The 72,089-nt window shown below is 42.2% G+C and overlaps 1 protein-coding gene across 1 annotated transcript; it reads right to left on the bottom strand.

Moving 5' to 3' along the window:
- Positions 1 to 42,378: 42,378 nt before the first annotated feature.
- Positions 42,379 to 68,311, bottom strand: LOC142108369 (ETS translocation variant 3-like protein). Its single transcript, XM_075191994.1, has 5 exons — positions 68,287 to 68,311; positions 44,775 to 44,823; positions 44,192 to 44,429; positions 43,565 to 43,748; positions 42,379 to 42,621 (listed from the first exon to the last, which is right to left on the bottom strand). Exons 2-5 carry the CDS (start codon positions 44,812 to 44,814, stop codon positions 42,379 to 42,381), a joined length of 705 nt encoding a protein of 234 aa, XP_075048095.1. The 5' UTR covers positions 44,815 to 44,823; positions 68,287 to 68,311.
- Positions 68,312 to 72,089: the final 3,778 nt, after the last annotated feature.

Genomic DNA, 72,089 nt, shown 5'->3' with positions numbered 1-72,089 from the left:
GTACCCAGCCTAAGAAAGGTATTATGTATTTAAATTGGGCTCCTTGGTAAAATTATTCCGAACATGCCATTGGCTACATGGTGAAGACCAGGAGCGGAACAGAGCATGGTCTGGCCTCAGAGAAAAACTAGGGTAGGGCCCCGGCAAAGATGCTCCAGCCTCCCAGAGATCAGAGTATGGGTCTCTTCAGCACCCATAGCACCTGCACCCTCTGTGGTACCACCCCTGGTAAAGAAAACCATTACATTTTGCCAGCAGCACCTACATACAGTATGCCAGCAGTGTACACTTCATACCAGTAATGCCAAACCATGCCGTAGTATAGGCTAGCAGTGTATGTTGCCACATATTGTGCCCCAGCACATAGCAGCAATGCCCGCATCACAGTTCACTTACACTATACCAGCATGGGCCACGTTATACCAGCAGCAGTGCCCATATTTATGCCAGCATATCATCATCATCATCATCTATTTATTTATATAGTTCCACTAATTCCGCAGCGCTGTACAGAGAACTTACATCAGTCCTTGCCCATACTTGCCAACATTTAATATATTTGTTCCGGGAGCTGCCAGTAGGAGGTTGGCGTATAGGGGGCGGGGCCCCGAAAACCGCGTCATTTTAGCCACGCCTAATGACGGAAATCGCGTAATTTTACAGTGGGGGCGGGGCCAAACGCTGCGATTCACCGGGAACCGTATTCTGCCCACTTCACTAGGAAGAAATCATACTTGTGCAAACTCTCCCGGGAGTCCGGGAGACTCACGCGAAAAGCGGGAGTCTCCCGGACGTTCCGGGAGAGTTGGCAAGTATGTCCTTGCCCCATTGGAGCTTACAATCTAACTCCCCTAATGTATACACACAGACCGATAGAGACTAAGGGCAATTAGTTAGCAGCCAATTAACCTACCAGTATGTTTTTGGAGTGTGGGAGATAACCGGAGCACCAGGAGGAAACCCACACAAACACAAGCAAAAGGCCATTGCTGTGGGGATAGACAGATAATAAGTATTGTCAGGATCAATAGCTGAGATAGAATGGGAGAATTTGACAAATGTGCTATAGCTCTTCTCATTAGAGAGATTACCTGGTTATCTGCCACAAAAGCATAGGCCCAGTAGCGGAACTACTATTGGTGCAGCCGTTGCGGTGCACCAGTGCCCATGGAGATAATGAGGCCCACTGCATGGCAGAAGCAGAGGGTCAGGGGCTCCAGTTTCCTCCTCCCCGCCTCCCTGCACCGGGGCCCACGGCTCGCTAGTTCCACCTCTGCATAGGGCAGAGGTACAATTTATCAGGAACCAGAAATTCATCATGGAAAATCACCATAACATACCTGTCAACATGCAAATGGACCGTCGGGATAGGAGCAGGTCGACTGCGACAGACCGGATTGTCAAATAATATGCTCGAGGCTCTCACATGGGCAGGGGCATAACTAGACATTTGTGGGTCCCATGGCAAAACTTTTTATGTGTCGCTCAAGCATGAAAAAAAAATCACATATACACATGGGTATTGACCGTGGTGAGGGGGCAATTGCCCACAAGTTGGCCTCACAGGGGGGGCTAACAGGGTGGGTGGCACATGGGGGAATGGGGGCCCCCTTAGCCCAGGGGCCTCCATTCCCTTAATCCGGCCCTGCCTGCACCTCTCAATCAGTGAAACTTGCCAGATAAATCAGTCCTGCCATAGCACACCAGGAAGTATGGTTCTGTACCGGGGAAATCCGGGCAACCGGGCCAGCAGCTTGTTCCTGTGTAATGACCGGGGACTGTAATAAGCCCGTCCAAAGTGTTAGATCTTCCACTGCTTTCTATATAGAGCGCGAGGCGGAGCATTAGTCGTTGCCAGAGGTGCGGCTGCTGTGGGGCCCTGCATTGAGGACGGAGGTGCTAGTCCATCAATTGCAAAGGCCCCGGCACTGCTGAGCAGGTGCTGGAGCTGGTACGTGCCCATCGAAGCCCCTGTTTGGAAATTCAGTTCCACAACTTAAACCTTCGCAGCACATGGCCTGGCCACCGCGCATGCAAAAATTGGGCGATGGGCAAAATTATTGTTTGTGCGTTTTTTGTACTATTGTTTTCGTTGGTAAAATACAAATGAAAAAAAAATATATTTATCAATAGGCTGCCAAAAGATAGCACTATTTGCATACCTTCCAAAATTTGCGAATCGGTACAGGGTGCGTGACCACGTGACGATGGGGGCATAGTCACACCCCAGGAGTGTTTCTAGCGCTTTTGAAGATCTAGGCTGCCCGTACTCTTCTCCCCTACCCTCTCCAATCACCTCCGTTGCTGTGCCCACCTGTGCATGTGGCACCTATTCACCACCATGAGACGTGACTCCCACATTTCCCACCTGGGGGGGCAAAGCCCGATCGGGATGGCGGGACAGTGCCCCCAAACCGGGAATGTCCCACCTAAATTGGGACGGTTGAGACGTATGCATTTGTCAGGAAAAACAAATAAAATCTAAACTTCATTTGGATAGACTATAAAATAAAGAATTTGTTCCACTTGAAAGCAACTCAAAGAGAAAATATGATAAATGATCCGATCACATTTTCCTAAAGTGTTAAATACATGCTGTGCAGATACATCAAAATGAAAATTGCTTGTATACTGTCAGACTGCAGGGTAACTACAATAGTAGTATTGGGGATCCAATATTTCTTATGGCAACCTAAGTGGTTTTGGTTTTAGGCTGTTACTAGTTTGCTTTTCGTTTGTTGATACGAAGAAAATAGGAAATGCCCCAATGTCGCTCTAATCATGCATTAAATGTTTTACATTAAGAAATATTTTGCAGGGGGTTTATATTCACCATTCGAGGAAGCAGCTCCTTAATGCACTCATGATTTTTCCTAGTGTTACATAGCAGACACTGGTTTACACGCAGGAAGTTAGATGTAGCTGGAAAACAGTACAGTAGCTGCTAATGAAGTAATGAGTTGTGTCTAGCGGATGTGAGGCTGTCTTGTTTTCTCCCTGCTGGTCAGTTTTTCTGCTCCCATTAAGCACGCAGAGTGGAATTAACCCCCTTCGGCCAGGCATCTGCTCTCTAACATTGCTCCATCCCTCCCACGCAAGGGATTCTGGGATTCCGTTCAGATTGGCAGCCACCCATATCCGCAAGGGACAGAAACATGTAAAACCACAAGACCATTTTATTTGGCTCATTTAATCTGCCACTGTTTTATTTATTTTAAAGTAAAAGGAAACTGAAGTTATCATATTACCCGTGATGAAAATGAGTCAGATTGGGAGTGGAGGGAACGGACTTTCTTTATAGTGTTGCCTGCACCCCGTATAGCCAGCCATTTTGTCGGAGGAACTAATGTTCATTAGAATGCAGTCTATCAATTCCATACCTCCCTACAGCTCATTTTTCACAAGTAAGGCCCAATTTTTGGGAGTTCAACAGGGGTGTATCTCAAATGAAATGCTGTGTACCTTGCAGAGTAGGGCATGGCTTGTGCTGATCGAAATCTGGTCTAGCTTGTCCTGATTTTTCAACGAAGATTGTTGTGAGTGAGGATGACATCACTCGCAAGCCAGCCCTGGATCCAGTGCTACCCTCTTGTTGCATGTGACCCATCCATGATGCCACCTTCATCTTGTGCCAACTGTTACTAAGGGCTGGTCAGAGGCAGGGGAGAAGCACAGAGGGCCACACCTAAGGATATTATGGGCACAGCACACCCACATCCCAATCACTGAGCCAGCGTAACCCCCTAGTCAATGAATGGGCATTTCCACCTACTCGCGGAGCTGCTTTTAGCTTCAGTCATATTGGCTGATAGCGGCATATTTCAGAGCAGGACAGGAAAAAATATTTTATAAACTAGTTTTGTTAGTGACAGTGTTCAGTTTCCTGTCCTGCACTGAACTCCATTTGGCTGCCAACATAACAAAGGCTTGCAGCGGGTCAGAGACCTGGCAGGAGCATAAAGGTGAAAACCCACAAACCACCAGGGAACTGACCCTATATTACACACTGGTGACCACGGACTGGGATATAACTTGTACGTGGCAAAATGGAATGGATTTTGTGTTGTACACTTGCCCACCGTGGAATTGTTTCTGTATTGTACACTGTTTACAGAAACCGGGACACGTACTGTACACTGACCACCAGACACTAGGCTCTATGTTATACACTTGCCCGCCAGGAAATTGGTTCTGTATTGTACACTAGTCACAGAAACTGGGACATGTACACTGGTCACCAGAGACTGGGCTTTGTATTGTACTATGGGCAGCAGGAAATAATTTCTGTATTGTACACTGGCCACCATGACGTAAACTTTGAAGTGTTAACTAGCCACCAGTGATTGGGTTCTGAATGGTGTACCAGCATCCAGGGACTAAGCTACATATTTTGCACTAGGGAATAAGCTCTGTATTATACACTGACCACCAGGAATTAAACTCTGTATAAAACACAAGCCACCAGGGAAAGGGCTCTGAAATATATACAAGCCAAAAGGTAGTTGGTTCTGTATTGTATAATAGCCACTAGCCTCTTTCTTGGATACTAGCCACCAGAGAATGTTGACTGTATTGTACACTGTACAGTCATGGCCAAAAGTTTTGAGAATGACACAAGTATTGGTTTTCACAAAGTTTGCTGCTTCAGTGTTTTTAGACCATTTTGTCAGATGTTGCTATGGTATACTGAAGTAACATTACAAGCATTTCATAAGTGTCAAAGGCTTTTATTGACAATTTAATTAAGTTTATGCAAAGAGTCAATATTTGCAGTGTTGACCCTTCTTTTTGAAGACCTCTGCAATTCGCCCTGGCATGCTGTCAATCAACTTCTGGGCCACATACTGACTGATGGCCGCCTATTCTTGTCTAATCAATGCTTGGAGTTTGTGGGTTTTTGTTTGTCCACCCGCCTCTTGAGGATTGACCACAAGTTCTCAATGGGATTAAGGTCTGGGGAGTTTCCTGGCCATGGACCCAAAATTTTGATGTTTTGATCCCCGAGCCACTTAGTTATCAATTTTGCCTTAAGGCAAGGTGCTCCATCATGCTGAAAAAGGCATTGTTCGTCACCAAACTGTTCTTGGATGGTTGGGAGAAGTTGCTCTTGGAGGATATTTTGGTACCATTCTTTATTCATGGCTGTGTTCTTAGGCAAAATTGTAAGTGAGCTCACTCCCTTGACTGAGAAGCAACCCCACACATGAATGGTCTCAGGATGCTCTACTGTTGGCATGACACAGGACTGATGGTAGCGCTCACCTTTCCTTCTCCGGACAAGCGTTTTTGCAGATACCCCAAACAATCTGAAAGGGGATTCTTCAGAGAAAATGACTTTACCCCAGTCCTCAGCAGTCCAATCCCTGTACCTTTTGCAGAATATCAGTCTGGCCCTGATGGTTTTCCTGGAGAGAAGTGGCTTCTTTGCCGGTCTTTTTGACACCAGGCCATCCTCCAAAAGTCTTCGTCTCACTGTGTGCAGATGCACTCACACCTGCCTGCTGCCATTCGTGAGCAAGCTCTGCACTGGTGATGCCCAATCCCGCAGCTGAATCAACTTTAGTAGATGGTTCTGGTGCCTGCTGGATATTCTTGGGCGCCCTGAAGCCTTCTTCATAACTATTAAACCTCTCTCCTTGAAGTTCTTGATGATCCGATAAATGATTGATTTAGGTGCAATCTTACTAGCAGCAATATCCTTCCCTTTGAAGCCCTTTTTGTGCGAAGCAATGATGACTGCTTGTGTTTCCTTGCTGGTAACTATGGTTAACAGAGGAAAAACAATGATTTCAAGCACCACCCTCCTTTTAAAGCTTCCAGTCTGTTATTCTAACTCATTCAGCATGACAGAGTGATTTCCAGCCTTGTCCTCGTCAACACTCTCACCTGTGTTAACGAGAGAATCACTGACCTGATGTCAGTTGGTCCTTTTGTGGCAGGGCTGAAATGCAGTTCAAATGTTGTTTTTGGGATAAAGTTCATTGTCATGGCAAAGAGGGACTTTGAAATTAATTGCAATTCAGCTGATCACTCTTCATCACATTCTATAGTATATGCAAATTGCCATCATAAAAACTGAGGCAGCAGACTTTGTGAAAAATAATATTTGTGTCATTCTCAAAACTTTTGGCCATGACTGTAGTCATAATATGAAGCTATTAATGCCACTTCTGATAGGAAAAGGTTAACCAAAGTAAGGATCTCTCAGGTGGTGGATGTTTTGCCTTTTTAAGGGGGGGGGGGGAGTGCTTACCCTCCACCTAATTGTCATAATATTAAATTTCCATCACATTTTCCAGTGTTTCTGTTATCTGATCTTTATATCAGTAAACCTAACCATTCCTGTTCAGCCTGGAGACTCTCACGGTTTATTGTTCACCTAGCCAGTTGCAGAGTGTAGCCAACACCACCCAATTCCAGCTCTTTGAAGTCTATACATATGATTGAGCAATTCAGCTTTCTGCACAGCTAAGAGGTATGTTATTTTTAAACCACTCTTTGTTGTCATCTGCATTTGTCTATTGAATTATTGAGCTCCAGAGCTCTAGAAAGATTCCAACTGCATCCCATCAGTTAATACATATGGACATATGGCCCAAAATAAAGTTGCTAGCGATGTGGATACCTCTACTTCTGAAATCGCTGCAACAATAAATGAATAAATTACAATATTTAGAAGAAATACAGAAGGAGGTTGCTTTACTTTAAATAACATCAGTCCAGAGGCAGACCTTGATCTTTTATTCACGGGAGGGAGGGGGACTGATGTGAGTGAGTTCTCTGTACAGCGCTGCGGAATTAGTGACGCTATATAAATAAATGATGATGATGATGAAATGTTTTGCTGACCAACAGGGAGTCAATATTCCACGTTTTATCAGGAATAAAGTCTAGCTTGCTATTTAACATTAGTCCACTCAGGAAATTTCAGCTATATTGGCAGCCTGCTATATAGGTCCTTATTGGATCACCACAATGAGCAACTACTTGGCAGCTCAATTTCTTCCCCCTTCATTTTCACATTTCACTTTACAAACCTGTTACCTGTAATACATTCTAAGATTATTATTATTATTATTATTATTATTATCATAGATTTGTAAGGCGCCACAGTGCTCCGCAACGCCGTACAGAAAGTAAAACAGGACATACATAAAACAGTACATACATAAAAAAAGGGACATACAAGGTAGACAAAATAAATGCAGACATGAAAACAAAGGGTATGAAGGAACCTGCTCATTAGAGAGTTTACATTCTAAGTGGAAGAGGGCACAGCTGAAACAAGAGGAGCGATTATGGTTCAGAGTGGAGATTGGGACAGCTGTGAGGGTCTACTAAGATCAGTCTACTCCAACACCACGTCCTGTTGATGTAGATGACCATGAAGAGCTTGTAGTTGATAAGACACTGAATTCATGAACACACCATTCCTTCCTTCAATATCTGGTTTACTGGACCATTTTGAGAAAGGCCATGAGCGAAACGCGTCAATGGACTATTAAGGAAAAGGATTTCCCTTGTCGACATTTAAATCTAAGGCTGTGTTTTCAGCAGTGGGATCCTAGGACTCTTAAACATCTATGCACTGCATACAAGCAGTGATTGTAGGATGTGGGTTTCCTCCGGGTGCTCCGGTTTCCTCCCACACTTCAAAAACATACTGGTAGGTTAATTGGCTACTAACAAATTGACCCTAGTCTGTGTGCGTTTGTCTGTGTGTGTGTGTTATGGAATTTAGACTGTAAGCCCCAATGGAGCAGGGACTGATGTGAGCGAGTTCTCTGTACAGCGCTGCGGAATTAGTGGCGCTATATAAATAAATGGTGATGATGATGATGGATTGGACCTCTTCCGATTGAAAGAGAAAAATAAAATAAATCGTATTCCTATGAACATGTCCTTCCATGATTGTGAGAACAATTTATTTCAGAGCATACTTTCTGGCAGTTCAAACATATGGAGTGGATATACTAAAGCGCTACGGAATATGTTGGCGCTATATAAATAAATGATGATGATGATATACTAAAAGCCTGATCTCTATGTGGAAAATGTGAGTGTTGTGGGGATGAATCACTTGTCTATCCCTTAAGCACAACACTTCGCTGTTTATATATATGTGCTGCTGTTTCTGAGGTCCACATAAACTTAATTATTCACGTGTAAGTTTCCTTATGTGTTGGTTGAATTTTCTGTCAATCTCGGAGTGCAGTAAGAGCGATGGTTTAGCGAATCAGCATTAGTGGTGTTGTTTTTACACAGCGATGGAACATTTGTACTAAAATTTGGAAACTTTTCTCTTTCTGGAGGAACTGATTTATGTGAATTGCATCACTTATGGAAGAAAAAAACAAAAGAAGGTTGTTTAAGGGACAAAGTCTTAACTTTTAATTTTTTTAATTAGATTTATGAGGTTTTTGAAATTTTTTTTGCACAAAGATGTTTAAGTGCACAATAATGGCAAATATGAAGGCTATTGGAGCCCCTAAACTTCTATCAATCTGAGAATTTGTGACGTGTAAAAGACGGTTTGATGGTATTTCAGATATAAGTTGGCAGCACGAATTAGGAGCGCCAGGAAAGTGTGATTTTTGTACATAGTTCTAGGAGTATTTCGAAATTTGCTGACCAATGGCTAGTCAATATTCCACGTTTTATATTCAGGAATAAAGGATTAAAGGTATAGTTAGGCGCTCATTGATTTTGAGTATGAATGAGTGTATCTGAATTAATTACAGAATGGCCAGACTCACATAAGTGGAGATCAGCCAATGTACGGAATAGAAAAAATTCCAAATGTAGGGATATGGTGTGCGAATTGCTGGGATCACTTGGTGGGTTGATTTAATGAATGTTGTACGGTTGTTGCTTTTTGATTAGTTGAGGATCTGGGGCTGATTCATTAAGGATCTTAACTTGAGAAACTTCTTATTTCAGTCTCCTGGACAAAACCATGTTACAATGCAAGGGGTGCAAATTAGTATTCTGTTTTGCACATAAGTTAAATACTGACTGTTTTTTCATGTAGCACACAAATACTTGATAGCTTATTTGTACACTGAAATTTAAAGTTGATATTTGTGTGCTACATGAAAAAACAGTCAGTATTTAACTTATGTGCAAAACAGAATACTAATTTGCACCCCTTGCATTGTATTAAATCAACTACCAACTAATTGCCACACAGTTCGAATCACAACTGATTAAAAGGATTAAATTAAATTGAATCTTATATATCTGTCCTAAAAGATTCCTATTGTAACTTGATAAATGCTAGCTTTTACACGCAAACATAGTAAAGACATCATAAAAACATCATATCAACATCATAAACCATCATCTTAGGATCATAAAACCATAATAAAAAATACCCATCATAAAATTGGATAAATATATTGCATAAAACCCATCTCTCTCGTCTACACTTCTAACTGCCGCAACCAGTCTTCAGAGAAATCGATACAAGTATAACTGATGAAACTAATGAATCGAACTGTAAATAGTCCCAGTCGTAATTAGTTCCAGTCCTACAAGTTTTGCAGGAACGGCAATCTTGCTGATCTAAGGCAAGTATCCAGCCAGTGTGCAATATAAAAGAGACTGTTCAATCCACAATGTTTTTTTGGAGACTGTTGGAAAGGTGAAATGAGTTTAAAATTAACCATTATATCAGCGTTGTCCACAGTTTTAACAAAAGGAAAACATGAGGTATTAGTTCATATTTTGATCAAAACATTTAAGCCTGCACCCCAACGTCAAGGGCACCTCATTATATGCAGCTCCTACACTGACCTATATGCTTTAAACACCGTTAAAATCAGATGCACTCACCTCCCAGGTATAGGGGTTTACATCTAGCAAGGGCTGGCTTGTGAGCCACACCCAAATGGGCCTTAAATAGGCTTGATGAACAGCTGCTATGACAATAAGGCAATATTTTGAAAGAAAACCAGAGAAAAAACAAGCCCGCGCTCGGTATATCCCACATTATATATGGTGCCAGCAATAAGTCATAGTAGGCTTGGCCCAGTGAGAGGAATAAAGCCTGGCTTGCTGTTTAATATTAGTCCACTCAGGTTTTTTTTACCAGCTATATCGGCAGCCGGCTACGTAGGTCTTTATTATTTATTGAATATTCCAGAGGGTGGCTTATGAGTGGATGCAGGAAACCTACCTGCTCATAGACTTTAGAAAACTTTTCACCCAAAAAACACATTTAAATTTTCTGTTGATCGGTGATAGAAATCTCCAAATACATACACTTACAAATACGGTTACAGAATTTTTTACAGACTGCACCCACTTTGTGGAATTCCCTCCCTCACACAGTAAGACTTTCCTCTAGTCTTCAAAAATTCAAGCGTTCACTGAAAACTCACCTCTTCAGACAAGCTTATAATATTCCTCAACCACCATCTTAATCTCTCTAGATTACCCTATTACCATCCTCTACACAGCTAACGCAAGACAACAACCTTCTGACCAACATTGCCACACACACAGCCCACTCAGTACTTTTATCTTTGCAGTCTGGCTGGTCCATTGTGCAATATGATGTAGCACATGCCCTTGTGTTTTTAACTCCAATTGTCCTATAGATTGTAAGCTTGCGAGCAGGGTTCTCGTACCTCTCTGTCTGTATGTATTACCCAGTATTGTCTTATTAATGTTTGTTCCCAATTGTAAAGCGCTACGGAATCTGCTGGCGCTATATAAATAAATGTTGATGATGATGATGATATACTGATTGCATGAAATAAGAAAATGTGAAAAATGCCAAATAGTGTGAATACTTTGTATAGCCACTTTACACAAGACACACAACTAAAATACCAGTGGGGACAGGTTCTGTTTAAGGAGCTGTCAGCTGATAGCCAACTGCTGCTGAATAATCGATGTCCACCCCTATGGCCTCATAAAGTTCCCCAGTGCCTAAACTAGAAACCTGACTTGTGCGGACCAAGGTACAGTCTGGCATCTGCTTTCATATTATCGGCAGTTGCGGTGCTATTGGTACATCCTGGCAACGCTAGGAGAACGGTGCCTTGGGAGAGGGCATGACAGGATCTGAAACTATGAACGCCACTTCTTACAGTAGAGGTTTAACCAAACCATAGAAATACCGATAAAGTCTTGGCGCAAATCTCACTAATAAAGTACACACAATGTCAAAACAAAAAAGTATAAATGACTATAAGTTTATACGTAAAAAAGATAATGTTTAAAACCAATCAGTGCACTGATATAAATACATGTAAAAATTGCACATAGAAAATGAAAAAAAATTAAGAAAAAAAGACGCATAAATAACGGAAAATAATTGTCTAATTCAATTAGGTTGACACGTAAAGAAACAGCAACCGTTGTGTATCATGCACCCTCACATATAGTTCCAGTGGGAGAACATGCCTACAATCATTGTTTATGTAAAAATGACAGTCCAGAAAAAGGTCCTAGTTGCAGAATGAATTTTACCAGCAGAATGTTCGAAATATTTAATCCTGATGGTCTGGGGAATTGTGAACAAAGTCGAGTGCAATTTTTACATGTATTTATATATCAGTGCACTGATTGTTTTTAAAACATTATCTTTTTTACGTATAAACTTAAAGTCATTTATACTTTTTTGTTTTGACATTGTGTGTACTTTATTAGTGAGCTTTGCGCCAAGATTTTATCGGTATTTCTATTGAATCAAGGGAGAGACACCCTTTGTCTGTATCTTGAGCTGCATTGCATATCTGTGTTATTCACTTTTAGCAGCGCAGATTGGTGTTATTTGTCTTGTTAACCAAACCATGGCTCCCTAAGGAGGTGGATCACAAACCTTTATAAGGGCAGCACCTATATATGGATGGCATGGTGGCTCAGTGGTTAGCACTTCTGCCTCACAGCACTGGGGTTATGAGTTTGATTCCCGACCATGGCCTTATCTGTGTGGAGTTTGTATGTTCTCCCCGTGTTTGCGTGGGTTTCCTCCGGGTGCTCCGGTTTCCTCCCATATTCCAAAAACATACTGGTAGGTTAATTGGCTGCTATTAAATTGACTTTAGTCTCTCTCAGTCAGTGTCTGTGTGTTAGGGAAATTAGACTGTAAGCTCCAATGGGGCAGGGACTGATGTGAGTGAATTCTCTGGACAGCGCTGCAGAATTAGTGGTGCTATATAAATAACTGATGATGATGGAGGGTGTTTCCCCTCTACCTACTGTAGTTGGCAGAATATTATAAGTCTTCACTTGATAATTCAGTGTTCCTGTTACCTGATCTTTACATCAGTAAACCTGACAATTCCTAGACCTTCACGGTCTATTGCTCACAGCAGTATCGCCGGCATAGTGTTACCAGCACTACCCGTTTCCAGCTTTGTGACTTTTGTGCATGTGATTGAGCTATCTGCACCGCTAAGAAGTAGACGTTCTAAACCACTCCTCGATTACACCTGCGTTTGTTATACACACAACTTCACAATGGAAGCAGTAGCAGAAGTGGCGGCATATTTTGTCAACTCATTTAGCGTTTGACACATTTTGCGACCCGAATGTACGCATCCTGTCACAACAATGGCGGACTTTGGGTCTGTCGAGATGTGCGCCCATTTGTGTCGCGTATCTCATTTTTTCCCCAACTGTGCGTGCTCAGAATGTGAATGTGCGCAGCTTTGGGTATTCAGACCCGCGGCTTTTTGGCACTTACGTCTCTTACGCCTGAAGAGGCGTGACTGGGTAGGGAAGGGGTCTTGTAAAATAGGCAATGTACAGTAAGGACATGTTGGAAGGGGATCAGACTGGAACTGACAAAGCGGTTTTATTTTTAGGTGTAGATAGCGGATGATGATGATGATAATGTTAAACATCCGAACTAGCAAACCGCTTGTAATTAGAGGTTTGGGAATGTTTTTGCAGAAGCTTATTGAGAATTTAATAGTCGCTGTAGATTAGGATTTGCCGAGCGTGTTGTAGATAAAGATAAAAACATGTGGGTTTTTTTTTACGCAGGTAGGAAGTTGTTCCTGCTGTATTAGTTAGGTTATTCAAGCTTAAATGATGCTTCAAAGAAATTGCGTTCGGATTATATAAAAAAATTCAGACCTGTGCGCATCTTTAATTCTTAATACATCATAAATACGCGTAGACCTGGATGTGATTTTTTTCAGTCGCACTTTACACTTACACTTGCATTCCGTTTTTGAATCAGGCCTCATGTGTGTATCTTTATTCCAGGCCTCCGCCAAAAATAAGCCTTTTAAGAAGCATAAAATGCTTAGGTTGCATGTCCAGAGGGCGTGCTATACCATGCATGCCAAATCTCCCGTAATGTCCAGGAGACTACCGAACACCAGGTAGGTCTCCCAGAATCCAGAGAGAGCTGGCAATTCTTCCGCATCTGCAGATTAGAGCCAGAATGATGCCATTCTCAGGGAATCGCGTCATTTTGGCCCCGCCCCCAGTGACGTAGTGCCTGTTTTGGGTCTTTTTACAGCTGTAAAACATACTAGCCAACTCTTCCGGAATGTCCGAGTATGGCAATCTCCCGCATCTGCCCACTTCCTAGTGGCCCACTTCTCCTGCTGTAAAATGACGCGTTTGCGTCATTACGTCACGGGGGCGGGTCCAAAATGACGCTCCACAAAAATGGACTTACATCAAACTCTAAATGAGTCTCTTTATCTGTAACCTCTGCTGGTGATCACTTATGCTACTTGCATAATAAAGCAAAATAAAATGATGATATTGGGTGAAATGACCTGTTGTAATAATACTGTCTAGTATAGGCCTGGCCAATTTGTTGTTCTTCAGGTGCTGTGAAACTACAAGCCCCAGCATGCCTTGCCAGTAGATAGCCAGCCAATGGCTTGCAGGGCATACTGGGAACTGTAGTTTCAGCACACCCGGAGAGAAGTATATTATTTCATTATTTTTAACTCTTTGACTTTTATGCAGAAAAATATATTGTGCTACAAAATATCCTATTATACATATCATAAATGGTTTTATTTTTAATACAGGAAATTAATACAACATTTATATCAAATTAGATATATTGGAAAGCTGTTCCCATTTGTAGCGAGTTTCCTCTCTTAAGCAACTCCCCATTCTGTCTTTTAGTTTGAATTCGTCATGTACAAATCATGGTTTCCCTGTAAAATCTCCAAATAAGTCCTTTAAAGAAAATCAGAATTCTTTACTTGACAGGTTTTTTTTTCTGTCACCTTATATAGAATCTTTCCCTGAATGGGGTTCGCTTCCTAAATCTTTGATCCCATTGTGTCACGATCCTTCCCAGCAGCAGCAGGAAGCTACTGGGAATTCATGCTGATAGCTGCACGGAGTTACTATGGTGGATCTGTGTGAGGAAGGCAGATGTTTAACCCTTTGGGTGAATGAACAATGCCGAGTACCACAATGGTTAAACTTAGCTAGACACTTTCCTAATTTCAGATCCCAGGATAACTCTCTAGAGGATAAATGTATCGAGCTGCGATTTATTTATTTTTTGCAATTTAAAATCAGCGCAAATCGCGAGAGGTAACCGGCGATTTTTCACTTCAATTCAACATATATACTAACCAGCGATTTTGACTTTGCGAAGTCCAATCTCTGGCAATTTGTGTCGATTTTAAAACCCCTATCTCTCTCATGTTATAGTCAAAGTCACCGGAGATTGAACACAATATTTGCCCGAGTTTGAATTCAAAGTCGCCAGATACAACGCGCTGCTTTCTGTAGGCGAGATTGGCAAACACATCACTGTCACACTGCGGGGCAATGTTATTATAACAGGAGGCACAATGGAGGTTTCAATAAACCAGGCCTGTCCAACCTGCGGCCCTCCAGATGTTGTGAAACTACAAGTCCCAGCATGCCCTTCTAGCTATCAACAGGTTGTCTACTGGCAAAGCATGCTGGGGCTTGTAGTTTCTTAACATCTGGAGGGCCGCAGGTTGGACAGGCCTGCAATAAACCATTTTTATGTTGTAGAGGGGCAAAAATGATTCATTTTCTTACAGGGGGACAATTTATTTTAAGAATAAATTAGTGGCCCGAATGTATTTATAGATTAAATTTAAGTATTTTTTTGTTTGTTTGTTTTTAATTACAGTGGCTTACTATTTAATCAGTATATTTTTATGATATGGCAACTCTTAAAATTTCCAGATGGGGACACCATTAAAAGTACAGACTTGTGGCACTACAAGTTTCAGCATGTACATGAGCACTTGTAAATAAAATAAAAAAAAACACTTACATTTATTCTATAATTACTTTTGAGCCACTAATTTATTCCTAAAATAAATTGTCCCCCCCCGTAAGAAAATACTAATCATTTTTGCCCCTCTACAACAAAAAAAGATGCTTTATTTAAATTCCCATTGTGCCTCCAGTTATATTAACATTGCCCTGTAACAATAAAGTGTTTGCCAATCTCACTTCTAGAAAGCAACGTGTTGTATCTGTATTTTGAATTCAAACTCGGGCGAGTTTGCAAAATTGTAGCTTCATACATTTGGCGATTTGCGTAGCTGGAGTGACAAAAATCGGGACCACAATTTGCAGCAATTTTGAACAATTAATAAATCGGCGATTATAAATTCGCCCGAGAAATTCACTGGAAATTCAAAGATCGCAGCTTGATACATTTACCCCCAGAAGTGTTGCTTAACATGGAACTATACTCAACCAAGTTAGATGTATAAACTTTGTTTCTATAAAGGTCTGTCAACACATTCATCCTGCATAAATGTCACAGAAGTCTGACATCACTACTATGTGCTGGTGGGGACCCTGCTCCTTCCACTATATAACTCTCAGTCTGTGGCTTCCTGCTGCCTCCATTCCCTCCTCACATCATGTCACTGTCCCTGTCACATGCAGCCCTGTCCTCACTAACACATCACTCATCTCCTGATATACTCTGTGCTGCTGGGGGACCCTGCTCCTTCCACTATATAACTCTCAGTCTGTGACTTCCTGCTGCCTCCATTCCCTCCTCACATCATGACACTGCCCCTGTCACATGCAGCCCTGTCCTCACTAACACATCACTCATCTCCTGATATACTCTGTGCTGCTGGGGACCCTGCTCCTTCCACTATATAACTCTCAGTCTGTGACTTCCTGCTGCCTCCATTCCCTCCTCACATCATGACACTGCCCCTGTCACATGCAGCCCTGTCCTCACTAACACATCACTTGTTTCCTGATAGCATCATCATCATCACCATTTATTTATATAGCACCACTAATTCCGCAGCGCTGTACAGAGAACTCACTCACATCAGTCCATGCCCCATTGGAGCTTACAGTCTAAATTCCCTAACACACACACAGGCAGAGAGAGAGAGAGAGAGAGACAGAGTAGGGTCAATTTTGATAGCAGTAAATTAACCTACTAGTATGTTTTTGCAGTGTGGGAGGAAACCGGAGCACCCTGAGGAAACCCACGGAAACACGGGAATTGAACTCATGACCCCAGTGCTGTGAGGCAGAAGTGCTAACCACTGAGCCTCTGTGCTACCTGTGCTGCTGGGGGACCCTGCTCCTTACACTATATAACTCTCAGTCTGTGGCTTCCTGCTGCCTCCATTCCCCTCCTCACATCATATCACTGCCCCTGTCACATGCAGCCCTGTCCTCACTAACACATCACTCATCTCCTGATATACTCTGTGCTGCTGGGGACCCTGCTCCTTCCACTATATAACTCTCAGTCTGTGGCTTCCTGCTGCCTCCATTCCCCTCCTCACATCATGTCACTGCCCCTGTCACATGCAGCCCTCTCCTCAGTAACACATCACTCATCTCCTGATATACTCTGTGCTGCTGGGGGACCCTGCTCCTCCCACTATATAACTCTCAGTCTGTGGCTTCCTGCTGCCTCCATTCCCCTCCTCACATCATGTCACTGCCCCTGTCACATGCAGCCCTCTCCTCAGTAACACATCACTCATCTCCTGATATACTCTGTGCTGCTGGAGGACCCTGGCTCCTCCCACTATATAACTCTCAGTCTGTGGCTTCCTGCTGCCTCCATTCCCCTCCTCACATCATGTCACTGCCCCTGTCACATGCAGCCCTCTCCTCAGTAACACATCACTCATCTCCTGATATACTCTGTGCTGCTGGAGGACCCTGCTCCTTCCACTATATAACTCTCAGTCTGTGGCTTCCTGCTGCCTACATTCCCCTCCTCACATCATGTCACTGCCCCTGTCACATGCAGCCCTGTCCTCACTAACACACCACCCATCTCCTGATATACTCTGTGCTGCTGGGGACCCTGCTCCTTCCACTATATAACTCTCAGTCTGTGGCTTCCTGCTGCCTCCATTCCCCTCCTCACATCATGTCACTGCCCCTGTCACATGCAGCCCTGTCCTCACTAACACATCACTCATCTCCTGATATACTCTGTGCTGCTGGGGACCCTGCTACTTCCACTATATAAATAAGTAAAAAGTTCTGCAATCCACAGGACATAATTATGTTGATGACAATGTTGAACACATAGTAGTCACGACATTGTTTTGGGAGATCTCAAAGTCAATCCTTAGAGACCAGGTTAGATACTTTATACAAAAACAAGGAGCTCAACGACAAGCTTTCTGACCTTAGCACCACGGCAGCATATCAATTATATAATAAACAAGACAATACAACCAACAAAATTATTTACAAGTAAAACAAATATATATTTATCTCTAATCCTTGCCAGTCTACACCGATAATAATAGACATGATTAACAGATTTAACTCATTTGCTGGGTTTTCCTCCAACTCTGCCAAATCCTAAGCCTTAGCAATGTACGGACTTGCAAAGCGAGGATAGCATGATTCCTTCCAGTTCCGATAGTCCCAAACACATCTCACCTATTTGGGGATACATCTCCCACCACATCATAATTAACTATCTGACCTATGTCTTGTCTAGTCTCTGGTAACCAGCTCTCACTCCTGCCTACAAGACTTCTCCCGTGCTGCTCCCCACCTATGGAATTCCCCACCACACTCAATCAGACTTTCCCACAGCCTTCACATCTTTAGATGCTCTTTGAAAACCCATCTCTTTTTTAGAGGTGACGTTGTCCTCTATAACACTATTCATACTAATGCACCCTCACAACTGTCCTAATCTCCACTCTGAGCCACACTCGCTCCTCTTGTTTCAGCTGTGCCCTCTTCCACATAGAATGTAAGCTCTCTAATGAGCAGGGTGCTCCATACCCTTTGTTTTCATGTCTGCGTTTATTTTGTCTACCTTGTATGTCCCTGTTTTATGTATGTACTGTTTTTTATACTATACGGCGCTGCGGAGCACTGTGGCGCCTTACAAATCTACCATAATAATAATAATAATTATATTAATAATAATATTAATAATATATGCCTACAATGTTAAACCAGTCATACATAAAATCCAAAGCAATTTGAAGGATTGGCAAGATCTTAGTATCCACTTCCTTGGGAGATGTAAATTGATCTAAATGTCGACCTTTCCCCAAATCCTATATATTATAATGACTCCACCCTTGCTTAAAAAAATCACATCTACAAAGACTCAATAAAAGCATACGTTAATTTATTTGGCATAAGAAAAAGGCTAGGATAAGTAGGTTTCAATTGCAACAATCACCCCAGAAGGCTAGAATAACCTGCCCAATCTCCAATTCTATCATCTAGCCTTCCAGCTTCGCTTTGCAGTAGGTTGGATTAGGGGCAAAAGTATGTTCACCGATATATTTTTAGACTCTCAATATTACACCCCTCTCTCCCTCAGCTATACTCGTCATGCTACCTTGAATAAATTGAAAGAGCTCAGGACTGACAGCATCCTCGTGAATGCTACTTGTAGAGCTTGGGAGACGACTAGAAAAACGTATAAACTTCTCCACACCCACTCGTTAACTTGTTATTTCCCCCATTTCCTGGTTAATCAGGAATTTCAAGATGGAAGGGTCACTCAGCCATTTACCAGATGGGCATATGAGGGACTTGTTCATTTAAAAGATCTCCTAGACTCAGCTAAACATCCCCTGACATACTCGGATGCCTCAGATAAGATTGACTTTATTTCCCACCACAGATTTGCATATATACAAGACACTCACTACCTTAGGACAATCCTTCAACTCCTAAGCCAACATGACCTCACCAACCCTTAGACTCTCTTATATCTCTCTAGTTCTATCTCTGTCATCTATGCAGCCATTAAACTTGAAATTATCCCGGAAGACGAGATTTGGGGAATTCACAAATGGACAACGCACTTTCCTACATGGACAACACTAGATTTCTCTCCTTTCAGCTCAACGTCAAAACCATCTCAGCCAGTAATTATCAGGAGTTGACATGCATGATCCTGCACCGGGCTTATCTATCTCCCAAACAAAGACACATGATTGGCCTCCGACAGCTTTTATCCAAAATGTAAGGGATCGGGGTACCTTTTCTATGACTGTGGGAATGTCAGAATATACCAACATTCTGGGACACACTATCCACTTTTGGCGTATTCGGTATACCATTTAAAAACACCCCGCAATGGGCCATATTGGAACACCCGGTGAACCTAAGCAGAATCCCAAGACTTGATGATAAACTTGTGTTGATATTAGCGCTTGTAGGCCACAAGGACGTCCTTCAACAGTGGATTCCCACCACCATACCATCCCTAGATATGGCCACCTACAGACTCCTCTTTCTCTTCCGAATGGATTGGCTAGAGACACAATGCTTCCAATACACCTCCTGGTACGCCTATCAGTTCTTGGCGGACCACGCTCTCACGATTACCTAATATCTTATCCCTATTGCTGCCCATTATGTTACATTGACCTCTTTCACTCTCTCACAGATGTCCTCTATACACCCAACGACCAAATCCATGGATGGATCGCTGATCTCTAGATTCAGGTGTTATTATTATGGTTTTATATTCTTCCTTGTTAAACTTGATTACACACCTACATGTATACTGTTTTAAAATAATTTTTTAAAAATGGATATTTGTTAATTTTTTTGAGGCGCAGGCTGATCACACGCTAATGCCGGACTTTACCATGCTCAGTCTGACTCAGGGGCAAACACAGGATTTGTAGAGGGGAGGTTTCCACACCACGCCGCCAGTGGGTGTGACCAGCATGCATGGGGGCGTGGCTATAGTTTTAGACAGTGCTTGGCTGCTCTCCAACTCTTCCTATCCCCATAATATACATGGGTAATGCTGCGTGGACTACTGTTAGGTGCACGCAGCTCTCCCTTTTCAAGCAGAGCCGTGTGAAGCGGGGACAGAGTCCAGCCACCTCAATTATACAGTGCCCCAGGCTTGGAGGGGGGTTTTCAGGCACTAGGAAACCCACCTCCCTCGGTTTGCCTATGTGACTCTCAACAATTATAAAACACCTCTCATGGCGTTTGTTTACCATCCGTTCATTATCTCCGTATGTAACATTTTCGTTCTTGTACTTTTCAATGCTGCAATAAAAAACATTTTGGATGAAAAAATATACGTATGGTGTAAAGAGTTATGAAAACTGGTGAACAGGAAAAATTTGTTGTTACCTATAGCAACCAGAATATTCTTTAATCTTCGATACCGCTTGAGACGAATACCGGTTATCAACTCGTTGGTTGTTTTGCATTTAATTAAGCTGAGACAGTAGTAACAGAAACCATTTCTTTGGCAATCATGTTGTAAATTTGTTTGGTTTATACGTTTATTTCAGAATTAATTGCATTTCCGTATTTGTATCATCTGTTTGTTATTAGCTGTTCCTGTAAATCATCAAGTTTGAGTCATGTGTTTCCAGGCTTGAAAATGGCGACAGGTTAATTGGCTGCTATCAAATTGACCCGTGTGTGTGTGTGTGTGTGTGTGTGTGTGTGTCTGTGTCTGTGTCTGTGTCTGTGTCTGTGTGTGTGTCTGTGTGTGTGTGTGTGTGTGTGTGTCTGTGTGTGTGTGTGTGTGTGTGTGTCTGTGTGTGTGTGTGTGTGTGTGTGTGTATATTAGGGAATTTAGACTGTAAGCTCCAATGGGGCAGGGACTGATGTGAGCGAGTTCTCTGTACAGCGCTGCGGAATTAGTGGCGCTATATAAATAATAATGATGATGATGACAGCCCAAACTGGTCCACTTTACCTGTATGCAAGTTTTAATCTTTTTTTCAATTAAATGATATTATAAATAGAGTTTTGGACGTCATAATTCCCAACAAAATAAGCCTGACCCCTGGTCTGCCAAAACCTTGTGCAGATGATCCCCAAAACGACCACTTTTGGTTGAGCCACGCCCCCTTTCGAGGTCCCAGTTCGGTATTATCCAGCCAATATCGGAGCGAATATTCATCTCTCCGGCAGCAACGGCATACCATAATGGTATCACCAATTTGAAGATTAGGGGCACCTAAGGCAATTTGGGGGCAAATAAGGTCCTATGAACGGCATGCAAACATATATTAAGTCTTTGATTTCTTTTTCTATACAATGCACATTAAACATTTACATTTTTGTAGTCCTGAGAAGAGTTTATCCTGTTTACCGCACCACACATGTCAAGTAAACAAGTCAATGAAAGATTTGTTTTGTGGCAGATCTGCCCAGACTCCTGGGGGTAAATATTATCAAGCTGCGGGTTTGAAAAAGTGGAGATGTTGCCTATAGCAACCAATTAGATTCTAGCTGTCATTTTGTAGAATGCACTAAATAACTGATAACTAGAATCTGATTGGTTGCTATAGGCAACATCTCCACTTTTTCAAACCTGCAGATGTTAAATTTACCCCTTTGACTTCTGGGTGCAATAAAGCTGTGACCACATATCACAAAGCTGAATGTGCTGATCCTCTGCGCTCAAATTTGGCAAAATGTTAAAGAACACTAGGAAACTTGATGCAACGTAAATTACTTTTATATACACTTATAACATAATAATAATAATAGTTTTGAAATACTAATTGAATTCATGTTTAGCTGAATGTCGAAAATGGACAGATGGGGAAGACTTTAGCATATGTTGGCCAGCTTAACATGAATTGCAATAAATTGAACTATGTACTACTGTTTTTAATACAGAGTACATTTTAAAGTAGCCATATATGATAACATGTCCTTTTTTTTTAAAATAGCAAGTTAAGTACCTTTTAAGAATGCACCTTTGCTATCCTTATAAAAATCCTTATCTCCTTTTCAAAATCTCTCTGGAGAGAAAACACGTATGGCTGACACAGTCTCACAGCCATCATCTGTGTCATGGGATACAAGATTGGAGAAAAGAAAGGGAAGAACTTATAGTGAAAACAGAGTTTAGAGGGACGTTCCAAAGCCTCTCTACTCACTACATCATATGCCATGTGACTGTGGTTGCCATGGTAGTGACATTATACTGTGAAAAATCTGCAAACAGGATTGCTGCTTTAATATATTGCTAAAGCATACCTCCCAACAATTAATAATTAGGATATGGCCTTGTCCCTCTGAGAGGGGACATAACTCCCAAATTCCATGAGTTGAGACAAAAAACGCTAATCGCAGTATGGTGGGAGAATGCCCTCAAATTGGGAAATGGGACAGTTGGGACATATGCTAAAGGTAAGTACAGAGAATCAAGACATTGTTTGCTTAAATCCTCCAGAAATAGAAGGGATTGAAAAATGCTACAACTCCATTGTCCAATGAGAGCATCATACTGACATCTAGTGGTCTTTCCTATAATTGCACAAATCGCTTTTGCGGATTGAATTGTGTCGGTCTGTATAAGACAAATTAGAGTTCAAATGATACCATTTATAGCAAAATGATCTAAACAATAAGCATTTGGGAATCGGGTATGGCCTGGGTGGAGAGGGGACTGAAGTGTCCAAATTTTGTATTTGGAGTGAGAGCTATGCCAATGTAATAAGTAGCGGTATGACATACCACCATATACACCCACTTCTACCACTGATAATTGGGGATTATTTGAAACCAATACAAGTGTTCAGTCAGTTCAAATCTGTTTCCCCAACTGTGCCCAGCCTGAGGCAATATATATATATATATATATATATATATATATATATATACGGTTTATATATAAAAACCCAGAACACTCCCCGATGGATGCCATTGGCTAGCAGGGGCCTTACAGAAAAACTTAACCCTTGCTAGGTAAGTGTGTGTGTATCTGAGCACGAACTATATATATACACCCAGTGGTGGAAGTGGGTGTATACGGTGGTATGTCACACCGCATATATATATATATATATATATATATATATATATATATTTATTTATACCCAGTGGTGGAAGTGGGTGTATACGGTGGTATGTCACACCGCATATATATATATATATATATATATATATATATATATATATATATTTATACCCAGTGGTGGAAGTGGGTGTATACGGTGGTATGTCACACCGCATATATATATATATATATATATATATATATATATTTATTTATACCCAGTGGTGGAAGTGGGTGTATACGGTGGTATGTCACACCGCATATATATATATATATATATATATATATATATATATATATATATATATTTATACCCAGTGGTGGAAGTGGGTGTATACGGTGGTATGTCACACCGCATATATATATATATATATATATATATATATGCGTCGGGTGTATATGGTGTATATGGTGGTATGTCATACTGCCACTTCTCCTACTGCCGTCACTGTAACACTATCACATTCCATTCACTTACATTCCCATTACATATTTCATACCACTACTTCTAAATGTCCACTTTGACCACTGCATAAACATGGGGCCCGATTCATAAAAGGGACGTGGACGGCGATTTTGTGAGTAACAACCACAAAATGTCCAGAACCGGACCATTTTCCACAGAACTCAGCAATGTTCAATTAATCTTCAAACGTAAAGCTTACGATTTCAGGGAGCGGCATTTGACCGTAGTCAATGTACAGTAAGAGCGTGCCAATCTCGAACGCACACAACAGCGTTCAAGCTGAGGGCATCTCTCAGCTACGTGTTTTATAGCCACTATAGCTTGCTCCAGCTACAGGACTAGTCCTGAGCACTAGTGATGACAGTCCCGTATGCATGCTATAACATGTGTTTGCAATCAGGAACAACTGTAAAAATTTATTTTATGTACTGTAGGTATTAATAGCATCTTAATAAAAGTATCACATGTGGAAAAAATGTTTTGTGATTAATGCCTATATTATTAGCAGATCATCATCATCATCATCATCACCATTTATTTATATAGCGCCACTGATTCCGCAGCGCTGTACAGAGAACTCATTCACATCAGTCCCTGCCCCATTGGAGCTTACAGTCTAAATTCCCTAACACACACACACACACACACACAGAGACTAGGGTCAATTTTGATAGCAGCCAATTAACCTACCAGTATGTTTTTGGAGTGTGGGAGGAAACCGGAGCACCCGGAGGAAACCCACGCAAACACAAAGAGAACATACAAACTCCACACAGATAAGACCATGGTCGGGAATCAGGGGCGGGCTAGCCCGGGCCGCTCGGTCAAACCGCTACTAGGGCCGGGGGGGTAGGCCGGCCGGCCGCCCTCCGGATGCAAGATTCAACGCTTTCCCCCGCGGCCGCATCTGATGACATCAGATGCGGCCGCGTCAGCTCACAGGCGGCCGCATCACATGACAGGGGCTGCGGCCGCCTGTGTGCCCCCCGAGCTTCCCTCTCCCAGCCCGCGCCTGTCGGGAATTGAACTCATGACCCCAGCACTGTGAGGCAGAAGTGCTAACCACTGAGCCACCGTGCTGCCCATAATGACATTAATTCAATAATTTTTTTTCTGTGCATTTTATTGAGAGTTTATATTCCACATAAGTATTGGACGTATCCTGCGTATTGTGTAGTAGAGCACAGCAAACCTGCCCCCGTAATCATCAGCGCACGTATCTTCAGATCCGCTCCTTGTTGCGTGCGCAGACCCGAATTACGTGTGTTCTGAAACAAACGCGGGTTGCGCTCAGTGTGTTTGCTTTGATGAATCAGGTCCATAGACTTGCATTAACGACACCTCTGTTAGCCTCTAGAATGAGCTATTCTAATGTTTTGTGTGCATATGGAAAGACTGGAAAGTGATTGTGCCTAGCTCGTTACCCAATGAATCCTCTCATCATCCAAAATAAAAAGTTTCTCTATCACAAAAGAAACTATCTTACTGAAAAATGGATGAATAAATAATGAAATGTGTAAATTAATCGCTACAGGTCGTTAAGAACATGATAATCTGTTGTAATCTATCACATTCTAATAATAAAATTCTCACTGTACTCTACTACTATTTATGTTTTAGTCCACTGGTGAATACACATTATTTAGTACATTTTGTACAATCGCACTTCCTTTTTTTTGTTATTTATGTTATATTATAATATAATATTAGATTATAATACTACCATTATCGTATTTCTTTGACATAAATCCCTATCTTATCCACATACTACGCATCTTCTGGATCTGCACGCTCCGTCATCAACCAGCTACTGACCCTGTCTCCTGTACAACTCTAATACAACAGCAATCTACGGACCTGGGTTGCTTCCATCATCTACTGACCCTGGCTCCTGTACAACTCTAATACTACAGCAATCTACGGACCTGGGTTGCTTCCATCATCTACTGACCATGACTCCTGTACAACTCTAATACAACAACAATCTACATGCAGAGCTCCACTGCTAGGGTCATATAGGTATAACTAGGTGAAGGAAGCCGTGTTAGCAGTGCATACACACATACTGCCCACATTAGCCAAGCGCAATAGTGTAGCTTCTACTCTGCCTCCATAATGTTAGAACTCCTTTTATAAAAATGACATATCACTTCCCTAGGGCCTTCAGCCCTCAGAGAATAAAGCATAACCTCATGGGCCTAGTGTCTTTTCAATGGTGACGTCCAGAGGCGGAACTAGTGAGTTATGGGCCCAGGTGCAAAAATTTGCTTCCCCCCCCACCTCCACCGCCCTCCCACACGCACACACAAGAACAAAAATGTTATAGAATCTTTTTGTCTTGTTTACTTTCAATTTAAAAAAAATCTAAATATATAACATGCGCCCCTTCTGTATCACACTGTGCCCCTGGAACTATTCTGTATCACACTGTGCCCCTTCCATATCACACTGTGCCACCTGGCCTCCCTCTGTATCACACTGTGCCCCTTCTGTAACACACTGTGCCACTGGCCTCCTTCTCTATCACACTGTGCCCCTTCCATATCACAATGTGCACCTTCCATCACACTGTGCCCCTTCCATATCACACTGTGCCCCTGGCCTCCTTCTCTATTACACTATGCCCCCTCTGTATCATACTGTGCCTCTGGCCCCCTTCTGTACCACACTGTGCCCCTTCTGCACAGCTGTAACATAAAAATTTAGTACCTGGGGCAAGAAGGAAAACTGGCGCCGCACTAGCCCTTAATTTTAACCAAATGAACCGAAAGCTTTCATAAACTGCTCCCCTCGCTTCAACGTTGCATCCTGGGTGGTCGCCCCTCTGGCACAGCCCTAGTTATGGCCCTGCCCTTCTGTATCACACTGTGACCCTTCTGTATCACACTGTGCCCCCTTCTGTATCACACTGTGCCCTCCATTACAGTTGCCTTTTTATTACACTGTGCCTCTGTTCCTTTACTTACCTTTTACTTGGCCTTCTTTCTTCTGCTTTCTTCTCTCTCTCTTATGTCTTCTTTCTTCTTCATGCTTGTGGCTCCTCTCTGCGCCGCTCCTCACTGAAAATACCGGACGTGAGGATATCACGCTTGACAATGAGAAGGGAACAAGGAGGAGTGAGCAGGGAGGAGGGCGCGGACTCCCGGACGCTGCCGGATTGGTAAGTACAATTTTTTTTAAATGGCCGCTGGGCCGCCAGCGAGGATGGACGTGCTGTTGTTCAGTTATGTGCAAATGCGAATATTTTTGTCCATCCCTTGTGCCTTTGTCTGTGTGCAAACCCTCTGTGTGACCATTTGCAGGATCACGAGCCCAGATGGAAATACATATAGTGGAAAATCATCATGCCACCCCATTTATAATTTTACCACTTTCTCCTAAAATACTACTCGTTGGAGCCTCATTTGCGCCTTATAGGCTAAGTGGTAATATAAGCACCTTTGTGCATTATCAAATCCTCTGAACGTGGCAGATTCTGTAGTTAGCAAATAAGCCGAAGTAGTTTTAGTGTATGTTTATTTATTTTCACTCTTGGTTAACTGATCATTTTTGTAATACTGTAAAATTTGTTACCCCTCTTTCTATCCAATAACTTCAATTCTCAAATCTGAATGAGCTCTGTGAGCTGGTCTTTAGCTTGTACAGATCCCTGGACTCTTACCTCCCTGCAGATTATTGGCAATAAAAAAGTCTATATCCTTTACAGTAATGTAATTTCCTCTTGTATGAAATTGCATCTCGTATGTAAGACATCTCCCCGCTACCTCCAGCTGCTCCTGCGGAGAGCTTTCATCTCCCTACCCTGCTATTAACTTAGCTATTGATCTGTGTGGCTTGTTGCTCCAGCTACACAACATCCTATATTACTGTGTACAGCGAGGATGTTGTCAATTATATCTCACTGAGTGACACTGCTGTCTTCTCGGAGGAATAAAAGACACGTTTGCTTTCCAAGAGAAATAAGAGACACGTTTGCTTTCCAAGAGATGTCACGTATAGTAAAAGTGGATCCAAATGCCTCATATGATCTGGACTGACCAGTTGTGTCATACCTCACCAACTGTCCCGATTCCAGCAGGACTGTCCCGATTTTATGACCCACAATCCCGTCCTGGGCCATGTTTGTCCCGTGGGTGGCAATGTTGGGGGAAGGGAGGTATCTAATGGGCATTGTAACATGTTCACACTCCTTCTCCTGCTGCCGGGGACCAACATGTTGGGATAGGAACGTTTATAATGATATATTTTAAAAAAGAACAGTGAAACAACTTAAGCTGATTGAGACTAGGAGAAAAGGTGACCGGGCAGCAATCGCGATCTGATAGTGTGTGAGATCATTACCCTGCTACAACAGGACCAAATGTGGGACCGGCCAGATTGGGCATTTCAATTCCACTAATGTATAAAAATAAAAATAAAGTAGTTAAATATAAAATAAACAAAATAAAAAATATTTAAAACCTTTACACACATTACAACAAATGCTTTATTCAAAGAATAAAGCAATTTAAATCTGTTATCATACTCCTAAGGTGTTCATTTCAGAAGGTAACCTTACATGTATTGGGCGACATGGAAATAACAAACTGCTCCACGGCCAGTGAAAACTCCCGTTATTGCAGCTATTGGTAAATCAGCCCCATAATTACATTTACACATGTACATTATAATGACCACACCAGGGCATTGTGGGGGATTCTCTTAACCAGATATCAACATTTCAGAAGTAAGTCAGGAGAAAACTCGATTTCATATAATATCAGGCACTGGTCGAAGTGGAAATTTAGAATTGGTGGAATAGAAGATGTAAGTGACTGGAATGTGATAAGGTTACTATGAAGGCAGTAAGTGAAGTAGCGGTATGACATACCACCATATACACCCACTTCTACCACTGATATCTGGGGATTATTTGAAACCAATACAAGTGTTCAGTCAGTTCAAATCTGTTTCCCCAACTGTGCCCAACCTGAGGCAATATATATATATTTATATATATATATATATATATATATATACATACATACGGTTTATATATAAAAACCCAGAACACTCCCCGATGGATGCCATTGGCTAGCAGGGGCCTTACAGAAAAACTTAACCCTTGCTAGGTAAGTGTGTGTGTATCTGAGCACGAACTTCATGAGTTTAAGTGCGTTCAGCTTTAGAGCCTCTCTTGTCAAAGTACTGATTTAGGCTATATTTATTCCTAATGCCCGGGAAACTGCTAACACTAACCCAGCCCTGTCTCTACTGCATTTCGTAACTTCCAAGATGGCTGAATTTTGCGGGGGATCTATCCCAGAGCTCTGCTTCTTCCTGTTTTCATAGATGGTGGGAAGGAGATCAGTTTATACTTTAAATTACCCCTCAGAAGTATAAACAGAAATCCCACTGTCGGCGCACAGCAAGCTAAGACAAATGTGATGTTTGTCAGTTGAAATGTCCTAATTAGTTAAATTTTCTTGAGTCGCCAGAATTCTACCAACTAGGCTCAGTGAACCGCGAGGCAGCCGCGGTCTTTTGAAGTGGATAAACCTGTCCCTGATAATTAGCCTCATGTGGCCGACTGACATTCAGAGACACCGCGCCAGAGTAAAAATCCCGTTACACGGCCTCCTACTAATCTCTATTCTGTTTCCATGTGTTCCACTTCCAACCAATAATGTTACCATACAAAATTCTATCGATAATAAATTAATGTGGTGGCAAATTAAAAACACAACCAATCAGCTATGAAAGGATATATCGTATATCCTTTCATAGTACAGACTAAGAAAACGTCTGGATAAGTGTGCACATTTAGCTATGTCTTGTACTTTCTTCTATAATGAATGCTGGCATTATTTAAATTAGCTGTTGGTGCGGGCTGTCCTGCGTACTGAAGTTCCTGTGACAGCAATATCAATCTGGTAAAAGCTAGTAGACTTTCTATAGTTAAAAGGCGCGTACACACAGATGTTGACAAACAATACCAGCTAAACCATAGTTTGTGATTTTATTTTCTCTCAGGCATGCAAACAGGTCGATCCCTTTGAAAATAGTTATTGGGGTTACAATTAACAGTTGAAATCTCAATCTTTCCACTAGGTGGCAGTGTAGTGTTGTTTTTAAAGGTTAATGTCACTTAAAAAACGATTTTACCTCGGTGAAATCAATATTACAGTTATTACAATAAAAGACATAGCAATGTTGTTGGGCACTGTCTGCTTAAAATGCAGAACACAGTGTTGCTGCCATTTCACAGATCTCAAAGACTGACTCTCTTTAGCAATCTCTGCAACCATAAAAACTACCATTGCAGGCCACGGTTTGTTTCCATGATTACAGATGTTGCTAAGGTGGGTACGTTTTCAAATATCTGTCAAATGAGAACAGTGTGTTTCTGCATTTTATGTCGGCGATTTCAGGCAGAAGTCTTCAAGTATGTGGAGTTATTTTCTTTTCTTAACAGGAATCTGAGACATTTTTATAGGATGTCCTCCTATAACTCAGTCATCTCTTTGCAAAATCTGTGTGTTTGTGTGGGGAGGGGTGGGGGATTATATGGCTGCACAGCCTTTCAGCTGGAGCATAATTGTGTTTCAGCACTCAAGCTCATTCCCAAGGACAGAGTCACCTGATCTTTGGGTCAGACATCCATACATGCACATAATGGCCGAGTTGTCCTGTGATTGAGCATGCTGAGAAGAAGGTTTTTCCGAAGTCTCTGACTACATTGTATGTCATGTGACTGTGGTTGCCAAGGTGTTATGCTGGCGCTTGCTGACTGTCTGGTGCAGCTGTCTTGCTTCCATCCACTGGTCTCAGTGTCCAGCGATGCTCATGTGGTCTCCCATGTTATAACAGCGGGCGCGCAGAGCTTCCGGATTTCTATAACCCTGTGATCACATGATCACCCTTGCAGGGAGGTGGGAGATTCAAATCTGGAACACTCTTTAAACTGTGTAGTGTCAGAGCCACAGATATCCTACCTCTAACTGCAGTCTCCCTATATTACCATCCTGACTCCTGTTTTTGATCTCGGCTGGGCTTTTGACTAATCTTTGGATCCTGATTTGACATCTTGCCGTCCGCTGGTGTTATTAGTCCCTGGTTTTCAGCCCCTTCTCAGACATGACTAACATGAGAACTCTCATCTTGTGGTCTGTGCAGAAAATCTATCCCAGATTCTTTTCTAGAAAGGGAGGAAATCATTGTATTGTGCCCAGGGAGCACTTCCAGCACGGCTTAGTGCAAACATGCATCAGCAGCGTCTCCTGGTATTTTACTATTAAAGTGTTTTATTATTGGATGGAATACTTGTTTATAAGGACATATAAATGATGTATTGTGTATTGACATTGTGTTACACATGTTTTGTTTCAATTAGGCGTAATAATAAACGATTAAACAGAGACTAATCTCATCAAAGTGGAATAGCCAGAAAGTCATTAAAATTACATGAAATTATGTTCAATACATGAGATCATCTTTAAAGATAATTCAAACTAATCCAAGAGTTGCTCGTCTGCTATGAAGTTTCCCTGACGACGCCCTTTGAAGTGGTTCGTATAAGACATGTGGCACACAAGGGGTCTATGGGGCAGATTCAGTTAGGAGTCATGTCCCTCCATTGGGTGTTCCTGGTTATATCAGATAGATATATATATATATATATATATATATATATATATATATATATATATATATAAATAAATAACACTGTGCTTCTGTCATTACTCTGTGCCCCTGCATTATCCTGTGCCCCCTCCATCACCCTGTGCCTCTGTCATTACTCTGTGCCCCTGCATCATCCTGTGCCCAATCCATCACACTGTGCATCTGTCATCACAATGAGCCCCTGCATCATCCTGTGCCCCCTCCATCACCCTGTGCCTCTGTCATTACTGTGTGCCCTTGCACCATTCTGTGCCCCCTCTACCATCCTGTGCCTCCTCCATCACCATGTGCCTCTGTCATCACACTGTGCCCCCTCCATCACTCTGTGCCTCTGTCATCACACTGTGCCCCCTCCATCACCCTGTGTCACAGTCATCATTCTGTGCCCCTTCTATCATCTTGTTCCTCCTCCATCATCCTGTTTCCCCTCCATCATCCTGTGCCCCCTCCATCACCCTGTGCCCCCTCCATCACCCTGTGCCTCTGCCATTACTCTGTGCCCCTGAATCATCCTGTGCCCCCTACATCACCCTGTGCATCTGTCATTACTCTGTGCCCCTGCATCATCCTGTGCCCCCTCCATCACCCTGTGCCCTCTCTATCACCCTGTGCCTCTGTCATCACTCTGCGTCCCCTCCGTTCTTTACTTACCTTCTATGACTTTCTTCTCTTTTGTTTTCTGGCTCCTATCTGTGCGGCTCCTCACTGACAGTGAGAAGGGAGGAGGGCGCCGCCCCAGTGGTGAGAGCAGTCGTCAGCATTTTTTTTTACTGGGCAGGTGGACTGGACACTGTAATTCATTGTTGTACAGCGCTAACTAATATGCTGGCGCTATATAAATAACAACTATAAATAACATTCCCACGCCTGAAATTCTATCTGGTAGGTTTCCTAACTCTGACCATAAATTCTCATATTCTCATAACAGTGGTCTAATGAGATCTGAATATTATCAGACGACTATTTTGGAGGTTTTTGTTTTGCATTTTGTTTTATGTCGGCTTTAATCAAACTTAACATTGAGAAAACACCATTTTTAACAGTGGAGGTCGGATACACCAGCTGCTATATCGGGATTAGGTAGGAGAGATGGATATGTTTTATCCTGTTGTCCTTTTAAAGTTATCTGTCTAATTCTCCAAACTGCATCCACAATTGGTTTGGTGCTATGTTAGTTTTTCGACGTATTGTACACTACATTTCTAACACTTTCTCTTAATGTGTATGTGTCTGTATAATGTGTATGTGTCTGTATGTTGTGCATGTGTCTGTATGTTGTGCATGTGTCTGTATGTTGTGCATGTGTCTGTATGTTGTGCATGTGTCTGTATGTTGTGCATGTGTCTGTATGTTGTGCATGTGTCTGTATAATGTGTATGTGTCTGTATAATGTGTATGTGTCTGTATATTGTGTATGTGTCTGTATAATGTGTATGTGTCTGTATGTTGTGTATGTTGTGTATGTGTCTGTATAATGTGCATGTGTCTGTATAATGTGTATGTGTCTGTATATTGTGTATGTGTCTGTATAATGTGTATGTGTCTGTATAATGTGTATATGTCTGTATAATGTGTATATGTCTGTATAATGTGTATGTGTCTGTATAATGTGTATGTGTCTGTATAATGTGTCTGTATATTGTGTATGTGTCTGTATAATGTGTATATGTCTGTATAATGTACATGTGTCTGTATAATGTGTATGTGTCTGTATAATGTGTATGTGTCTGTATAATGTGTATGTGTCTGTATATTGTGTATGTGTGTCACGAATACTCACCTCTCCTCGTTCCCCCGCCGCTCCGTCGGACCCGGAAGCCGCACTTCCGGGTTCGGCGGTCACGTGATCGCTACCTAGGGCGGTCACGTGATCACTACCCCAGGGCGGGGAATTCAAATGGGACACACTATAAAAACCTAGCTCTGACACTTGGAGAGTGTCGGAGCAACTTACCAGTTCCTGGCTCCTGATTCCTGTGTCCTTCCTTGTTCCTGCTTCATCTGTATGGACTCCCTGTGTACCGACCCGGCTTGTTCACTCTTCTGGATTCCGTTGTCCTCTGTGTACCGACCCGGCTAGCTGACCTCGCTTCTGTTCTGGTGACCCGTGTACCGACCCGGTTTGATTGACTCCGAGACCGCCTCCTGATTCTGTCTGCATTGCCTGCCTGTGTACCGACCCGGCCTGTCCGACTACTCTCATCTTGCTCCTGCTCCACTGTACTACACCTTGGGGCAAACCTGAGGACCGCGACCTGCGACTCCTGGCAGCAAAGCCCATCCCGCCTTGCGGCGGTTCTTGGTGAATATCGGGGAGATTGTTAGACTCCGCACCTCAGGTGAGCCAGCGTTAATCAAGGTTAGTAGTGAATCCAGTAAATCCGTTACAATGTGTCTGTATAATGTGTATGTGTCTGTATAATGTGTATGTGTCTGTATATTGTGTATGTGTCTGTATAATGTACATGTGTCTGTATAATGTGTATGTGTCTGTATAATGTGTATGTGTCTGTATAATGTACATGTGTCTGTATAATGTGTATGTGTCTGTATAATGTACATGTGTCTGTATAATGTACATGTGTCTGTATAATGTACATGTGTCTGTATATTGTGTATGTGTCTGTATATTGTGTATGTGTCTGTATAATGTGTATGTGTCTGTATAATGTACATGTGTTTGTATATTGTGTATGTGTCTGTATAATGTGTATGTGTCTGTATATTGTGTATGTGTCTGTATATTGTGTATGTGTCTGTATATTGTGTATGTGTCTGTATAATGTGTATGTGTCTGTATAATGTACATGTGTCTGTATAATGTGCATGTGTCTGTATAATGTGCATGTGTCTGTATATTGTGTATATGTCTGTATATTGTGTATGTGTCTGTATAATGTGTATGTGTCTGTATATTGTGTATGTGTCTGTATAATGTGCATGTGTCTGTATAATGTGCATGTGTCTGTATAATGTGCATGTGTCTGTATATTGTGTATATGTCTGTATATTGTGTATGTGTCTGTATAATGTGCATGTGTCTGTATAATGTGCATGTGTCTGTATATTGTGTATGTGTCTGTATATTGTGTATGTGTCTGTATAATGTGTATGTGTCTGTATATTGTGTATGTGTCTGTATAATGTGTATGTGTGTGTATAATGTGCATGTGTCTGTATAATGTGTGTGTATAATGTGTATGTGTCTGTATAATGTGTATGTGTCTGTATAATACATGACACATATACAGAAACATATTCTACGTATATATTCATATGCCATATCATTCATAATGTTATCATTACTTCTCATCTTACATTCATTACAAGATTGTGTATTCATATTTATAATCCTATTCACTTTGTTTTCATATTAACCAACTAACGAATCTCTACTGTTCATTCACACTTTGATTTTGTTTTGTATCATATCATATCATAGCACTTCTGCCTCACAGCGCTGCGGTCATGAGTTGGATTCCTGACCCTTATCTGTGTGGAGTTTGTATGTTCTCCCTGTGTTTGCGTGGGTTTCCTCCAGGTGCTCCGGTTTCCTCCCACACTCAAAAAACATACTAGTAGGTTAATTGGCTGCATCAAATTGACCCTAATATGTGTGTGTGTGTGTGTGTGTTAGGGAATTTAGACTGTAATCTCCAATGGGACAGGCACTGATGTGAGTGACAAAGCAATAGATGATTATATTATCTATATTTACTCATACTGATCATCGCATTCACAATAACCTCTCTGTAACTCCAGATGTAGTCTAGACCCCTCTCACCTCTAGACAGCCAGAGAGAGGCACCAACAGACCCTAGAGCGCAGTTCGGAATTTCCACATGTACGTTTTATTGTCATTTCATTTACTTATAAACATACAATTTACATGTATATACAGGCACTGCCGCAACGTAATCCTATGGTACAGTCAGCTTTAATACTACGCAATTAAATGTTGAGATAAAAGAGTTGATTCCTTTTGTCATAGATCAGTAAGATTGCCATCATATACTCATCGTGTATATATAGAATTCAGCACCAGGTGGCGCTGTTTGCTGGAAGGATTTAGGCAGGTTTCAGCAGCCAGTTTCTGCAGGTGAGAGGTCGGCTGTCACTGCGGGAGCACCGCTTACTTCTTACATTGTGGCTTCCAGGAAGGCTCAGAAAAACCTTTGAAGATCCGCTGAAGTCCTGAAACTTGTTCTCCTCCTCTAACGACCTAAACTGATTCTCTGGGTCAGGTTTCACAGTGGAGGTAGCCTGGCAGGATTCTTTCGGTGGTTCAGTCGCCATCAGAGTTGATAGTATGGGCAGGTTTTGATTGGGTGGCGTTGTCCTTTGCCCCAGAAAAGGATGGCAGAAGTTCCCTCCCGTTAGCCGGCCGTGTAGGCTTTGTATTCTCTCTTCCAAAGACATAAATGTTTGACCTTGGTGAAACAAACGACTGGCACATAACTGCCACTCCGTCGAGCCTGGCAGAGCACCTTGAGGAGACGGGTAGAGAGAGCGCCCGGCGTGAGGAGCCGAATGGGTGCTGTGAGCATCCGTGGTCGAGGCTGGTACCTGGAATTGTCCATTGCGGTGCCCAAAGTGGCAGCAAGTTCCCGAATAACAGGAAGTAGGCACCAAGTTACACCCTGCAAGAAGAAGGGCAAATTTAAATGAAAATACAGACAATTTACTGATAGCCATCGAGTTAAACTAGATTGGGAGACGCAGGGAAACATAAACAACACCACAAAACAGCACAACATAGAAATATTAATTCTAAAGTACGCAAAATTATATACAGTGGTTGGGCAAAAAAAATTGGGATTTTTTTAGTTTCTTGTAATATTTTGCTAAATTATTGGCAAATATGTAATACTTTAATACTAATAAAATTTAATACTTTATATAAACTTTTATTTATTGGCCCTCGTTAGGCGTTATTTCCTCATTGCTAGTGTCAGCTTCGGTTTCTTGACTGGTCGACAAGCTCTAAACCTAAACTCAGTTTGGCACCTCCGAACAGTTTTTAAAGAAACGTTAGCTCCTGCTTCCTTCCACATCATCATTACACGCTTTCCCGGTAATTTTCCATTCTCAGTTGCAATTTTCTTGAGCAGTCTGCTCTGTCTGGGCGCAGTTTTCCAACTAATTTCGCATCGGGAAGGTGATTTAGCCAGGTTGTGCTGCCACCCGGTGGAACAACACGGTAACAAACTGCCTATATTAAACTATTACGTTGCATGTTTACATCATAGACCAGCGGTTCCCAAAGTGTGCGCCGGGGCTCCCAGGGGGTGCCGTGGTGCTATCACAGGGGTGCCGCGGCCAGGAAGAGAATAAAAGAACAAACAAAAAAAAAAAACTTACCAATCTGGCGGCGCCCGGGACCCAGCATCCTCCCTCCTCGCTTCTCACTGAATGTTAGGCGTGACGGCATCACGCCCGACATTCATTGACAAGCAGCAGGAGAGAAGAGGATGCTGGGTCCCGGGCGCCGCTGGTTCGCTAAGTTGTTGTTTTTTTTGGGGGGGGGGGTTCTCTTCCTGTCCCACGGGATGCAGAGTGGGTAGAGTGAGGATGCAGAGGGGGCAGAATGAGTGGATGCAGAGGGGGCAGAGTGAGTAGATGCAGAGTTAGATGATGCATAGGGGCACAGAGTGTGTGGATGCAAGGGCATAGAGTGTGTGGGTGAAGGGGGCACAGAGTGTGTGGGTGAAGGAGGCACAGAGTGTGTGGATGCAGGGGGCACAGAGTGTGTGGATGCAAGGGCACATAGTGTGTGGGTGAAGGGGGCACAGAGTGTGTGGATGCAGGGGCACAGTGTGTGTGGATGCAGAGGGCACAGAGTGTGTGGAGATGAAGGAGGGCGCAGTGTGTGTGGAGATGAAGGAGGGCGCAGTGTGTGGAGATGAAGGAGGGCGCAGAGTGTGTGGAGATGAAGGAGGGCACACAGTGTGTGGAGATGAAGGAGGGCACACAGTGTGTGGAGATGAAGGAGGGCGCAGAGTGTGTGGAGATGAAGGAGGGCACACAGTGTGTGGAGATGAAGGAGGGCACAGAGTGTGTGGAGATGAAGGAGGGCGCAGAGTGTGTGGAGATGAAGGAGGGCGCAGAGTGTGTGGATGAAGGGGGCACAGAGTGTGTGGAGATGAAGGAGGGCGCAGAGTGTGTGGATGAAGGGGGCACAGAGTGTGTGGAGATGAAGGAGGGCGCAGAGTGTGTGGAGATGAAGGAGGGCGCAGAGTGTGTGGAGATGAAGGAGGGCGCAGAGTGTGTGGATGAAGGGGGCACACAGTGTGTGGAGATGAAGGAGGGCACACAGTGTGTGGAGATGAAGGAGGGCGCAGAGTGTGTGGATGAAGGGGGCACACAGTGTGTGGAGATGAAGGAGGGCACACAGTGTGTGGAGATGAAGGAGGGCGCAGAGTGTGTGGAGATGAAGGAGGGCACACAGTGTGTGGAGATGAAGGAGGGCACAGAGTGTGTGGAGATGAAGGAGGGCGCAGAGTGTGTGGAGATGAAAGAGGGCACAGAGTGTGTGGAGATGAAGGAGGGCACAGAGTGTGTGAAGATGAAGGAGGGCGCAGAGTGTGTGGATGAAGGGGGCACAGAGTGTGTGGAGATGAAGGAGGGCGCAGAGTGTGTGGAGATGAAGGAGGGCGCAGAGTGTGTGGAGATGAAAGAGGGCACAGAGTGTGCGGAGATGAAGGAGGGCACAGAGTGTGTGGAGATGAAGGAGGGCACAGAGTGTGTGGATGAAGGGTGTCACAGTGTGTGTGAAGATGAAGGAGGGCACAGAGTGTGTGGAGATGAAGGAGGGCACAGAGTGTGTGGAGATGAAGGGGGCACAGAGTGTGTGGATGAAGGGGGCACAGAGTGTGTGAAGATGAAGGAGGGCACAGAGTGTGTGGAGATGAAGGAGGGCACAGAGTGTGTGGAGATGAAGGAGGGCACAGAGTGTGTGGAGATGAAGGAGGGCACAGAGTGTGTGGAGATGAAGGGGGCACAGAGTGTGTGGATGTAGGGGGCACAGAGTGTGTGAAGATGAAGGAGGGCACAGAGTGTGTGGAGATGAAGGAGGGCACAGAGTGTGTGAAGATGAAGGAGGGCACAGAGTGTGTGAAGATGAAGGAGGGCGCAGTGTGTGGAGATGAAGGGGGCACAGAGTGTGTGGATGAAGGGGGCACAGAGTGTGTGGAGATGAAGGAGGGCACAGAGTGTGTGGAGATGAAGGAGGGCACAGAGTGTGTGGAGATGAAGGAGGGCACAGAGTGTGTGGAGATGAAGGAGGGCGCAGAGTGTGTGGAGATGAAGGAGGGCACAGAGTGTGTGAAGATGAAGGAGGGCACAGAGTGTGTGAAGATGAAGGAGGGCACAGAGTGTGTGAAGATGAAGGAGGGCACAGAGTGTGTGAAGATGAAGGAGGGCACAGAGTGTGCGGAGATGAAGGGGGCACAGAGTGTGTGGAGATGAAGGAGGGCACAGAGTGTGTGAAGATGAAGGAGGGCACAGAGTGTGTGAAGATGAAGGAGGGCACAGAGTGTGTGGAGATGAAGGAGGGCACAGAGTGTGTGGATGAAGGGGGCACAGAGTGTGTGAAGATGAAGGAGGGCACAGAGTGTGTGTGGAGATGAAAGAGGGCACAGAGTGTGTGGAGATGAAGGAGGGCACAGAGTGTGTGGAGATGAAGGAGGGCACAGAGTGTGTGGAAATGAAGGAGGGCGCAGAGTGTGTGGATGAAGGGGGCACAGAGTGTGTGAAGATGAAGGAGGGCACAGAGTGTGTGAAGATGAAGGAGGGCGCAGTGTGTGGAGATGAAGGGGGCACAGAGTGTGTGGATGAAGGGGGCACAGAGTGTGTGGAGATGAAGGAGGGCACAGAGTGTGTGGAGATGAAGGAGGGCACAGAGTGTGTGGAGATGAAGGAGGGCACAGAGTGTGTGGAGATGAAGGAGGGCGCAGAGTGTGTGGAGATGAAGGAGGGCACAGAGTGTGTGAAGATGAAGGAGGGCACAGAGTGTGTGAAGATGAAGGAGGGCACAGAGTGTGTGAAGATGAAGGAGGGCACAGAGTGTGTGAAGATGAAGGAGGGCACAGAGTGTGCGGAGATGAAGGGGGCACAGAGTGTGTGGAGATGAAGGAGGGCACAGAGTGTGTGAAGATGAAGGAGGGCACAGAGTGTGTGAAGATGAAGGAGGGCACAGAGTGTGCGGAGATGAAGGAGGGCACAGAGTGTGTGAAGATGAAGGAGGGCACAGAGTGTGTGGATGAAGGGGGCACAGAGTGTGTGGAGATGAAGGAGGGCACAGAGTGTGTGAAGATGAAGGAGGGCACAGAGTGTGTGGAGATGAAGGAGGGCACAGAGTGTGTGGATGAAGGGGGCACAGAGTGTGTGGAGATGAAGGAGGGCACAGAGTGTGTGGAGATGAAGGAGGGCACAGAGTGTGTGGATGAAGGGGGCACAGAGTGTGTGAAGATGAAGGAGGGCACAGAGTGTGTGTGGAGATGAAAGAGGGCACAGAGTGTGTGGAGATGAAGGAGGGCACAGAGTGTGTGGAGATGAAGGAGGGCACAGAGTGTGTGGAAATGAAGGAGGGCGCAGAGTGTGTGGATGAAGGGGGCACAGAGTGTGTGAAGATGAAGGAGGGCACAGAGTGTGTGGAGATGAAGGAGGGCACAGAGTGTGTGGAGATGAAGGAGGGCACAGAGTGTGTGAAGATGAAGGAGGGGCACAGAGTGTGTGGAGATGAAGGAGGGCACAGAGTGTGTGGAGATGAAGGAGGGCACAGAGTGTGTGGAGATGAAGGAGGGCACAGAGTGTGTGGAGATGAAGGAGGGCACAGAGTGTGTGAAGATGAAAGAGGGCACAGAGTGTGTGGAGATGAAGGAGGGGCACAGAGTGTGTGGAGATGAAGGAGGGCGCAGAGTGTGTGGATGAAGGGGGCACAGAGTGTGTGAAGATGAAGGAGGGCACAGAGTGTGTGGAGATGAAGGAGGGCACAGAGTGTGTGGATGAAGGGGGCACAGAGTGTGTGAAGATGAAGGAGGGCACAGAGTGTGCGGAGATGAAGGAGGGCACAGAGTGTGTGGAGATGAAGGAGGGCACAGAGTGTGTGGAGATGAAGGAGGGCGCAGAGTGTGTGAAGATGAAGGAGGGCACAGAGTGTGTGAAGATGAAGGAGGGCGCAGAGTGTGTGTGGATGCAGAGGGCACAGAGTGTGCGGAGATGAAGGAGGGCACAGAGTGTGTGGAGATGAAGGAGGGCGCAGAGTGTGCGGAGATGAAGGAGGGCACAGAGTGTGTGAAGATGAAGGAGGGCACAGAGTGTGCGGAGATGAAGGAGGGCACAGAGTGTGTGAAGATGAAGGAGGGCACAGAGTGTGCGGAGATGAAGGAGGGCACAGAGTGTGTGGAGATGAAGGAGGGCGCAGAGTGTGTGGAGATGAAGGAGGGCGCAGAGTGTGTGGAGATGAAGGAGGGCACAGAGTGTGTGAAGATGAAGGAGGGCGCAGAGTGTGTGGAGATGAAGGAGGGCACAGAGTGTGTGAAGATGAAGGAGGGCACAGAGTGTGCGGAGATGAAGGAGGGCACAGAGTGTGTGGAGATGAAGGAGGGCACAGAGTGTGTGGAGATGAAGGAGGGCGCAGAGTGTGTGGAGATGAAGGAGGGCACAGAGTGTGTGAAGATGAAGGAGGGCGCAGAGTGTGTGGATGAAGGGTGTCACAGTGTGTTAGCTGTAAATTATTCTTTGACAGAAATATAATTGAAAAAAATATATAAAAATATTCTTTTCCCTTGGGTTTATGTGTATTATTTTTGCATATAACTAAATAAGTATTCCTTTCCTGACCTAAATACTTACTACGTTTTTTGACCCAACTACTTATAAAACAGGACTGCTCGGTAATTATTTTGGAGGGGTGACTTGAAAAAATTATGAAGACTCTAAGGGTGCCGCGAACTGCAAAAGTTTGGGAACTACTGTCATAGACTATAAATTCGAACGCATTTACGATATATTCACTGTTTTTAAGGTACACACCTTGAAAAAATAAAAGTTTAAAAAATTCTAATTAATTGTCCAACCACTGTAAAGTAGAAGTAAATATAAAGCATGTTTAATTATAAAGATATTCAGTTGTACTATACTATACTATACTAGTTATACTGTAATCTGTATGACATAGCACAGTACAGTTGTAGTGGAAAGGGACTAACTAATGGCGGCTCGTAAACGACAAGAAGAGAACGGTGGAGGGACTTTATTTTTGCTAAGTCACAATATGAGAGACAATTCCTGAGCAGGTGAGAGTTAGTAATATTTGCCCCAGAGGTGTAGCAGATTTGAATGACCTTTGCTCCTGTCACATGTCTTCATACACAGGCTCTAATGGGGAGGGGGACGGAATGAACTTGCAGCATTTTATTGCCATGGGAAAGATCACCATTGCTGTACCAAACCTGCCAACTGTCCCTACTTTGTTGGGATGTCCTGATTCGCGAACCGCAAAAGAGACGTGGCTTAATGGGAAAGTGGGTGTGTTTTAGACCAAATATGGTCATTTGTGGGCAGGGCTAGGGCAGGACGGGGTGGGGCTGATTTTGTCCAGCTTTTGGTATTCTGAATGTTGGGAGCTAGACCCTCTCCTGAAGCCATGTAGAACTTGTGTCAAACTGCGTATGGTCTGTCAGAAATGGGCATGGTATGGGCAGATCGGGGGTGTTGTCTAGTGGGATTGCTGTATGGGTTAGATGGAACAATTATGAAATATAGGGTAGCCATCTGCTATGTAACTGGCATATGGACCCACTAAGCTTTATCCTGCAATTTCAGCATCAGTTGCACCCTTCTGTCCGTACCAGTCCTCGGCTATGAAAACAAAAGTTGCCTTGGTCTTAAATTAAGTATTAGAACTGACCTGAATGTAATTACAGGCGTCAGAATTAGGTTTAGAATAAAACCACCGTTTACAGAGAATGTCCTAACAAGCGCCAATTTACTTTGGTTTCCCGAACTACGTTTAATAAGAGATTTGGCACTGAGGTGGCAGTCGTCCCATTCTGATTGTATTTAGAGTTATTTTTCGGCACAAGGCATCAGCAGTAGCCGTATACAATAAATAGTGTCTGAGAAATGACTCACTCGCAGCTCCCGGCTCCTTCTTGTCCGAGCCGCTGTCATCGCCCATTGGATTCTGGACGACTCTGCAGCCGGTAACTTGTTCGGCCAACAGCTTGTGTGCGAGGATGGAATTTTGCAGAACCTGGAAAGAAAAAGAATTATAAATAATGTCACTAGGACACAGTACATATAGCATCAGCAAGTCTAAATGATACCAAATAAACCTCATTGGGTGGAGCTAACGTGACCATAATATTAACTGCAAATAAAAAACATATTGACGGACATCTTGATATAGCAATATTATTACAATACTGCTAAAATCAGTTTAGTAAATGAAAGCAATCGGTTCTATAAAACACAGTTTTGTATTAATTAGCCATTATCCAGGCTTGTTAGGTTCCTTGCCACTGGTCCTATGAGCTGACACTTAGGGCTAGCTAGATATACTAAAGGGCTGTTTGATAATATTGCCAATTTTCGGACAGTTTTCCGGCTGTCTGAAAACCGCCATATTTACTAAAAGCCAAATCGCCATTAAAAACAGAGAATGAACATTTTTTAAAACCACCAGTTTACACATCGCCATCCTGATTTTAACAATGATGAACATACAGACAGACGGATTTACTAAGCTGGGGTTGGCAAAGCCGCCATCCAAACAGCCAAAACAAAAGCAGTGATTGGGAGAGGCGAAATGCGCGGTGCTTGAACTATCTGCCCGTTCAGAACATAAAACAAAGCACCATTGACATAGAAATTATGGGGGGAAATTATTTATTGATTAAGGGGCAAAATTAGTTTAGAATTAACTTATGGGGCACATTTTATTGTTCATTATATTAAGGGGACAAAATGATTATATTATATTATGGGGGGAATAATTATTGCCCTCTCCCTCTAGACTGTAAGCTCTCAGGAGCCGGGTCCTCTCCCTCCTCTGTCTCACACTTTCAAAATGAGTCATGTGACACAGTGTCATAGTCTGTATTTTAAGTGCAAACTTAAAGAATCATTTTCCCTGTGATCGGCGTATACATTGATGCATCTGGGTCTGAGGTATTAGTATGATACAGGCGTATTACCTCCCACTGACCCCCACAGGGCACCACGGCCGGACGACACATATTGTTTCCCACCAGGACGGGCTGCGGAGGGCATCTCATGCCAAACAGAGGGTAGTTAATGAAGATGAGCTTACTGAAGTTGAATTTATAGGTGAACCTTTTGCCTTTTGTCTTGTGCAATATTCTTTTGTTGTAGTAATACCTGAAAAAGCAGAATTCACAGGTCAGAAAGTCACCTACACTGTACATTGATCACCTTAAATACAAACGGGCCACTTGCCACGATTACAGCATGACCAGTTGGCCATACAAATGGAGGACTAAGTCGGACAATCTGGTCGTGCAAAGAGGAACGAGAAGGATGTAATTCTTGCATGTTGATCATCAGCCAATCGTTTTTTTCCTTTAGATTAAATCAGGACCAATCAAATTTAATCTTTATGGTTTTACAACAACTGTTGGCTGGTTATATACCGTAGACATTTCGGTTAAACATATAATTGGGTTAGCATGATCTGGCCAACGATTGAACAGGGATGAACAAATAGCCAAACTGGCTCCTAACATTTTTATGCTGTTCCCTCAATATTAAGAGAGAAAACCAAATGTTACAAAGTACCACTAACCATAGGTTTGTTCCCTCACCTGAGTGCCCGGCTCAGCTTGTCGTAGTTCATCTGAGGTTTACATTTCCTCCGACCCCACAGCCTGGCCACCTCGTCCGGGTCTTTGATGACAAACTCTCCGTACTCTCCCTGCTGCCAGGCAATGACATGGCGGAACTCCTCCTTCTGCAGCAGCTCCAAGATGAAGTGCCACAGCTGGATCTGGCGGGAGCCGGGGCTCGACTCCGCCTTATACGCCCAGTCCGGGAACGCCAAGCCTGATAGAGGAGGGTTCGTAAGTGCTTCAAATTTAGAGGCAGATTGATCTAAGGGCAAAACAGCCCTGAGTGGCAGCTAAAACAGGATTTTTTTTTTCATTTCACCCTATGCGTGAAAGAATTAACATTATCCCTACCGGTAAGACATGGGGGAAGCCAACAAGTATTGCGGAAATACCTGTTCTCTTTTCGCCATTCTTTCAATAAAGATTATTTTTGTAGTATGTATAAGAGTTTTTGACTTAATAAATATGTTTAGGCAACTTTTATAAATCTATTTCATTGTCGCTTACAACCAATTTGGCAAGCCAGGAATAACAACAGTGTCAACAATACCTCCCTTACCTGGTATCCAGTATGGTCTAGGGACACAGCCACAGTGCATTTTACCCACCTGTAAGGAGAAAGAAGAATACTTGTTCATCTGTTGTATAAATAGGATTATCAATAAGATGACGCTCTCTTAAGGTGAGCGCAAAGTTGCCGACTAATTATATCCATCCACCCAGCAGTGCTCTTCACAGTGACTGTAGAAAAAAAGACTTTGTGATCACGTATCTGTGTGCTATAATGCACAATTTACATACAATGACGTGGAATAGACAGTAAAGGTTATCATGCCAAGTCCCTATCAGCAGCCAATTCCTGTGTACACACTATACACGTTTTATAAGATGTACCGTCAGATCTGTGCTCTTCATCTGTCATAACCATCGGCTGAAAAGATGGTGACTCTGCACACTCCATAGAGATCTATGGACACTGCCGGTCCTGAGTGCTTACACACTGCAGGATTGGAACGACATCGTTCCATCATTTATAGAGATTTTTAGTCTGTTTATAAATACAAATCAAATGAAACGATGAGCTTTGGAACAATAAAACATGATCGTGGGAGCGTACACACTAATGTGATATTCGATCGAACTGTCGTTTATTGTGTGATTGGCCCAATAATCAGGTGAAAAACCTGTAGTGTGTACTCAACATTACAATACAAGCGATTTGACATTATATCTATAATTGCGAAATAGTCTATGTCCTCTGTTATCAGCTATTTGGGACACTGCTTGCGTCCTGAAAGACTTGGGGGTAAATTTATCAAAGCTGCAGGTTTGAAAAGTGGAGATGTTGCTTATAGCAACCAATCAGATTCTAGTTATCATTTATTTAGTACATTCTTCAAAATGACAGCTAGAATCTGATTGGTTGCTATAGGCAACATCCCCACTTTTTCAAACCCGCAGTTTAGTAAATATATCCCTTAATGTTCACACAAACGAAACCCTCTGGGATCTCTGTAACATTTAGCCAAAAACGTTTGTGGCCAGATCTAAAAAATGCAGCAATTCATCTCCCGGACCAAACACCTTAGTCCAGTAACCTCGCTTGGTCTAAGTTCTGGAAATGTTGCAAAAATATAAACTTAATAACATCTTTTTTGAACTAATAAAAAAAAAAGTTCTCACAGACTGATAGTTTTGATATTATAGAAAATTACTAATAATATTCAATTCTATTATATGTCAAATACTAATAATTTGGTATTACATTACAATACTGATTAAAAATATGGTTTGTACTACTTTTACCAGTTTGATTAAACCCTAAAATATTGTGAAAAACAAACTCACTACAGATACATAGATACAGATCTGAGATACTTGTGCAAAATGCAATTATTCACATCTGAGATAATTGTGGATAATGCAAAATGTAGAGTAAATATTTGTGGAGCGTTTAAAAAAAAAGCAGGTTTCAAATGCAGAAAAACAATTAGGTAAAAAGGTACAGAATGCAGCAAATGTGATGTATAAATAAGATAACGAATATCGCTCATTAATAGTTGCACTTACTGAGGTCCATTCACAATTGCCGACAATGATCCTGGCAACGATTAAATGAGGAGAGAAGCAGAGTATCCACAAAGGGTGTCAAATATATAAGATGAGCGGAGGGGGGTAACCCTCCAACCCTCATCTTCTTATCTGCCCCAAAATAAGAAATAAGTTACTTACACCAATGATTAAGCATAGATTTATCTTACTATGGTTGGCTCTAAAAGGATTTCAGACTCTCCTCTCGGATTTTCACTGGCCAAAGAAAATATATAATTAGCTTAATCTCATTGACTTAAAGAATATTTAAGTATATCATTTGATAGGGCTGGCTGTGTACGGAGTTCTTCGAGGGGGAGGGGGGGTTCGTAGAAAAATGTAAACATGCATAAGAAAGTTTTATTGCATAGAGAAATGTTGCAAGTGTCACTAAAATGCAGAAATATAAGTAATTTGAGGATGGGACATGAGAAGGTGGTTGTGAGAGAGGAGATGGGACATTAGAAGGTGGTTGTGAGAGAGGAGAAAGGACATTAGAAGGTGGTTGTGAGAGAGGAGATGGGACATGAGAAGGTGGTTGTGAGAGAGGAGATGAGACATGAGAAGGTGGTTGTGAGAGAGAAGTTGGGACATGAGAAGGTGGTTGTGAGAGAGGAGAAAGGACATTAGAAGGTGGTTGTGAGAGAGGAGTTGGGACATGAGAAGGTGGTTGTGAGAGAGGAGAAAGGACATTAGAAGGTGGTTGTGAGAGAGGAGATGGGACATGAGAAGGTGGTTGTGAGAGAGGAGATGAGACATGAGAAGGTGGTTGTGAGAGAGAAGTTGGGACATGAGAAGGTGGTTGTGAGAGAGGAGAAAGGACATTAGAAGGTGGTTGTGAGAGAGGAGATGGGACATGAGAAGGTGGTTGTGAGAGAGGAGATGAGACATGAGAAGGTGGTTGTGAGAGAGAAGTTGGGACATGAGAAGGTGGTTGTGAGAGAGGAGAAGGGACATGAGAAGGTGGTTTAGCAAGATACAGGGGGACATGAGAAGGTGGTTGTGAGAGAGGAGGTGGAACATGAAAAGGTGGTTTAGCAATATACAGGGGGACGTGAGAAGGTGGTTGTGAGAGAGGAGATGGGACATGAGAAGGTGGTTGTGAGAGAGGAGATGGGACATGAGAAGGTGGTTGTGAGAGAGGAGATGGAACATGAGAAGGTGGTTGTGAGAGAGGAGATGGGACATGAGAAGGTGGTTGTGAGAGAGGAGATGGGACATGAGAAGGTGGTTTAGCAAGATACAGGGGGATGTGAGAAGGTGGTTATGAGAGAGGAGATGGGACATGAGAAGGTGGTTGTGAGAGAGAAGTTGGGACATGAAAAGGTGGTTTAGCGAGATACAAGGGGACGTGAGAAGGTGGTTGTGAGAGAGAAGTTGGGACATGAGAAGGTGGTTGTGAGAGAGAAGTTGGGACATGAGAAGGTGGTTGTGAGAGAGGAGATGGGACATGAGAAGGTGGTTGTGAGAGAGGAGATGGGACATGAGAAGGTGGTTGTGAGAGAGGAGATGGGACATGAGAAGGTGGTTTAGCAAGATACAGGGGGACGTGAGAAGGTGGTTGTGAGAGAGGAGATGGGACATGAGAAGGTGGTTGTGAGAGAGGAGGTGGGACATGAGAAGGTGGTTGTGAGAGAGGAGATGGGACATGAGAAGGTGGTTGTGCGAGAGGAGATGGGACATGAGAAGGTGATTTAGCAAGATACAGGGGGACGTGAGAAGGTGGTTGTGAAAGAGGAAATGGGACATGCGAAGGTGGTTGTGAGAGAGGAGGTGGGACATGAAAAGGTGATTTAGCAAGATACAAGGGGACGTGAGAAGGTGGTTGTGAAAGAGGAGATGGGACATGCGAAGGTGGTTGTGAGAGAGGAGGTGGGACATGAAAAGGTGGTTTAGCAAGATACAGGGGGACGTGAGAAGGTGGTTGTGAGAGAGGAGGTGGGACATGAAAAGGTGGTTTAGCAAGATACAGGGGGACGTGAGAAGGTGTTTGAGAGAGAGTAGGTGGGACAAGAAAGAGAGGAGGAGAGACATGAGAAAGTAGCTGAGGTGAGGTGCCGGGAGTCCACAAGTCAGGGGGGTGGCACAATGCTCCCTTGACTCATGGGCCTGTGTACACTGCACTCATAGTAGATATGTCAGTGCCCCCAACATTCATGATTTATTTGGATATTATAAAAGTTGGGCTTAGCTACTTGCATGGCATCTAAATATATAGCATGGATTGATTGGACTGGGTTATGTCTTGATCAGATCGGGGAGGGGTCAACTTTTTCAAGTGATATCTTTTATGGGTTAAGCAATGTTGAAGTCAACCTGGTACACAGGTCTTCTGTTTCAGATATTTGTGAACTGGACTCTACGGTTCCCTAGTGTGGCAATATATCGATTTTTTTTTTCAGGAATCAATTGTTGGCTGTTCAATATATATGCATTGCTTTTATATTGAAGGCATGTGAATGGGTTGGGTAATGATGTAATGAATGCTTTGTAGGGATGTTGGTTAGTTGGTCCTATAATAACATGTGAAGTGCCTCATGTCTCACCGATGTCACTAAGGACTAGTGACTGCATTCTGATGAAGATTTGTTTATCCATAAAGTGGTTGCCTCTTCCAGTGTCAGACTGGCCCTCCGGGAGCCCAGGGGACTGCCTGAGGGGCCACACTGCCTATGTTATAACTGGTGCACATGGCATATATGAGTATAATAATGGAGGTGAATGAAGGGTGGAGTAGTTAAGCGTTAATCACATCCTCCATGGGCTGACTGCGCCCTGTGCTGGACACACCCCATCCGGTGATATTTCGTGTGGCCCTGCTTTCTCCATGGGCCCCTCAAACTCAGTCAGGCACTGGCCTCCATCTCTAAAGAGCAACCCATGTACCCACAGACTACATTTATATGTTTAAAACATAATTTTATAGGTACCTAGATGACGTGGGCAGCACGGTGGCTCAGTGGTTAGCACTTCTGCCTCACAGCACTGGGATCATGAGTTCGATTCCCGACCATGGCCTTATCTGTGTGGAGTTTGTATGTTCTCCCTGTGTTTGCGTGGGTTTCCTCCGGGTGCTGCGGTTTCCTCCCACACACCAAAAACATACTAGTAGGTTAATTCAGAAATTAAGTTACTACATTTTGATTCTTCACCCACAGTGAGGAGTGGAAGGGGACCACTTCTGGAATGCTTCTAAATTTACCTTTTTCCCCTTATTTAAATACTGGAGTCACTGTCATTGGGCAGGAATTGACAGCATAAAAAGGCAGTTTTTATGCTCGTGGATCAGGGAATGTTAACTACTCACAGGTTTGAATGTACGAGTAAATCATTCCTATTTTAGTCATAGTCACATATCGCACTTGGTTACCTAGCAACAAGGCATTACATAATATCAAAACTATTAAACAACATTGCATACATCAAATTAGGATATATGCAGGGCAGCACGGTGGCTAAGTGGTTAGCACTCCTGCCTCATAGCGCTGGGGTCATGAGTTCAATTCCCGACCATGGCCTTATCTGTGTGGAGTTTACGTGGGTTTCCTCCGGGTGCTCCAGTTTCCTCCCACACTCCAAAAACATACTAGTTGGTTAATTGGCTGCTATCAAAATTGACCTTAGTCTCTGTGTGTGTGTGTTAGGGAATTTAGACTGTAAGCTCCAATGGGGCAGGGACTGATGTGAACAAGTTCTCTGTACAGCGCTGCAGAGTTAGTGGTGCTATATAAATAAATGGTGATGATGATGATGTACCAGAATTAAATTTTCGATTTGTCAACATTATTTTAATCCCAGCTCTAATTTTTTTTTCAAGAAGCTATTAGACTAAAGAAACTGAAAAGACGATTTATTAGACAGGGGGACAGCCTTAAGGGTTGGGAAAAGAAAGGGTCTCACGCTTGTTAGTGCCAAACAAACAGGCATGGCACTGTCAGACATAATTCCCTGCTTCTCTTCATCCCTTTAAATCTCATGCCGAGCTCATTAATTCCTTCTCGGGATACCGGGGCTCATCACAGGCGATTGGGCCTTCCCTAGTTAATATAACTCAAGGCCGAGGTCAAAACCCTTGTTTGTTTAAAGCTGTTTAATGCTATTAGGCCAAGAGGATTATGGGACACTGGGAGAACCAACAGATAGAGCACAAAGGATTCTGGGGGGGGGGTCATTTAGTAATGCACACACAGGATTAACAAGCATTTTTTTGGCAATGGCAATCTGGACAGATTTGTAGCGCAAAACTGGGCAAACACAAAATCGAGGAAGCGTTCCCTTTTTGCTTTTCAAATACCGCAATATATAATATTGTCACATATGCATATAATACCCACATAAATGCCAAACAGAGCCACATTGCCTAGTAAAGAGTTCATTCTACTTTAGTGCCTTCTGCCCAGAAATGATATTGCAATGCAGGCAGTGGCGGAACCAGGGGTAGGCGATCGGGGCGATCGCCCCCCCTACCAGGGGCTTGCTGCCCACAGCTGCACACTGTGCAGGTCCGTCCAGCAGTGACAGTGTGCTGCCCAGCTGCTCTGATTGTGTTTTAAACACAATCAGAGCAGCGGGACAGCACACTGCCACTGCTGAAAGGACCTGCACATACTGTGCAGCCGCCGGCAGCCTTAGACATCAGAAAGGGGACGGGGCCTAAATCCCCCCCCCTAAAATCGCCCCATGTAGGACAAATGTCTAGATCCGCCCCTGAATGCAGGTGATGTCACTGGTTCCTAGTAAACTAATAGGTTGCATTTTCAGTGATGTCACTGGTTTCTCCCTAGGTTGGATTCTCAGTGATGTCACCAGTTCCTAGTGAATTGATAGGCTGCATTTTCAGTGATGTCACCAGTTCCTAGTGAATTGATAGGCTGCCTTCTCAGCGATGTTACTGGTAGCTAGTGAATTGGTGGGCTGCATTCTCAAAATGGCTTCACCCACTGTGTATGTGACCAGGGCACATTAAATGATTTATTTTGGGACAATAACCTACAAGGCCATGTTTCTGTTAATTGTGCCCCTAGGTACAGTGTTTCTCATCTAAAGACGTGTACGAACCTGGCTTGTACCGTCTTGTTATCTTAATCTCCACTGTAGTAAATGGAATACAAGCAAAGGTAGTTCCTGCTGCTTATTCTCCAAGACATTCCAAGCCCCCTTCCCGACACACACTGCCACGAGTCAATGACCTGTAAGGCGATATAGGCTCCCGCCTAGGACCCGTCCGCCTCGTTCTGTGATTTTTTTAATTCTCTGGTGAAGCTGAGATCTGGAGTTCTAGGGGAGCTGTATAAAAACTGTGTTTTGTGTACTATGTGGTGTCCCTGCAGGCTGCAGAGACATGGTTAGTGCTGTGGGGTGTAAGTGATAGAGCCAAAGAGGTGACATTATTTACAAGTTCCCCAAGTGAGGACTAGTGAGATAGTGCTGGTAGTTAATACCAGCCAAGTGTCACAAAAAAAATTAATTCTGTGTACTTTATAGCTCATTTCATTTCCAAAACATATTTAAAGACTATAAAATGTAGATTGATTGTGGGTCAGCCATAAGCTCTGTGTGTGGTGGGGTGTCATTTATAATATGTGTGTTTGACTTGATGAGAGCAGAACATCAATGTTTATTTTTTAATGGAATGTGGGCAACTCCCTTGCGGGACTAGGGGCCGCTGTGGTAGGCTCTTTGGATACCAAATTCCTCTCTACCAGCAGTTTTAGTGGCTCTCCATTTGCATAACTCTACAGCTACTGGTCAGTGACGTTCCACGATCGGTGGTTCTGTCAGAATCTTGGTTAGAAGCCAGTTCTTGATCTCAGGTCATGTGACCGGGGCGGATTGTCCGCCATGTATAGAATATGTTTGTGTGCCCTGTGTCTCCTCTCCCGCTGTCAGTCAGTGCACCTCTCACACAGACTATAAGCAAGGAGCTCAGGCACTGACATTTACCCGCATCTGGAATATTCAGAGTGACAATCATTGATTTTATGAAAGGCCATTTGTTGTTCAGGAGACAAGGAGCAATAAATAACAATTATTTTTGGAGGAAGCTTTCAGCTCTCGTTTTGTAGATCTTCAGCAGCAGATGCTCAGCAATGAGGGTGACAATTAGAGATGTTCACTGACCCCCGTGTTTTGGTTTTGGATCTGCATTAACTTCGTGTTTTGGTTTTGGCAAAACCGCCCTCACGTGTTTTGGTTTTGGATCCCTATTTTTTCTAAAATCCCTTTATATTTTTTTTTGCTAAAATCACATAATTTGGCTCTTCTTTGTTCCTACATTATTATTATTATTATTAACCTCAATAACATTAATTTCCAGTCAATTTTTGTCAAGTGACAAGAACACTGCTACCCCTCTTGTTTCTGTGTGAGCAATGGCACTGAGCAATGTCACTGGAGACTGGAGAGTGACAAGAACACTGCTACCCCTCCTGTTTCTGTGTGAGCAATGGCACTGAGCAATGTCACTGGAGACTGGAGAGTGATAAGAACACTACTACCCCTCCTGTTTCTGTGTGAGCAATGGCACTGGAGACTGGAGAGTGACAAGAACACTGCTACCCCTGTTTCTGTGTGAGCAATGGCACTGAGCAATGTCAGTGGAGACTGGAGAGTGACAAGAACACTGCTACCCCTGTTTCTGTATGAGCAATGGCACTGAGCAATGTCACTGGAGACTGGAAAGTGACAAGAACACTGCTACCCCTGTTTCTGTGTGAGCAATGGCACTGAGCAATGTCACTGGAGACTGGAGAGTGACAAGAACACTGCTACCCCTGTTTCTGTGTGAGCAATGGCACTGAGCAATGTCACTGGAGACTGGAGAGTGACAAGAACACTGCTACCCCTGTTTCTGTATGAGCAATGGCACTGAGCAATGTCACTGGAGACTGGAGAGTGACAAGAACACTGCTACCCCTGTTTCTGTATGAGCAATGGCACTGAGCAATGTCACTGGAGACTGGAGAGTGACAAGAACACTGCTTCCCCTGTTTCTGTGTGAGCAATGGCACTGGATCTTCTGGGAAGGTACTTATGGAATCCAAAACTTGCGAGATCAGACAACGCAACAACAACGTTTTGTCTCGATTCAGATCCGAGGATGCGCGAAAGTTCCGAGCTGGCTCGTGAGCCTACTCGGATTCCCTAGAGCATCTCTAGTGACAATTGAAAAAAGTTTAAAAGGGGTGTTTGTTTTGTTTGGTGACATGATTGTGATTAATCCATTCTTTAAACAAAATGTAAGCTCTTATGTAGCTCTTTTGTGAAGAATCAGAGAAGATATAAGGTCATATATTACACCCGGCACCCTATAGGCATCTCCAGAATTGGATGTGACAGGGCAGACGCATCCTCAGGCAGTCCCAGAGATCCTAAAGCAGTTCCCAGCTTTTGGCTGTTGGAGAAACTACATTTCCCAGCATCCCCAGATGCCAGGAATGCTGGAAAAGTGAAGGGACGATGTTGCTGTATTCTGCCAGCGACAGCATTGGAGAAGCATCGGGAGAACATGATCCACAGTCACAGCTGGCGATACTGCTGAACAATAACCAATATCAGGGGCAAACGCAGGATTTGTAGAGGGGGGGTTTCCACACCACGCCGCCAGTGGGCGTGACCAGCATGCATGTGGGCGTGGCTATAACATTAGACGGTACTTGGCTGCTCTCCAGCTCTTCCTATCCCCATAATATACATGGGCAATGCTGCGTGCACTACTGTTAGGTGCACGCAGCTCTCTCTTTTCAAGCAGAGCCGTGTGAAGGCTGGAGCAGGGTCCAGCCACCTCAATTATACAGTTCCCCAGGCTTGGAGGGGGGTTTCCATGCACTAGCGAACCCCCCCTCGGTTTGCCTATGAATATTGAGAATCCCTTTGCTTTAGGGAGATGACAGCCATGAATCAGACTAGCGTGAAAACAAGAAGCCTTCGGTGACACAAGTAGACTGATCCACTTACTACCGGAGCCGTACCGTATGGCTTAATAAAAACTGTTTTAGACATGAAAAAGTGACAGATTATCCAAATATATTAACCTGGTATAACTGGGAAAAGGAAACCGAGTGTTAGACCATGTAACCCAAATATGTTACAATGCCTAAAGAACTTTAAATGGCTGAAGATGGAACCAGTTTTGCACTTTAATGCCTGCTGCATGTGCACCAATGACAGCTACAGGCTCCAGGTCAAGCTGTAAAGTGTTTATTTAGATTACCAGTCATAGATATAATAATAACCTGCGACTATTATTAGTATATTGCTACAATCACTGTTTACATTATGATTGATTCAGTCTTGTTATATTATTGTTACATGCTGTTCATATTAACAAGCACTATTTCACATTGTGAAATAGATTACATTAACATTCTGTTTAATGTACACTTCTTCTGCTGCTGCAGTGAACCATTATTCTGTTTTATGTCCTTTACTTTGCCAATTGTCGTCACCCTCCCTCCTTTCAGTATTATATCCCAAATCAATGTGCCATTTTGGCTTGTCCTCCTTTGCATACTTGCATTGCCGATATGTGTTGGGCAAGAAGGAGAGGTCTACTCCCAAATTGACCCCTGGCAGGTGAATGACGCGTCCATTAGTTGCAGGGGTGCCAAGAGGGGGGGGCAGGTACAAAGTACCGAGGCTCGGAACTGCATGGAATTCCCGGCCTGCCTCCATAGTGGGAGGAACCACCAATCTGGTGTGGCCATGCCCCTTCGGCAGCTATGGAAGGGGCCCCAAAAAATTGCTGTATCGGGCCCGAAATTCCTCTTGATTACCTGTGACAAACACTGATCTGGGTGGAGGCACTGAAAGAACAACGGGGAGGGGAAAGCCAATTAACACATAACACCAATGGAACATTCCTGCCCAGGGGTGGCATGAAGGGAAGCAGGAAGCATGGATCATACCAATGCAGACGGGGATAGGAAAGAGAGTGATAAACAGACCTTAACATGGGTTACAGTTTAATTTAAATCTGAATGCCTAACACCAGTTGTTCCTTCTAAACTGAGCAATCTGAAAAATATTTGACACTTAATTTAATTTGTTCAGAAAAAGGCATTGTGCAGGGTTGTACTGCACAGCAGACTCAATGTTGCGCTGCAGGATAGTATTTTCATTAGTCTAAAGTTTTAATGCTTTCACTCCCAGATCGCAGCCGTCTCTCTATAGTACAACACTTGTACAATTAGTATAAGGAGATGCTAATAATCCACTTTTGCCTTGTGGGCAGTTTAGGGGCTTTCCAGAACAGAACAATCTCCAATACTCTTATTAATTCTTGTTTCCTGTTATAATTACAACTATAATAAAAAAGACAAATCATTCTGAAAACAACATGAAAACATCTAAATAAAATAATGTGATGATGACCTTTTCTTACAGTTTTCTTCCGTCTTTTGTCAGGTTTTAAAAACACAGCTTGCTGGAAGTTTCACCTTTTTAATACTGAGAACATTCATTTTCAATTCAATTTCACATGTTACAGTAGAAGAAAAGGTTTAGAAAGGATTAAATAAAAATGCAAAGATATTAAAAAAAAGTAACATTTAAATGCTGTAATTTTTTAACAAAACGTGTAATAAATTGACCAAAACATATGTGTTGTACACTGCACAGTACTACTTCTGTTTATGTTATGTCCATGTTATAGATATATACACTGCACAGTACCACTTCTGTTTATGTTATGTCCATGTTATAGATATATACACTGCACAGTACCACTTCTGTTTATGTCATGTTATACATATATACACTGCACAGTACCACTTCTGTTTATGTCATGTTCATGTTATACATATATACACTGCACAGTACCACTTCTGTTTATGTTATGTCCATGTTATAGATATATACACTGCACAGTACCACTTCTGTTTATGTCATGTTATACATATATACACTGCACAGTACCACTTCTGTTTATGTCATGTCCATGTTATACATATATACACTGCACATTACCACTTCTGTTTATGTCATGTCCATGTTATAGATATATACACTGCACAGTACCACTTCTGTTTATGTCATGTCCATGTTATACATATATACACTGCACAGTACCACTTCTCTATATGCCATGTCCATGTTATACATATATACACTGCACAGTACCACTTCTATGTATGTCATGTCCATGTTATACATATATACACTGCACAGTACCACTTCTGTTTATGTCATGTCCATGTTATAGATATATACACTGCACAGTACCACTTCTGTTTATGTCATGTCCATGTTATACATATATACACTGCACAGTACCACTTCTGTTTATGTCATGTCCATGTTATAGATATATACACTGCACAGTACCACTTCTGTTTATGTCATGTCCATGTTATACATATATACACTGCACAGTACCACTTCTCTATATGCCATGTCCATGTTATACATATATACACTGCACAGTACCACTTCTATGTATGTCATGTCCATGTTATACATATATACACTGCACAGTACTACTTCTCTTTATGTCATGTCCATGTTATATATATATATATATACACACCGCACAGTACCACTTCTGTTTATGTCATGTCCATCTTATACATATATACACTGCACAGTACTACTTCCCTTTATGTCATGTTCATGTTATACATATATACACTGCACAGTACCACTTCTGTTTATGTTATGTCCATGTTATAGATATATACACTGCACAGTACCACTTCTGTTTATGTCATGTTATACATATATACACTGCACAGTACCACTTCTGTTTATGTCATGTCCATGTTATAGATATATACACTGCACAGTACCACTTCTGTTTATGTCATGTCCATGTTATAGATATATACACTGCACAGTACCACTTCTGTTTATGTCATGTCCATGTTATACATATATACACTGCACAGTACCACTTCTCTATATGCCATGTCCATGTTATACATATATACACTGCACATTACCACTTCTGTTTATGTCATGTCCATGTTATACATATATACACTGCACATTACCACTTCTGTTTATGTCATGTCCATGTTATAGATATATACACTGCACAGTACCACTTCTGTTTATGTCATGTCCATGTTATACATATATACACTGCACAGTACCACTTCTCTATATGCCATGTCCATGTTATACATATATACACTGCACATTACCACTTCTATTTATGTCATGTCCATGTTATACATATATACACTGCACAGTACCACTTCTATGTATGTCATGTTCATGTTATACATATATACACTGCACAGTACCACTTCTATGTATGTCATGTTCATGTTATACATATATACACTGCTCAGTACCACTTCTATGCATGTCATGTTCATGTTATACATATATACACTGCACAGTACCACTTCTATGTATGTCATGTCCATGTTATACATATATACACTGCACAGTACTACTTCTCTTTATGTCATGTCCATGCTATACATATATACACCACACAGTACCACTTCTGTTTATGTCATGTCCATGTTATACATATATACACTGCACAGTACCACTTCTGTTTATGTCATGTCCATGTTATACATATATACACTGCTCAGTACCACTTCTGTTTATGTCATGTCCATGTTATACATATATACACTGCACAGTACCACTTCTGTTTATGTCATGTCCATGTTATACATATATACACTGCACAGTACTACTTCTCTTTATGTCATGTCCATGCTATACATATATACACTGCACAGTACCACTTCTGTTTATGTCATGTCCATGTTATACATATATACACTGCACAGTACCACTTCTGTTTATGTCATGTCCATGTTATACATATATACACTGCTCAGTACCACTTCTATGTATGTCATGTTCATGTCATAGATATATACACTGCACAGTAGCACTTCTATGTATGTCATGTCCATGTTATACATATATACACTGCACAGTAGCACTTCTGTTTATGTCATGTCCATGTTATACATATATACACTGCACAGTAGCACTTCTATGTATGTCATGTCCATGCTATACAGTTGGGAAAATATCCCCTGACCACGCACCGCCAAAAGTCTAGGAAGCTTAAAATTTTGAAATAACTTAGAATTACGAAAATTTCCTGATCAGAATTTCCCAAAAAATAAGGAATAAAACCAGCAAATGGAAACATTGGAGGAAACGCCTCTCGGTAGCATCTTCTGCACCCGTTGTTATTAGATTACATCAGTGTTGGCTAACCTGTGACACTCCAGGTGTTGTGAAACTACAAGTCCCAGCATACCCTTCCAGCAATAAGCTGCTATATATTGGCAAAGCATGCTGGGACTTGTAGTTTCACAACACCTGGAGTGTCACAGGTTAGCCAACACTGGATTACGTCTTACACTCTGTCACTCAACCAAACGTCTTATTTACAGTCAGACAACAACACTACAAAAAAAAGTGTCTGTTGCAGGTTTATTGCAGCGAGTTTGTTTTTGCTTTGTTCCAAAATTAAAACATTTTGGAAACCCCCATCTAGAATTCCCGCGGTTGCCCCTGATAGTATTTTGCTAATGGTCCGTTGTGACAGTCGGGTAGAATGTGAAGCGGGTTCAGGTTTGAATCCACGCTCCCGTTTCATGTCACATCCAGTGATCCACCCGCGTGCGCCAGTCAAACTTGCCATCAGGATATTGTTATTTTTAGGTCTAAGCAGTTTTTTTCATTTCACGGCTTCAGGAAAGCACCACAGATCCTGACAACAGAGATGTCACACGCTGCCATGAGCAGAAACGAATATCTATTTCTGCAGCTTTACGTCAGTGCGTTTATGGTGTAATGTAGTTATAAATACATTTTATGTCTGCAGCCGTGTTTACTATCTGGGAATTACTGGTGCATCTAAGCCTTTGTGCTGCTGGCATCTCTCCCGCAGCGTTCCGCTGAACTACAATAATTAGACTATAGCTCCAGACTCCGGTCTGTTTCCACTGTCCCTTCTCCTCTCTAGAACAGTCTCCTCATTTCCTTGCTTTGTGTCTCTGGGGGAAAAGGGATTTTAAAAGGCTCTTGTACTACAGTCAAACAAGAAATCCTCAACGAGCAAAGAATACTGCAGGAAGGTCATCTGAAACAGGGCCGGGATGGGGAAGAGCCAGGACAAAATAAATAGACGTGGCGACTGTAAGCTCTTGGGAGTAGGACAATAAACAGTTTTATAATATATTTTGCGTGTATAGGATACAATTGAAGTATCCACAAGCGAAAAGTCCCACTGGGGGCAGAAATGTTACACCTGTGATATATAGCTTATAACATACGAACCTTTACATATATTGAATGATTGGCGCGTGGATTTGGCTCAGGAGTGACAGAATTTACTGTATTATACATAGAATTCCGACACTATCATCATCATCATCATCATCATTTATTTATATAGCACCACTAATTCCGCAGCACAACTCACTCCCATCAGTCCCTGCCCCATTGGAGCTTACAGTCTAAATTCCCTAATGTAGACACACTCACAAACACAGAGAGGGAGAGACTAGGGTCAATTATGATAGCAGCCAATTAACCTACCAGTATGTTTTTGGAGTGTGGGAGGAAACCAGAGCACCCGGAGGAAACCCACGCAAACACGGGGAGAACATACAAACTCCACACAGATAAGGCCATGGTCGGGAATTGAACTCATGACCCCAGCGCTGTGAGGCAGAAGTGCTAACCACTGAGCCACCGTGCTCAGTGGTGAGGGATGCACCAAATTCACCATTAGGCTGAATCCTAATGGTTTTTAGCCAGATTCTGTTCAGTTGTATCCTTAGGATTCTGTCAACCAAACAAAAATCCATAATTCCCTGTGATTTTAGGGTAGAGAACACAGTCATCGCTTCAGAGGAATTAATTACATGTTTAGCATTTAGGAACCCTCCTTCTTAATGTTATGCAGCTAGTGCATGGATGGGGATCAGAGAACCTTTGGTAAAAGAAACAATTGGTACGTGGTCAAATCTCTTATTATTATTGTGAATACTTTGCAACCAGTGGATCCATGGAACAATTGTGCCTGACCCTGGTTGCTGTTTGATCAGGATTATGATCCACATTGCTAGATAAATACTTGCTGGACTATTGCAAACAAGTAAAAGCAACAAGAAATATAGGAAACAGATTAAATAGAAAAGATAGATATATATATGAGATAGATAGATCAGAGCCGTCACTTAGAATTCTAGCGCCTGGGGTGAGAAAGACAAATGCTGCCCCCCTAGGCCTTAATTTTAACAAATGAACCTAAAATATTCCTAAATTGCGCCCCCCCTTCACCGTTGCGCCCTGGGCGGTCGCCCCCTGTCGCACAGCCCAAGTTATGGCCATAAGATAGATAGATAGGAGATAGATAGATAGATAGATAGATAGGAGATAGATAGATAGGAGATAGATAGATAGATAGATAGATAGATAGATAGATAGATAGGAGATAGATAGATAGATAGATAGGAGATAGATAGATAGGAGATAGATAGATAGATAGATAGATAGATAGATAGATAGATAGATAGGAGATAGATAGATAGATAGATAGATAGATAGATAGATAGATAGATAGATAGATAGGAGATAGATAGATAGGAGATAGATAGGAGATAGATAGATAGATAGATAGATAGATAGATAGGAGATAGATAGATAGATAGGAGATAGATAGATAGGAGATAGATAGATAGATAGATAGATAGGAGATAGATAGATAGGAGATAGATAGATAGATAGATAGGAGATAGATAGATAGGAGATAGATAGATAGATAGATAGATAGATAGATAGATAGATAGATAGGAGATAGATAGATAGATAGATAGATAGATAGATAGATAGATAGGAGATAGATAGATAGGAGATAGATAGATAGATAGATAGATAGATAGATAGATAGATAGGAGATAGATAGATAGGAGATAGATAGATAGATAGATAGATAGATAGATAGATAGATAGATAGATAGATAGGAGATAGATAGATAGGAGATAGATAGGAGATAGATAGATAGATAGATAGATAGATAGATAGATAGATAGATAGATAGATAGGAGATAGATAGATAGATAGATAGATAGGAGATAGATAGATAGGAGATAGATAGATAGATAGATAGATAGATAGATAGATAGATAGGAGATAGATAGATAGGAGATAGATAGGAGATAGATAGATAGATAGATAGATAGATAGATAGATAGGAGATAGATAGGAGATAGATAGATAGATAGATAGATAGATAGATAGATAGATAGATAGGAGATAGATAGATAGATAGATAGGAGATAGATAGATAGATAGATAGATAGGAGATAGATAGATAGATAGATAGATAGATAGATAGGAGATAGATAGGAGATAGATAGATAGATAGATAGATAGATAGATAGATAGGAGATAGATAGATAGATAGATAGATAGATAGGAGATAGATAGGAGATAGATAGGAAATAGATAGATAGATAGATAGATAGATAGATAGGAGATAGATAGATAGATAGATAGATAGATAGATAGATAGGAGATAGATAGATAGGAGATAGATAGATAGGAGATAGATAGGAGATAGATAGATAGATAGATAGATAGATAGATAGATAGATAGATAGGAGATAGATAGATAGGAGATAGATAGATAGGAGATAGATAGATAGATAGATAGATAGAAGATAGATAGATAGAAGATAGATAGGAGATAGATAGATAGATAGGAGATAGATAGATACCGTATATACTCGAGTATAAGTCGACCCGAATATAAGCCGAGGCACCTAATTATACCACAAAAAACTGGGAAAACTTATTGACTCGAGTATAAGCCTAGGGTAGAGAGAGAGTTTAATGAACAGTGAAGTAAAACATGAAGCTGTGGTCAGAGGGAAGGAAATCTCCCAGACATGGCATGAAGTCCCATTAATCCAAGAGGATGTTTTCCTTTCAGTTAACCATAGGAAAGAGGGCATTATCAGACCTACTCAGAGAACCTGAGGTTGGAGAAATATATGGAGTTTTGTTCTTTTTGCTTTCTCAAGTTTGCTGTCTCCAATTGAAACTCCCCACAAAACAGTTATCTGAGTGAGTGCTCTCACTGTATTGCGTTTTCAGTAGATCATATGAAGTGGAACAAGTGCGTTAATCCCCTCAGTGTGAGGAGAGGCAAAAACATGGAAAGTTCAGCTCAACATAAAGAGCGCACACAGCCCACCCCACATGCCACATTTACTGCTTACCCGGCAGCCATAGGATGTTCTTAGTGCACTTGGTTTTTTTATCATGTCCAACTTCAACCCGAGGGGGGAGGGGAGGGGGATAGGGAGAGAGAGTTCATCCTTTTACTTACCTCCGCAGAGACTAGGTCAGTCAGTGTTCGTGTGCGCGGAGACTAGGTCAGTCAGGGTTCGTGTGCGCGGAGACTGGGTCAGTCAGGGTTCCACCTCCGCAGTGGAACGCATGTCCACGGACAGGAAGTTCGGCATTTGGAACGCACATGCGTTCCACTGCGGAACTTACGCCAACAAGCACCAAACTCTTGTAAGTTGATTTTTTCTTTCTCTTTCTCTTCAGCCCTTAAGCGGAACTTAAGGGCTGAAGCTATGGAGGCAGGCACCACCCTCGTTATGGCCGTGCATTGTGGTCCTGGAGTATCACTCGAGTATAAGCTGAGGGGGAGCTTTTCCAGCACAAAAAATATGCTGAAAAACTCGGCTTATACTCGAGTATATACGGTAGATAGATAGATAGATAGATAGATAGATAGATAGATAGGAGATAGATAGATAGATAGATAGATAGATAGATACAAGGAGACAAAATCTGGATAGGGGTAATATATAATAGCAGTGACATACTGGATAGGGGTAATATATAATAGCAGTGACATACTGGATAGGGGTAATATATAATAGCAGTGACATACTGGATAGTGGTAATATATAATAGCAGTGACATACTGGATAGAGGTAATATATAATAGCAGTGACATACTGGATAGTGGTAATATATAATAACAGTGACATACTGAATAGGGGTAATATATAATAGCAGTGACATACTGGATAGGGGTAATATATAATAGCAGTGACATACTGGATAGGGGTAATATATAATAGCAGTGACATACTGGATAGGGGTAGTATATAACAGCAGTGACATACTGGATAGGGGTAATATATAACAGCAGTGACATATTGGATAGGGGTAATATATAACAGCAGTAACATACTGGATAGTGGTAATATATAACAGCAGTGACATACTGGATAGGGGTAATATATAACAGCAGTGACATACTGGATAGGGGTAATATATAATAGCAGTGACATACTGGATAGGGGTAATATATAATAGCAGTGACATACTGGATAGGGGTAATATATAATAGCAGTGACATACTGGATAGAGGTAATATATAATAGCAGTGACATACTGGATAGGGGTAACATATAACAGCAGTGACATATTGGATAGGGGTAACATATAATAGCAGTGACATATTGGATAGAGGTAATATATAATAGCAGTGACATACTGGATAGGGGTAATATATAATAGCAGTGACATACTGGATAGTGGTAATATATAATAGCACTAACATACTGGATAGGGGTAATATATAATAGCAGTGACATACTGGATAGAGGTAATATATAATAGCAGTGACATACTGGATAGGGGTAATATATAATAGCAGTGACATACTGGATAGGGGTAATATATAATAACAGTGACATATTGGATAGGGGTAATATATAATAGCAGTGACATATTGGATAGAGGTAATATATAATAGCAGTGACATACTGGATAGGGGTAATATATAATAGCAGTGACATACTGGATAGGGGTAATATATAATAGCAGTGACATACTGGATAGAGGTAATATATAATAGCAGTGACATACTGGATAGTGGTAATATATAATATAAGTGACATACTGGATAGGGGTAATATATAATAGCAGTAATATATAATAGCAGTGACATACTGGATAGTGGTAATATATAATAGCAGTGACATACTGGATAGTGGTAATATATAATAGCAGTGACATACTGGATAGGGGATATATATAATAGCAGTGACATACTGGATAGGGGTAATATATAATAGCAGTGACATACTGGATAGGGGTAATATATAATAGCAGTAATATATAATAGCAGTGACATACTGGATAGTGGTAATATATAATAGCAGTGACATACTGGATAGGGGTAATATATAATAGCAGTGACATACTGGATAGGGGTAATATATAATAGCAGTGACATACTGGATAGGGGTAATATATAATAACAGTGACATACTGGATAGGGGTAATATATAATAGCAGTAACATACTGGATAGGGGTAATATATAATAGCAGTGACATACTGGATAGTGGTAATATATAATAGCACTAACATACTGGATAGGGGTAATATATAATAGCAGTGACATACTGGATAGAGGTAATATATAATAGCAGTGACATACTGGATAGGGGTAATATATAATAGCAGTGACATACTGGATAGGGGTAATATATAATAGCAGTGACATACTGGATAGTGGTAATATATAATAGCAGTAACATACTGGATAGGGGTAATATATAATAGCAGTGACATACTGGATAGGGGTAATATATAATAGCAGTAACATGCTGGATAGAGGTAATATATAATAGCAGTGACATACTGGATAGAGGTAATATATAATAGCAGTGACATGCTGGATAGTGGTAATATATAATAGCAGTGACATGCTGGATAGGGGGTAATATATAATAGCAGTGACATACTGGATAGTGGTAATATATAATAGCAGTGACATACTGGATAGGGGTAATATATAATAGCAGTGACATACTGGATAGGGGTAATATATAATAGCAGTGACATACTGGATAGGGGTAATATATAATAGCAGTGACATATTGGATAGGGGTAATATATAATAGCAGTGACATACTGGATAGGGGTAATATATAATAGCACTGACATACTGGATAGTGGGAATATATAATAGCAGTAACATACTGGATAGGGGTAATATATAATAGCAGTGACATGCTGGATAGTGGTAATATATAATAGCAGTGACATACTGGATAGTGGTAATATATAATAGCACTAACATACTGGATAGAGGTAATATATAATAGCAGTGACATACTGGATAGGGGTAATATATAATAGCAGTGACATACTGGATAGGGGTAATATATAATAGCAGTGACATGCTGGATAGTGGTAATATATAATAGCAGTGACATACTGGATAGAGGTAATATATAATAGCAGTGACATTCTGGATAGTGGTAATATATAATAGCAGTGACATACTGGATAGGGGTAATATATAATAGCAGTGACATACTGGATAGGGGTAATATATAATAGCAGTGACATACTGGATAGGGGTAATATATAATAGCAGTGACATACTGGATAGGGGTAGTATATAATAGCAGTGACATACTGGATAGGGGTAATATATAATAGCAGTGACATACTGGATAGAGGTAATATAGAATAGCAGTGACATACTGGATAGAGGTAATATATAATAGCAGTGACATACTGGATAGTGGTAATATATAATAGCAGTGACATACTGGATAGTGGTAATATATAATAGCAGTGACATGCTGGATAGGGGTAATATATAATAGCAGTGACATGCTGGATAGGGGTAATATATAATAGCAGTGACATGCTGGATAGTGGTAATATATAATAGCAGTGACATGCTGGATAGGGGTAATATATAATAGCAGTGACATACTGGATAGGGGTAATATATAATAGCAGTGACATGCTGGATAGGGGTAATATATAATAGCAGTGACATGCTGGATAGTGGTAATATATAATAGCAGTGACATACTGGATAGGGGTAATATATAATAGCAGTGACATGCTGGATAGGGGTAATATATAATAGCAGTGACATGCTGGATAGTGGTAATATATAATAGCAGTGACATGCTGGATAGGGGTAATATATAATAGCAGTGACATACTGGATAGGGGTAATATATAATAGCAGTGACATACTGGATAGTGGTAATATATAATAGCAGTGACATACTGGATAGGGGTAATATATAATAGCAGTGACATACTGGATAGGGGTAATATATAATAGTAGTGACATACTGGATAGGGGTAATATATAATAGCAGTGACATACTGGATAGGGGTAATATATAATAGCAGTGACATACTGGATAGGGGTAATATATAATAGCAGTGACATGCTGGATAGGGGTAAACACTTTATATTGTTATTCTGATCACAACCTGGAACGCAGGAACTTTCCGCTATGATTTGCACAACAAAGCAGGACTGTACATCAATCTGTAAACCGTTTGAAGCATAATGTTGCCCCCAGCATATTATTGTACAGAGAACGGTGCATTAATCCATTTATCAAACGTTACTGCTCACTCCAACGGTTCTTTATATTGTTTCAAACATGCTAAAAATATTTACAGCTACATCAACTATCACAATACATAATAATTTCCACGGATAAGTAAATACATAGTAACTATTTTTGCTTCAATTCTATATTTACATATCATTGTGTTTTCTGTATCACTGAATGCACAAAATGTGTAATAACATTAAATAAAATAAAAAAGTTGTAGTTTAAATTTCTGTTCCCTATTCATTACCCAGTAATAATTTCTAAATATTAATCCAGAGAAAGTCTTTAATAAAGTCCCAAATTGTGACTTCACGTCCAAGCTGTACCCTTATAACGGAACCACTGTCTTTCATTACTTCCATCGAGTGACCTTTCCACGGATCCACCACTTACTTTTGGAGATTGCTCAGTCTATTTGTGACAAGTCCTCCAACTTTGGATAATATATTTTATGTACAAATTATCAGGAAGAACAAATCATAATTTTGTCTTTAAATGATCAGTCGATCTAACAGCAATTGTCTGTCTTATTCATAGCGTTTTAGTCCAGGCTAAAATAAAATCCAATTTCTGAGTTAACGTGTATATGTAGTTTTGTCAGAGACAATAGCGATGTAGAAGTTTTGGTTGGGTCCACTATCATGAATTATCTCCCAACCATTTTTAAATTGTGACAGACCCGCAGACCCTGTTTTCTTTGCACACCGCAGTCAAAATAAAAACAAATGAAAATAAAAAGAGGACCCATTAAACATATGAAGAAATAAGGCCTGTATTATCTATTTAATTTCCAAATAAAATATACTTTTCCTCTAATTCCCATTACACACCTTTAGCTTCTAGTTTCAATTTTAAAGACTTCACCTATCGCCCTCAAGTTCCAGGAAGAGATGCAGGAGACTTGTGTCTGATTAGGAATAAGGCTCATAGTTCCTTCCCCATATGCAAAAAAAAACTATAAAAGAAATTTGTCATCCGTCTTAAACCGTAATAGTTTTATAACAAACTGCAGACTTTAACGTAAGCTGCTTTAGTTAAGCAGTATGTAAAACTTTAAGTTCAATTCATAAGGGGATAGCTAAAGATTTATTTTCCTATTATAAAGAATGGGAGGTCATTCCCAACTTATTTTTTAAACAAGGTGCAATGTACCAAATAAAATTACTAGGTTTTTTTAAGCTGTACTTCATCTCCCCAGACAAGGCAGAATTAAGAATTTTTCAAAAGGGGATTTTGAGACGGTGTTTTAAATAGTCATTTTGTTGTTTAAAGTGATTGACATAGGTTTTGATTCTTATGGGAACTAATTAATCTATACACTTGTACCATCAAGAGCCTCACAGCACATTCACTTTAAAACTTGCAGAATACTGCCATCACTTACTCACATGGATTTGTTTCCAAGAAGCAGTAAATTCTATATAACTTCTTAACCATCTGCAGTTTATAAAGGAGCTCCGTTCCAGGAAAAAAATCCTTGAAGGAACTGCATCCTGTCCCCCTTGCTGCTAGAACATAAACCTGTTTTGTAGACCCATTGTCCAGTGAAAGCATTGTTACATTGCTGTGCAGTCTTACCTTAGGAGGTGTGATGTTGTCTCTCTCCTCTTCTGTTCCGATCTGTCACAAGCGAGTGGCAGTTTTCATCACACGCTGCATTAGAGTTACTTAAAATGATAACCCAGGTCTGCGGTCCCAGGAGGAGAGAGTGGTTTTGAGGCAGATACCTTAACCCTTTAAATAACACGGTGGCGATACTCAGTTCGTAAGACCCTGGTTGTGTTGTGGACGGCAGGACAAATACATTAGCAAACATTATCCAATTGTTCTTTACACTTACTCAACATTCATTTGAGACACTAATTATATACAGGTTTTAATTAGTACTTAGTTGACTGCCATACAATTCGCCAGAGGTACAAGTCAATTTTAATTACCAGAGAACAGCTAGATGGGAGTTTTAAATGCTAGCCCCTTTTCCATCCAGAGATGTGCTAACGTAGCAAGCGCTCCTGCGCCAACACCATTCACTTCAATTGGCCAACACAGGGCGCTACAAACGCAAGCGCTTCTCTAGCTGGAAAAGCGTTTGCAACACCCATTTAACATATCCTTACAGACACTAAGGGGGGGAATACAATTAGCCACGATGGGCCTGATTCATTAGTGATCTTATCTTGTGCAAAAGTTAAGATGCTTAGTTTAAGAAGGAATGGGGAGATAAGAGTGAAGTTAAGATGGATTTTCATCTTAACTTAAGAAATTCTTCACTTACGCAGTGGATTTTGCTTCTTATCTCCCTTTTCTGAGCATGCACAGAGTTTATTTGCTTAAGATAAGCAAAACACGGCATATATGATCGCTAATGAATCAGGCCCGATGTTCCTCCGAACATCGCCGCTGGAGAGTTTTTCAAGTACTATGGTACCTCAACATCGCAGATCCCCGCGGAGTCCTTTCGTGACTGTCCCGGAGGCACTCCACGGCTAATTGAATATGCCCCTAAATGTATTCACCTGTAAATTAGTATTCCCTAAAGCTGGTAAATTGTTTTGGCGCAACTGGCTTTAAAATTTAATTGCATATCACTCATGTACAATAAAGTTGCAATAGAGCATTGGACAAACACCTGGGGGTAAATGTATCAAGCTGAGAGTTTTCCGGTGGGTTTGAAAAGTGGAGATGTTGCCTATAGCAACCAATCAGATTCTAGCTATCATTTTGTAGAATGCACTAAATAAATGATAGCTAGAATCTGATTGGTTTTTCAAACCCGCCGGAAAACTCTCAGCTTGATACATTTACCCCCTGATCTGAGAATCTATGGGAAATACGGAGATAAAGGAGGACGTTTACAAAGTGCAAAATGTCTTCTGTGGAGTTCAAAGTCAGCTTCGGACCCGTTGTGCACCTAGATTCCGCCAAGGGTTTGCGGAGATGCAGAAGTTTGCACAGGCAGCAGTAAGGAGTTGGGCAGAGAGTACGTTCCTTGCACATTTTGGAGTAGGCAACGGCGCACCTAGGTTTGTGGAGCACCGCAGGAACAAGAGCTTCTTTAGCACAGTGAGATAGCTTGTCACTTTATACCTCAAGAACTTTGCAATGGAAAGATAAAGAATGGATAAATGCTCCTCTAGCTACTGCCTTGACGGCGATCCAGCATATGGCTGGTCATGCAGTGCTGACTGTATTGAACCTGTCCAGTAATGGGCCTTTGAAATCATCCATAAGAGCACAGGAATAGTGGTTAAAATTTCAGTTTTAAAAATAATAAAATGGAGTAATGGGGTGGACAGTACTCGTTAACCAGTAACATGGATAAGAAATTGTATTACACAATGAAGAACATGTTGACCAAACAGAGTGTACGGACATAAATTTGAAAGGTGCGTTTTTTCCTAACTAAAATAGACCCTCTTCCTAGTGTAGTTCAACTAGATTGTGTGGAACAGAGGAGTCAGTAAAGGTATTTTTATTTTAAGTACTTTTTGGCCAACTAAGAGCATCTTTTGTAATAACAAAAGTTACAGAGTGTATTTCCTTCAGTAGGTAACGAATATGGCTCTTTTAAAAGCAGCTATATCCTCTGCTGTTCCATGAGATTACATTGACTTTGGTCATATTTATTGCATCAGAGTAAGTATCCAGTGCAATAAATCCATATGATATCTATTAAATGTATATAGTGTATTTGGTTACATAGATGTACCACCCAATCCCAGAGCTCAGCTGTCCAGGAGAGCTGTCTCCCGGGAGGGGAGTTACAGGGCGGGAGCCACCAATGGTAGAGGGGGCTGCTCAATGCTCCTGCGGGTGCGGGAAAGCGCTGCTCCCAGCATGCAACATGTACACATACTGGGACCTGTAGTGCACCAGGGACAAAAAATTTTTTAATCATTAAAACTACTATTATTATTATTATTACCCCACACCCACAGTGCCAGGGGTGTGGGAAGAGTCCAAGTACTTTTAGCAGAGGGTTGGGTACACCTAGAGGGGAGGGTTTTTTTGCGGACCCAACTTCCCTAGGGAATCCAGCCCCGTGCAGACTAGCCTGGGGCTGGTTTGGCGTTATGGCAGTGAGATCCAATCAACCTGCTGGTTTCCCTGCTATAGTTGGTATAATTGGGGGCTTTTTGTGCCCCTAATTTTGCTAGTACCAGCCTACGCTGGCATCACTAGGGTTGGTTAAGTTGTTTAATGGGGCATGTTTGTTTTTTTTGTACTGTATTACCGGCGGTATCGCCGATTTAAATTTAATACTTTATGTCGACATTGTGACTGTTGCCTTCACAACCTGTCGACATTTTAACCCTGGCAACCTAATGAACATCAACATTCTGACTTAACATTTTTTCATTGTCGACATTTCATACCCAACCTTTACTTAGTAGTAGGACACACTACAAAATAATGCACTCAAGGGGTTACATGATTTTATTTTATTTTTTAACTTGGTTGTGTCTCCCGTTTTGCCAACACAAAAGGATTTAGTGGTATAGTGAATCCAAATTAGCGGTTTCTAGAAGATGCAGTTTACATGAATCCAGTAGTGTTAGCAGAAAGACGATACCGGAGATAGGTCTCTTCTGCACTATCCTGGAACTACACTGTGCTTTGGGAAGTCACTGCAAGAACTTCACAGAATGGAATACTTGGGACAAGCAAGAGTAGGAAACAAAAAACCACTTTCCCAGAAGGTATTGCAGTCCATAAACAGTCTAGAAGCAACCAGGTCCATCGACCCAGGATGTCAAAGGAGAAGTATTCATTTATTTAAGAGACAATCCAACCCACACACACTTTCAATGTCACAATAGCCTCTGAAAGCCGTCCCAGATTGGTTGTCACCCCTCACCATAGCACTAGGCCACCAACAGTCATAGGCGTTCACTCCTTAGCAGGGTTGGAGGTCTTTCCACATGTATAGTGGAATCACGTTTTAGAAGGTTTCATCTGGCTCTGCTCCTGCTGGTCAGCTTCCTTCCTGTTAGTTAGCTGGAGCGTAGTGGATCAAGAAAATACATTGAACTAAAAAGTTGTATCTGGTTCTTCGCACCAGGGACAGAGGGCAGTATAAGCAAATACAGATATAGTCTGCATTTCATTTGCTCCCAGTTCATCCTAAGTGATCCTACTTGCTAGGAAAAGATTTCTATCAATAAATGCTTGCCCTTGGTGTGTTCAAAATCATGTTCCTCCTTTTGAAGCCTTCAGCTCCTTTTAGTATGTGGTTTTAGGGCGAAAATGGGGATAAAGTCAGTTATCCAATATCCGCTTGACTTGATATTTATGGACTCTTTGGGATAGGCGGTATTGTTGAGCTCAATGAAGCAGCTGGTGGGCCGTTTCAGGCTCCATCTCGCACGGAAGAAGACGGA

The sequence above is a fragment of the Mixophyes fleayi genome, chromosome 12 (assembly GCF_038048845.1).
Source record: "Mixophyes fleayi isolate aMixFle1 chromosome 12, aMixFle1.hap1, whole genome shotgun sequence".
NCBI classification, from domain to species: Eukaryota; Metazoa; Chordata; class Amphibia; order Anura; family Limnodynastidae; genus Mixophyes; species Mixophyes fleayi.
The sequence above is the reverse complement of the archived record's forward strand: the minus strand, read 5'-3'. Positions and strand labels throughout refer to the sequence as shown.

Bases quoted from the DNA above. Each gene is read 5' to 3' on its own strand.
- LOC142108369 (XM_075191994.1), bottom strand. From the start codon at position 44,814: ATGCACTGTGGCTGTGTCCCTAGACCATACTGGATACCAG. The intron at 44,430-44,774 runs GTAAGGGAGGTA...CTCCTCTATCAG, and splicing joins TAGACCATACTGGATACCAG to GCTTGGCGTTCCCGGACTGG. The intron at 42,622-43,564 runs GTAATACGCCTG...TTTTCTTTCCAG, and splicing joins CCTGTGGGGGTCAGTGGGAG to GTTCTGCAAAATTCCATCCT.